We start from the raw sequence: 72089 nt of genomic DNA, 5'->3' as shown, positions 1-72089 counted from the left end.
CGGGAACATCCAAGTACGGCGTTCAGTTCCACACTCCTGGGTCCAAAATCCAGCAAGAAAAGAAACACTACACCAAAAGGCCACCTCTTAACCTCACAACATCAGCACACCATCATTCCCATCAAAAGAAAAGAATGGAATAGACCAGGCTAAGCTACGGCCTTAATTCCCAATCTCAAATGGTTCAAATCAATTCTTATACCTTCAACACAGTGAATCGTCCCATATAGTAAATAAGAACAAATGCGGTCGCATACAAGTATCCAACACTGATGGTAAAGAACTGACAAGATCGACTGGAATCAAAAAGAAGAAAAAAAAATTAAGAATTAGGAATCCAACGTTTCAAGATTTCATCTTTTTTACTTCTTTTTCATATTTAAATAAACCCAAAAAATCGTTTTCGGAAGAGTACCACGCTAGTTACAACAATTTAACACAAAGAACAACGACATCAATCCCGAATCGTCTCAGGAAAACAAAACCCTAATAGATTCAACGGGCAGAGGCGGAAAGGGCGTACCTTGGCCGAAGACGAGCTGGGGTTGGAAGGAAGAGAGCAAATGGACGAGGAGATGAAGCACGACGACCCGTCCCCCGGAGCCGGAGAACCTCGCCGCCATCTTTCCTTCCCGAATCCAAAGCGAAGACAAGAAGAAAGCCCCAAATCCAGATCTCCAATCGATTCAGACAACCCCACCGTAGCTTTTCCGGGGATTCTTGTTTGGGGCTTTCCGTTTTTTTTTTTTCCCTCCCCTTGTGTTAGGTTCGTGATCGAATTCGGAATCGGAGGGGGAAGTATTTAAACGCCTGGTTAGTACTTCGTGTCAACAAGAGACACGTCTCGAAAACCAATGACCATGCGCCACGTTGATTTAGCTTTGAACGAGCTCGGCTTCTTCCCCTTGTATTACCATAGGAACAACGCAAAGCCCAATTATCCGAAGTCCAATGAGCAATGACAATCAAAAGAATAATTTGTGTCAACTATTTTTTTCTAAGGATTTAGCTATGTTGTTCCTTTATATTATTTTATAAGAAATATATTAAAAAAAAAAAAAAAAATTTGACCACACAATAATGGATTTTGGTAGCTTCTTAATTAGAATAGGCCGCCAACAAGTTGTCAACCTCCCAACCTTTGTCCTTTGGGACAAGGCGTATATTGGTCAATTCAATCCTTACTTCCCTTCCTACCTACTTCGTGTCTGTATTCAAAATTCCAACTTGGATCATTTAGAAGATTGATAGCATCAAAAGATCCTTCTTATAGCAAGGAACGATGGCGGTTAAAGAATTCTAGAGGAGGATGGCCATTTGCACCTGGGTCTTCCCATTGCAAGCAATGCAATGCGTGTCACGATTCTACTTCTACATCCGGCTTACTAAATGGATGTTCGCTCTTATATTTTTCTCTCAGTTTACAGGTTCCATCTATCATTCAGCTTAACACTCTATAAGCCCTCCTACATCTACATTTTCCCATCGGAGACGGTGTGCTTTGCACCATACTTCTACTTGTCTTGCTGACTCAGTTGTTTCGTGCCACTTTATTATGCTTATAGCACGGGAAGCTCTTCATCATCTTCGTCTGATGCTACTTATTCCACAAGACTCTGTTTCCCACTAAGTCTATTCTTCCACTTTAACATTCAGTCAGCTATTCAGTATAAGCAGTCGCATGTCTTCTTGATCACTTCTTACACATCAACTGTCGTCCCTTTTTTTCAATTTCAGCTCCGCCCTCCTCATCTCCTACACCACCACCTAACCCAACAACTTCGTGTATGGCCTCACATCTTGGATCTTAAAGGCCATATTTCGGGTAAGAATATTCAGACTTGTTGGCCTGTCTAGCCTGTATCTTTTAAGCATCCATCAAAATCTCAGTCTAAATCCCAGTTTGTGGGCCTGTTAATTTGTAGGAAGGGAAAAATCCTCCGCCTTCTCACCAAAAAGAACCACCTCAAGATGGACAATGCCCGGCTAAATGAGGTTGGGCGAGATATTAGGCCCATGTTTTATTTCATTTGGGTTCCCAACCCACTTTAACCAATTTCACAGACATGCACCAAAGAGAAAAGATGACCCAAAGGCCCATAGCACAACCATCAGGAATTAAAGACAGAGAAGTCATGTATCCCCAATTCTGCATGTTTGCCACCTGTTTAATACATGTTTCTGAAACAAAAGTCTGCACTTAAACTTATTTTTGATAATAAGTTTGCATTCAAACTAAGACTAAATATGAAAAGTTTAAACCTTCCAAGCAAATCCAATAGACCAAAATCCAAATTATTAAGGAGGGTATATCTTTGGGGAGTGCCTACGCCGCCCAGGGACGGCATCAAAATCTCATCCAACTCATGTAAGCCAACGCATCCATCGGCGGCAGACCGGAATCATTTCCACCAAACCAGGCAGCCCCATTCCCAACGCATCCCCCGGGGCCCGCATAGTTCTCAGCATTCCATTCTCCCCCAACAGCATATCCCCCGGTCGTCCACGATGCGTTGCTTCCCATTCCTTCATTAAAGTTGGCAAATGATGGAGCCATCAACGGATGCGATGCATTCGACGCAGTGACTCCCTGAACTACGTTGGAAACACCATTCCCTCCCTCGTGCGCCATCATCGGCACGCCCCTTGGGTTGGCCACGTTGCAGTCCTTCTGGTGCGCGGCACAACTTCTCTTCCTATGTTAAAATAACGACAGCATTCGAGGTAGTTAATTAGTTGGTGATGGAGAGAGGGTAGAAGTCGGCAGAGCGATGCTTACCGGTTGGATTCTTTGCCGCATCTTTCACACCTGAAGTTGCCGGTGCTGCACCGGTTGAAGTGCACCTTCATGTCGGCCTCGACGGCGTACATCTTGCCGCAGTTCTCGCACCTCCACCTCCGCGGGCAGTGCTTGCGGAGGTAGTGCTTCTTGATGCCGGTGATGTCGCCGAGGGCACGGGTTGGGTCATGGTATACACAGCTCGGCTCGGGGCAGACGTAGACACGCTTCCTCTTCTTGTGGGTACCGCTCTTCTTTAGACTCACCACCAGGTTGTGTGATCGCTTGTGAAGCTGAAGGTTCTGATCTCTTTCGAACCCTCTCTTGCACACTCCACAGACGTAAACACCTGTCGCTAGTAGCCTTTCTGGTGATAAAGCTACCACCTCTGCCGTTGGATCTTTTGCCATTGGCAGCATTGTTGTTCAAGTGGATTAAATTTTAAAAAAAAAAAAAAAAAGTGAGTAATAATAATGGAAATAATGGTGCAGAGAATATGAAAACGGAGAGAAGTATAAACCTGGCCTGCCCGGTCCATTTCTCTTTCGCTTAGGTTGGGGAATTTGCTGCTGGGGTGTCAGGTTGCGGTTTGTTTCCCCAGGGAGACTTTGGGCGGAGAATGGAACGGCAGGAGCGTCTGCAGACATTGTGCTCTGAAGCCATCGAAATGGTTACAAAGTTATCCTTATTCAGTTTTGCTAGCTATTTCTATATTTTTTTGAATTCTTCAATCAAACCAAACTGAAAGTATCGAAGATCTAGAAAAATCAACAAGCTCAAAGCCTACATTCTTTCAGGAAAAAAAAGAAAAAAAAAAAAAAAAAAGAGACAAGCTAACAGTAAAATCCATATTGAAATGATTTCCCATGGATTTCGTCCTCTCGTAGATGGTCCATCTACTTGGGCCTCTATCTAACTCTCTTTGTGCGTGCATATGCAAGTGTTGCTATCGTATGATTCTGTGAATTTGGTTAGGGGGATGGCTGCTTCTCATCCCCACATGCTTTTCCTTGACAATCCCCTGTCCGACGTAAGTTATCTGCATGCAAGACTTGGGTTTTCGTGACAGCAGCCTTAAGCACATCAACCTCCTGTGCCTACCCCAAATATTATGTTCCCTCACCATAATTGTGTTCTAGGTCTAGGATCACCATCATGCAGTGGGTTAGGAGCAGAATTTTGAGTAGATCATACTTTGCATCAAAATTATTAGGCCTTTTCCCTAGTAGCTTAAGTTTTAGATCGAGTTCAGATTGATAGTTAACATAGTATCAATGGTTAGATTTGCTAGTGGTCGTAAGCTCAAAACTCTCCAATTCAACTGTTTATTTAATTATTCCCTATTTATCTATTGTCAAGCTTAAGCTTTAAGATTTTCCATCATTTTGTCTAAACTCTTAAGTGATGACATCCAAGGGTTATGAAATTACTAGGAAAACAAATACTCCATGTATAATGATCTCATAGTTTACTTTTGATGTCGATAATGATCTCATAATGAAATATATACACATTTAGAAGAATAAAGATAAAGATGAGAAATAATACATATATAGTTTTGCATGATTCATATTGATGAATATATCTATTATCCAAATATCATGAACATATCCATTATCTAAACACTAAGAATTTCTGCTGTATAGAAGATACATTTAGAGCCTTATAATAATGTCTTCAAAAGAAAACCAAGATATGCATGACATCTATTAAGAATAATGGTCTAGTAAAAATATTAAAACTTATATCTTTCTTCACTTTCTTCTTGTTTCACCTTATCTTTTTTTTGTTTTGGCATGATTCACCTCACCTCTGTATCTCAATCTTTCATTCTCTCTAGTACCTCTACACTTATGAATAAGGCCCCCACTATCCTTTAAAAAAAATAAAATAAAAGTATTATTGAAACACTATGTGATTCACATTGATGAATATGTCTACTATCCAAAAATCATAAATGTATCCATTATCTAAACACTAAGATTTTCTACTATATATAAGATACATTTAGAGCCTTGTAATGATTTCTTCAAAAAAAAAAATCAAGATATGCACTATATCTATTAAGAATAATGGCCTAGTAAAGATATTAAAACTTATATATTTTTTCATTTTCTTATTTTTTTTCACCTTATCTCTTTTTTATTTTGGCATGATTCATCTCACCTCTATATCTTAAATCTTTCATTCTCTCTAGTACCTCCACACTTATGAGTGAGGCCTCACTATCTTTTAAAAAAAATAAAATAAAAATATTATTGAAACACTACATGATTTACACTGATGAATATGTCTACTATCCAAACATCATGAATATATTCATTATCTAAACACTAAGATTTTCTGCTATATAGAAGATACATTTAGAGCCTTGTAACGATTTCTTCAAAAAAAAATTAAGATATGCATTACATCTTTTAAGAATAATGGCCTAGTAAAGATATTAAAACTTATATCTTTCTTCACTTTCTTTTTTTTTTCATCTTATCTCTTTTTGTTTCGGCATGATTCACCTCACCTCTATATCTCAATCTTTCATTCTCTCTGGCACCTCCACACTTATGAGTGAGGCTCCAATATTTTTAAAAAAATAAAATAAAAATATTATTAAAATACTATATGATTGCTATTACGAAAGAAAAAAAAAGATCAGTTTAACCTTACACAACCTGAATCAACTCTTGCTTAATAGCAAATACCAAAAGAATATGATTTGATGTAATAGATAGGCAATGGAGCATAATAAAATGAGATTTTATCTTATGTTCTTAAATTAACTTTTTTCATGAAACATAATACTCGGCAAGATAAAGAATAAAACCTATAGAATTGAAACAAGACTTGTGGAAGCTTTAGATGGTGGCATCCCTACTATATTCCTCAAGGGGGAAGTTGAACTTATGAGAAAATATGACTCAAGGATAGAAGTAAAGTAAAAAGTTGATAACAACTATGGAGTATAATTGGAAGACTCTTTTATGAAATCGACGTAAAAAGAAATGATTAAAATATTTTCATAGTTAGATTGGGATGGAAAAGGCATGTTAAGAAACAAGATAAATGAAACTAAAATTAGTTTAAAAACATGATATAATAATAAACATATTTAAGATGTAGTTATAAGTTATATACTTTTATTAAAGAAAAATAAAACCTGTGATAGATAAGTTCTAAGTATTAAGAAGCAAATATGAAAGTACCTTTATGATTAGAATACCCACTTATAGTTAGTGTAAGTCAAGTCACATTTGGATTTAGTACAAAAATTCTGATATCTTTGATTTTTATATTTTTTAAAATTAAAGTTGTGATTTTGATTACTAGGTAAATGAAGTAAATGAACTTCACAAATTTTTCAAATACTATAATTAAAAATTTCTACTTAAGTAATTTATAAGATCATTTAAAGGTTGCTTCTGCCATATGATATCAAGGATTGACGTAATTCATATGAATTGATATGACACTTGGGATGACTTAAATATGGAGATGGCAAAGACAGCATTAGTGTGCCTAAAGAACTCTCCATGTGATCAATACCCTAAAACATTTTTCTTTCTACTTGGATAGAAATTTTAAAATTCATGTCTTTTGATTCTATCATTTTACAACATTTTATTTTTGAAATTTCTCATTTTAACAATTAGGAGACTTACTGAAGAAATAAAATATAATAAATAATAAATATTTTAAAGTTTAGAATAAGATTATGATTTTCAATTTAAGATATCCAAATGTAGCACCTCAGATTATTTTACTAACACAATTTCACATGTGCACTTCTTAAGATAATTTTAAATTGCTAACTTTTTTTTTCAAATCAGTAATATCTCATGCCTTAGTTGAGATGGATAGATTCTACTACCAGCTAAAAAAATTGAATAACTCATCCATGCAACTTAAAGTTAGTAGCAAGACTACAAGAGATCCAAGTATTTATAGTAGTGTGCCATGTGCACTTGTTGAGATTTTTTTCCTAAAAATCTACAATTACTCATAATATGCTCATATTTGGGAAACACAAAACTTGCAAGCATCCTATTTTATAGGCATTAACTAAACTGATATAGCTTAATTATTTTATCAAAGTTCTATATGTTTTCTTAAGCACAACATGCAAATAGTTGGTCAATGACTAATATACTATGTAAATAAGGAAAGATATTGGATAAATGTAATAAAATAGGTATAGTACTATCATATGTTTTTTTTGTATAAGACATGTACAACATACTTGTGCATGATTGAGTCGTATATATAGTTGCAAATCTATAGTCAAGAAAAGAAGATAAAGAGCTATATCTTCTTCTTTATTAGAACAAGTAATCTGATTAATAATTCTATTGATTTTGAATACAAAAAAAACATAAAAAGATAAAATAAACTAAAAAAATAAAATATTAAATAAAAGTAGAAGAATTATAAATATAATATCCAAATCCACCTTTTGTAGGTGGGTATGAAACAAAAGGCTGCAGAATATTGATTTAAAATATAATTTTTTTAAAATGTATCAATGTTAACCCTAGAGAACTAAATTTAATGCTTAAAAAAAATAACGAGTAGTATAAATTAGTTAATCTAAAAAAATGAGCATGCACAATAAGAGGAGACTTATTAGATATATAAAAGATGACTATAGCATCTTTATTTTTTCTTTGTTTAGAACATTGTATAATCATATCAAAATTAGAAGAAGAGCCAGTAAGCTCACAAATGAGAAGTCAAAGAGCGAGTTTACTTATTTGACAAAAGGTAAAATAAACAGAAGGTATACTTACTTTTTTAATACATGACTTGTAGGAAGTCAGAGTGCACTTACATGGAATGATTTTAGATGAACAGATTATATATTTTCTATCACATATTGGACATAGTTAATATGATGAAATATGAAATGAGGAAGATTTTTTGCATATGAAATCTATCGAGTCAAATCATAGCAATACACTACAAAAAAGAAGAAAAAAATCGTAGCGATGAGCTATTGATTCTACAAATCAAAACTTAAAAAAATAATGCTTCCTTATCATCAATTCAATTTGTGTATCAAATTTATGCAATCATGCAAAAAAAGAAGAAAATCCTAGCAATTTGCTTTCAATTATGTAAATTAGAGTTTAAAAAAATGATAAGCCTTTATAATCATCAATTCAATTTGTATAATAAATTTATGCAATCGGACCTATTTCATGTTGAATCTCTCTATTTGAAAAAATTACTAGTGAGATTATTTATTCTAGATATGATCGATCAAATCATCTTCGGATCTCAACCATATTTTCAATACAATATATCAATCATTGAGTTTTCATACAATAAAAAAATAAATAATAAATAATATAATCAAAAATCAATATGAGAGGAATATAACTAAAATTTCTTGCTTTTCACTTCTTTTTAGGTTAGAACTTTTTTTCGAGTCTCATGGTGCTATGGATCGATCGAATCATTTTCAAATCTCAACCATATTTTCAATACGATATATCAATCACTGAGTTTTCATACAATGAAAAAAATAATAAATAATTTGATCCACAATCAATATGAGAGGAATATTACTAAAATTTTTTGCTTTTCATTTCCTTCCAGATTAGGACTTCCTTTCGAGTCTCGTGGTGCTATGGTTGTATATATTTGCATATTTTCAATAAAATATCTCAATCACTGAGTTTTTATATAACAAAAAATTTTAAAAAAAAAATTAATTAAGAATCAAGAAGAATATTACCAAACTCTTTCACTTTTTGCTTCCTTCCAGGCTAAGGCTTATCGAGTTTTATTGCACTCTGCTACAGCTATATATATTTGCATATTTGGGAAAAAACAAGATATTTATATGGAGGTGCAATGGGTGGGTGGGGTGCTATTTATGGAAATGAAGGATGCCCTAAACCAAATTCTCTGTATGTAATAATCTTCCATTTTGAATGCTGGTTCCTCATCATATGAGTGGATAGCTAGTCTATATCATATTATAATTGATACAAATATAGAAGGCATCCTTCTTAAATATGTTTTAATATATGATAAACAGTGGATCTACTCTCTTGATAAGGATTTCTCATTCAAAGATATATATATATATATATATATATATATATATATATATATCCCAAATTTAAATAGAACTATAAAAAAAAATTAAGCAAACTATTTATGCTATGAAAATCAGTTGAAGTTAGAAAATCACCTTCCTAGCATAACTTGCATTACTATGAATGTCACTCTATAATGGACACTTATTTATCTTGATGCCATATCCTAATTTAATTGGAGGTATTGCGATGAGATTAGATGCTATCTTTAATAAAAATAAAAGTTTAGAGAATATATCTTAAATAGTAGCTAAATTTGCAAATATGGCTATAGCCTCAAAATTGCATCCCTCTTCTGTTAAGAGTTTGAAACTTTGAAGGTATTTTTCCAAGTGTTTAACATGTATAATTGTTCAATCATTTCATAAAGTGGTCAAGCACCAACAAATATTATCTTGCAAAAAAAAAGAGAGGGAGGGGGGAAGCAATCTCTATCAAACTTAATATCAAACTCAAAAAACCTCAATTTTGCAAGATATTTATTTTGATAAAGAAAAGAACTCACTACATACAAATATACAAATAATGAGATATATAAAATAAAATTTGATAAGCTTAAAAATTAGAAATAGTCATCTATGCATCATGCAACAACTTATAATTGCACAAACTTGCCACAACTGCATAATATATAGTCTCATATATTGCATAAGGCTCATGCAATCACAAGCCACTATTTCATACGCAAATGAAAAATGATCATGATCTACAAATTAGGCTCCTTAGTTCAAGCATGAATTGAAGAGAAACTAAACTTTATATATTTGGATTCACTAAGAATTTCATTAAATCTTGACCCTTGATAAAGTGGATGAACTATCTAAACAATGATTTTTATGTTGCTTGATGCATAGATAATATTTTGTAGGCTAAACCTCTCCACTTAAAAGCAAACTAAAAAGGATCCAAACTCTTCATATGTGGGTTCACCAAGCATCATTATCTTCACTTTTGATAAAGAGTGAATAAATTGACAGATAAGGAATTTATATACTACATTATTTGTGCTAAGTAAAGGCAAAATGTTGTCCTTTATTTGATCATCATTTTACATATTGTTGTTATACAAGTAGCATTTTAAAATTTATCAATTCTCGTTAGCCCAACATGCATAAATTATGCTTGTTTTTTCATATAATTATATTTGTTTTGGACATGATTATATGTAACTATGCATATAGATAGAGACTACACATAAAATGGCTATTGAATCAAAAGCTTAGAATAAAATTTTTAATCAATAAAGATTAGACATAACACAATAGTCAATACAAGGATGAAATCTCAATCACCCTCTTTAACAAGTATTAAATAAAAAATTGTAATCAATCCAAGGGTAAGACATCAATTACCCTTTCATATATCCAGACTTGTTGGAATAGAACATCCCTTTTGAAAGTGGTTCCTAACCTGAAGTCACAACAATCCACTATGGTTTTAGTTAAATAAACTTAGGGTCAAATTCATATATCAACAATGACTTCTAAGATTTATCCTTTATAGTGAGCACACTAATATATTATACCATGTATCCAATGGAGGTAAGGGTTTCTCATTGATTCCACCTATGGCTTTGTGTCCACATCATTAGAAATATGTTAGACATAGGAGTTTTGGATTCAAGAAATGATTTTATCAGATATTTTTGTATCACACAAATATTATTGATTTTAATAAATAAAATATTTTTAAAAAATTTCATTTTTTGCATGCATCATGATTTAGTTGTCTAATATGTGATCCAAGATTTTGATAGGTCACAATATTTATTGGCTATAGGTTTGATTGAATTAAAAAGGGATAAAAAAACTAAATTACAATAATAGTTGCTATGAATGAAGGGAGATTTGTCTAGCCATTCTATCTATTGGAGATTAGAATGATTATGCATTTTATATGCAAAGAGATTTTTGTGATGAGTGTGGCCCATCTATCGAGTAAGATAGAATCCATAGTATCTTAAATGTCCAAGTTGACCTCGAGGCTCCATATTTGTTTGTCATTCTTAGCCTCTTTATAAATTTCTTTTCAGTCCTCATCATAACCAGATTTAACGGTAGATGGACTAAAACCTTGGCATAGATTTGATTTGTTTGGGCTAGTTAGTCCTAATTCAATTGGTCTAATAAACCAAGACTCAAATTGTGATTAGAGTTTTTTGTTGCTAGCTCATAAGAATAATCCTAGTTAACCAATCACATGTGGGGATCTACATTGTCTGACCGCAAGTACAGGCCTCGGTTGCTAGATGCTAGCTAGGCATCAAACCTACTGAGCTGTGAACATCTAAGGTTTCCTAGGTTCGCATGTAAGGCTTAGGGTTACACCCTAGGTTGGCTCCTCATTATAAATAGAAGGGGAGAGGCAAGATTTCAAAGTGCTATGCATTTTTCAAAAATCTCACATAGAAATCTCAAGAAAGAGCTACCTAATGAACTGCCCATAAAAGGAGAGAGAAAAGAAAGAAAATTGTAGGAAAAAAGAGATAAGAAGAAATCTGCTGACTAATTCTTGGAGGGCCTGTTGGGCACAAGCGGTTCGTCTAATGCCTAATGAAGTCTTCATATATCTTTTATTTTTTCATATTCTCTTATATTATCTACATATATTAACCTATTTACTATGCATGTAATTTATGATTTTAATAATTTATTGAAAAAAATGATCCAATATTCTTCTATTTTATTATGATGTTGGATTGCACTAATGTCCATCACTCCATGCCATCACAATCCAATCATGAAACGTATTAGTTCGTTATATTTATCTTTCTCATGTAAAGAAAAATGGCAACTCTTCGTGCAATTTTGAGTAGGTTACTAAGCAAGATTTTTTAGAATAAATGATAGGTCGTACGTATTAGTTCGTTATATTTAACTTTCTCATGTAAAGAAAGGTGGCAACTCTTCGCGCAATTCTAAGGAGTAGGTTACTGAGTAAGATTTTCTAGAATAAATGATAGGTCATAAAACTTGCTCTAAATCTGTATCTTTTTTATTATTAAAAAAAAAGAGTATGTATTTAAGAGTATCACCGTTATACGTGTTTGCATGCATGATAAATAAGATAGGCAACTTATTGATGATCCTCATGCAAAATTTTAATATTTAATCATAAAGTCAACTAAAAAGGTACTCCAAATATTTGCACCCTACAAAGAAATACTTCTACCATACATTTGGAAATTTCTGATGGTTCTAAACCTTGTAGATGTTTTAATTGTGTTGAGACAACAAAATATACAGTAGCTTTCAGCATCATCCTCTCACCCGCCATGCTTTGGGTCTTTGAACCATCCCCAGCCTCCAACATTTCAATCATCCCAAGTGACCCATCCAAAGAGCTTAAACATCAAAAGATTAAAGTTGATCCAAGCGAATCAGAGCATTCTAAACAACTAAGGACTCTTTTAGTTCAAAAAAAAAAATTTCTTCCCAAAAAATAACTTCTTTGAAAGTTATTTTCTAAAAATAAGATTTTAACATGTTTGATTGACCATAAGAAAGTGACTTATTGTAGAATAACTTATGTTTGATTGAATACCTATTTTTTTAAAAAAACTATATAAAATACCTTAATAGATATAAGACCATATCTTTTGCTCTAAACATTATATAAATATAAATATTATATTATATTAATATAAATATAAATATAATATTAATATATTATAATATAATATTAAACTATAATAATTTATTATATTAATATAATACTAATATATATTAATATAATATTGATATTTAAATATAATAAATTTGTTAATATAAATATAAATATTACATTATATAATATGAATATTATATTAATATTAATATAAATATTATATTAATATAAATATTAAAATAATATTAAAATATAATAAATAGTATAATATTAATATTATATTATATAAATATTAAAATAATATTAATATAATATTATATCACTATTCAGTATTTTATCATAACCATCCATTGATATTTTGTAAAATCTTAATCATTGATCTAAAAAAATATGTTGGGAAAGAAAAAACAGCACCACTTTTCATCCCATGAGAAGTATCAAAATCTATCTCTATCGATTTTTACTTTCCATGAAATATGAAAATATTTTTTATGAAAACTTTTTTCACTCTCTCTTCTCTTAAAATTTTAATCAAATAAGATATAACAAAAATCCCGTCTTAAGAAGTGCCTCTCTTTCCCTCTCCATTTCCCATCAACCAAGCTTTTACTGACTTCTCTCTTTCAACAGTAAATTGCTTGGCATTCCAGTTGTTTATTTTTTCCCTAGCCACTAATAATACAGAATTCATCGGGTAGAACCCCAAAGAGTAGATACTCAAGATGTACCCAAGGACATAGAATCGCCCGCCAATTCATGTACAATATCTGTATTTAAAATGAATGAGAATCAAATTTTTAAGTTAACGCCAACATTAGTCTGCACCATCAATTGAAAGAATTGTCTTGTTCAGATACCAAGTGTGCCATGCCCTGGGTAAAGTATCTTTACAAAGCAAAGCAGCAAATAATAAGGTAACTAGCATGAGATTTAATTAGAAAGGACTAATTTTGTTTCTCCTCAGAAATATCTTCCAATGCAGAGGCTTTGCAGATTGGGCAAACATTTTTTATCTCCAACCATTTCTTGATGCAGCCAACATGGAAATCATGTCCACATTTTATGCTTCCCAGGTTATCTCCATCATTGTACCCTTCCTGACAACACAACATAACACAAGAAATCTTAGTTAGAAACCAACTAAATTATCTTACGATCATGTAAACATATCTAGACGTGATGAAGCAATCTATTGAATCCTACCAAGCAAATAGCACAGCTTCTTTCTTCCTGATCATCATGAGTTTGATTAGAACAGTGTACCCTCTTTATCAGACATGCTGAAAGCCTGTCTTCTGACAAACCTGTGCTGACATTCCCTATGCTTTCTTCCAAAGCAAGTAATTCCTGGTAGTGACCAAGTATACATAGTCCAGAATTATGGAATGCAAGATGAAATAACTTCGAAAAAGAAAACAACTTTCAAGCACCTCATAGCTCATGTTGTCTATGTCCAGCCTCAAGTCCCTATGCTGATCAAACAGATTGCTGGGGTCGTAGAATGTTGGCTGGTCAAGCATAACAATACCCTGCAATAAAAATGTAATTCCCATGTTGCATATCACATGACGTGGCAAATTGTTTGTTTGACAAATAATGAAACTCACCTCAGATACCCATCTGTCATAGGGATTGGCCTCGTTGAATAAAGAATGAAATGTGTCATAAAAATTCCTCGCCCTCCCACCCCTCACATTACCACTATGCCCTATGATAGGCAGCGGCCATGGTTGTCTGGAAGACACAGCAGCTTCCACTTCCGATGTCGCTCCACCCTCTGCAGATGTGGCTGCAAACCTCATGATTGGGTGGCTAGAAATGGTTCTATGGATGGCCATTCTTTGATAATGGTTGCTCTGACCTGGCACCATGCCTTGTGGGGGAGGAACATGTAGATTTGGCAAAGAACCCCAATTTCTAATAATGTTAGGGTGGTACACCGCATTCATTGCAGCAGTACCATTGTTAATATTGCTTGCCACAAGGGACTGGTTCGGTTCATGATTGTAGTAGCCATTTTCTGCAATTCAAAAGTCAAGTAAACAATAAATCAATAAACAAGTATTAAATAAAAAATATAATAAAAACAGAGTTATAGATGTAACATGAAAACAATAATCAGGAATAATATAGTTTGAAAAAAACCTGAAAACAAACTCCTTCCTTGGGGAGTCCCAGACACACGAGTTTGGTTCCATTGCTCTGCCATAATCGGACCAGACATGCTCCCAGTTGAACTTGAATGATGAGGCATGTTACTTGATGGGTAGGCCCCAGCTGGATTGTGTTCTAAATGGAAGGTATGACCATGTCGTCTTCTTACATTCCTCTGAGATCCCTCCCCCACGGTCAAGACATTGTCACTCCTGTAGTTGGGGACTGTGTACATGGAGTTCGAAGGCCAGTATTGACGTGGTGGAATAGGCTTTGGCTGTAAACCATCAGAAGAAATGGGAAAGTTCGAAGAACTTCCAGCATAACAATATCCACTAACATTCGCTCTCTCAGCAACCAGGGGCATCTCTGGGCTTTTCCTTTTAAATGTTGCCCTTCTATTGTCAATTTGAGGATTAACTGTGTTGCAACCATCCCCTCTCACAGGCCAATTGTAGCAAGGCATATGTGGAGCATGATTTGGTGCTAATCTAATGCAGCTACCAGCAGATGAAGAATGCATATTTTGAAATCTTTGAGGGTTGGCAGCCCTGTAGTTCAGGTAGTCTAGACTGAAACTAGATGTGGGATGGCCGTTTGTTGTTGGTGCAATGTTGAAACCACAGAATTTACTCCATTTGCTGAATTATCCATAGAAGGCATAAACGAATTATTTCCTGCAGATCAAATATTTATATGCAGAAACTTTTAGTTATTGAGTCTAATTACAGAAAATATGGACCCAACAATTATGAATGCATGGAAGTGAAAACAATACCCAAGCGCAATTGAGGATTAGAATTTTGACGATTCCATGAATAGATATGGTCCATTTCTGATGGCTGGGAGGCAGAGGACGAACTTCTATGCACCATTTAAATGTTGCTAGTGTTCAACATCTCTGCAAATTTTTTAAACCAAATTAAAATAGTTAAAATTTATCATTGGGAATTATAGAATGAACTATTGGGATCAATCCATTGTTAAGAGGGGGAAAAACATGGAAAAATAAGTGATGGCTACATGTAAAAGACAAAGACAATCAAAATTCTTTAACACTAATATCTAGCAAGACCTTTATTAACATAAGCAGTCATCGACGGATCTGATCCCAAGTCAAACTATTTACTATCACCCATGAGACAACCTCCTTTCAGATTGCTAACTGTTCTTATCACCTATACAAGTCATTCACAGTTGTCAAAAAATTGAACATGGCATAGGAACAATCATCCTTTTCCTATTAAACAGTCCTAGAACTCTGCAAGACCTACTTCTTTATTTAATTGCCTAGCACAGAAAAGCCTATGAACTCTGGATTTTCAGTAGGACACCGACGTACAACCATGCTAACTAAAACCAAATGGAACATGTACCTGCAAGAAGTGTCGTTCTGTGTGATATTAACAATTCTGCACATCCCCCAACAAAGGAAAAAAAATGATGCATCCAATCGAGTCAATTTAAAAAAACACATACCTGAGGTGTACAGAATCATTTGATGATGTTCTTCCAGTAGTTTATGAAAAGCATAGAATGATGATCATTCCCAAAACAAACAGCAGAATGAGCAATTCCTTTCTAAAACTTAGTGTAGATATCCAAATGCAGCAGTTCTTTGATCCTAGTCATATAGTGTTCCTTGATCCTAGCAGTTCTTTGATCCAAATGCAACAGTTGCTTTCTGAAATTGTTATCCAACTGCAACTCTAAAAGCAGCAAGATAATAATTTCATGCCCTCATCATATACGGTTGTTGTAGATCATGAATCCTGCATCCTCGACCATTTAAAGTTTTCTAGGAATGAAATATCCAGTTACAAAGACCTTCCAGAGCTGCATTTAAACACTAGACCACATAATCTGTTGTTACATATATCAGCTGACAAAATGGCGAATCTGTGTCAAATAAAAAACAAGGGTGACCCTTGCAGCAAGTAGGCACATCCATAAAGTACCATGGGATATTGGGATTACTTCTTATTATCTAACAAATTGATGCATCCATTTCCACAAAAAATATAGATCTGTGTGAAGAACTTACAGAAGAAGAAGTAAGGAAAATTTTCTAGTCTTCAAATATATACTATGGCCAAATAAAATAAAACAAACATTTGGACTTTAAAACGACTAATTTTTCAAGCAAACAACCTGAGGTGTAGCACTTCTCACTATTGACATGAAAAGTATTTGTTGCTTGATGCCAACGCCAAGTTAACTGAAACTTTGTTGTTTGCTCTGGGGGCTAGGGGTTGCAGGAGGAGGTGAGGTATTAAAGGGGCAAGACAACCTGACTGGACTTCCTATCCAAAAGCATAAATTTCAAACAGTAATAGCAGGGCTCTGATGTGTTTTGTAACACTTGAAGGCAGATTATAAGTCTATGATGCACATACAAATGCATGGTAGGTTTGGAAAACCAAAAAATCTTGTGGGAAATTCCCTGATGTGGATAATAAACACAAAAGAAGTTGGAGGAAGACCACCACTTTAGTTAATAATTTGATCACTATGGATATAGGAGACTTTATCTAGAGCACTTTGGGCTTGATAATAAGTCACTGTAGGAAGACTAAAAGATTATAGGTGATCCATTAGGAGTCAAGCTGGCATAAACTTCAAATGATGGTAGAAGCCTATCTCAATTTATATGCAGGGGGTTACAGGCTTGTCCGCATAAGGTGGCAACCTAACTCTTTTTTCTCTTTCTAAATATCTTTTTTTTTCCCTCTTCTGGGACAATATGTAGGAAGACTACTTCCTCAATGTATTCTTCAATGTTGAAACTGAAGAAAGTAAGAAAACTTACATTACATGCTTGTCATCTTTTCACAAATAATGGAAGTTCTGAAAACAGAGTCATCTTTCCCTGGATCTTATTGATATTCTACCATCAAAGGACTTAAAACACACTCCTGCACACGGTGAATGATCATATGCAGAAACACTTTTTGCATAAATCCGAGCAAACTTTTAGGTCTGATTCAGTTCTGATATGAAAAAATGCTAGTCTTTTTTTTCTTTTTACCAGAAAAGTTACGTGCAGAAGTTACGAACCACTTCTCAAAATTAACATACAAACACAACAAGGTTTAGGATTTCAAATCCCCAAATTTGGCTTAAAAACTTATAGCATAGTTAGCTACTCTTAGTCAAGTTCCACATAGATAATCATCAAATAGACATGCAATTTCCCACAAGATAAGCATATTTATTATATAAATGTTAAGTCCAGATTTCATCCATCGAAGAAATAAAAAACTAATCCTTGATTAATTAGAATCAAGGAAACAAATAACATAATTTAAGTGGATGGAGGTGATTGGTCACGGCCACGCCGTCACGCATAACCAAAGAAGTCTTGCATTTTACATTATATATTGTATCACAATGTGGTTTCACTCATCCTTCAGATGTAATTGTCAATAATATGATGGAAGCATCTTCTGAACAAATGTCTAGCAAGCATCAGAAAGAGGGTCAAGATCATCTAGCCTGGAATATTCTTTCACCAACCTTTTTTTAACTATCCAAACTACTGAGTGTGATGATTAATAAAAAATAAGTGTTTGTTGACAAGATTAATACTGCATTATTTATTGCATAAATCTCAATCGAATTGATCAAATCAGTTGCTACCCATACAACACTCCAAAAGCTCCATTCCACAATTATAATGACAGCTATTTCACATTACGAGAGCTGTAACAAACCAAGAGCAGAAAATTACGATGGTATAGTTGTAGCAGGTCACTTACAAAAGTTAACAGCATCAACATTCAGCGGTCGATGTTGCATATGTTTAAGGTTGCATAAGTTAAGGCAGATGGCAGACCAAAACAAGCCATTCCCAAAACTAAAGCAGACGATAACTGCAACCATATCTATCTCTATGCTAGATCATTGCGCCAAAAACAGGCAAAAAATTAAATTTAAGATCTCAATTATACAAATGACATCACTAGAACATATTTGAGTAACTGAGTGGTCCAGAAATGCAAATATATGAGCATACTAATATCAGAGACAAATAATATCACAATTAGACTCTATAAAATGCTAACAGATAAATGTGTGCACTAATACCTCTGAGTCCCACTTGCAGATGCCTAGTGGACCTGTATAACTAGCCAGAAACAGCATCTAGAGAAAATATACATGATTATTTATTTAGATATTAACTGGAACTTCGTTACATCTTTTCATACAAGCTTCCGAATTTTCTTCAACCAAATGACAATGATTCAAAACATTATTCTTTCTGCTAGTACAATTCTGTTATATATAAACAAGCCCTCCAAATATTACCCAAAACCTATTTATACAATTGGAATAGGCTGCTCTGAGGAACACCTGAAAGACGATTGCCCTCTTAGGAGAACAAAACATGATATGGTATAACGCAAATCCTTGGACTTCTGGGCATGCTAGAGGGGACTGAACTTGGCAAAAGCAGACTGCAGCTTCTGAAGGGCCAGACAATTTCATGAAAGTTGGGCGGACAAGATATGCCCTAGTGAAATTTACTGGAGCTGTGGAAGATTCCATACCAGTGGCATGTAGTAGTATTCCTCCATAAAATATGTTGTTTTTATTCTGAACAGTCTTGCACTAAATCAAAGCTTCATGCACTATACTCCCTCCATCAATGAACTGCTGTTCAAATGGTTGTCCTAAGGAAGACATCAATGGTGCAAACAAAGTTTTCCTTCAAGCAAATCAGATGCATTACTGATGTGCAGAACAAAGTCCCTAATAAGACCCAACACATGGTCCATGCCGTCTAGAGATTGCAGCAGGAATTGGAGCTACATATTCAACACAAAAATCTTTCAAGCCTCTAAAGGTCAGAACCATCTTTAGTAGTTAACCTTAAATGCTAAGTTTTTGGAAAATCATTCTGCCATAACATTTATTGTCTTCTATTCTGAACCTGGAGTGACAGAATCTCGCATTTCATCCAAGACATTGCATCTCCCTCCACCTCATTGTATTTGAATGATCATCCAATGTGTACTCATTGGAGAACTTAATTGGAACAAGGCCAACCAGCTTATTATGCAGTGCCAACTCAAAATCAGCAGCATGCCTGAGAGCTACAAAGTTGGTGGAAAATCATTCAAGCCTTTGTAGGTCCCAGTCACCTGCTCAAAGCTAAACCTCAAAACTAATTATCAGGAAGTATGCTATCTGTCGAACAATATCTTCAGATTGCGTTCATATCTTTTGCCCTCTTAATGCAAACCACTGACCAAAAATAAAGCATAGAAGTGTTGAAGCATGAAGCAATGTGAGACAATAATTGCACATCCAATCTTGTGAAGGCTATTGAATTTCTATCTTGCAATAAGATAGACAAGCAAACTTCGAAATGAAACCACAGAATCTCACAGGCAAAAATCATTATCAAATGATATGCACATACTATCTCCAGCAGGTACACCACTGCAAAATGTAGCATGTGTGCATATGATGCCTTTGTCATTCACAAAACAAATGCACTTTGGCATAATCTCTAGACAGTTCCACTTCAACTTTTTGATATGCCTTGCTGAGGAAATAACAAAGGAAGCCCCCAAATTGTTATAAACCCTGTTTTAAGGCGCATCTTGTGCTGTTACAATGTCTAGGCGCCACTTAAACAACCAAGGCATGATGAGCCAGGCTGATGCCTCCAGGAAAGAGGCTAACATGGTAGAGCCTCAAAATTCCGGATGTTCAATCTCACTGATGCTCGAAAACTTCACAGTTTAAAATAATCCTGTCCTCTATGGTCCAAGGAGGCCAGTTGGTGCTTGCAAATCATTTTTAGTTCAGCTGAAAATGTCTACGAGAATACCACAAAAATTGTACCCTTAAAATAGGTTCATATGCATAAGATTACGGAGAATATAATCTTGTTGATAGCAGGTTGCTTCTCTAAACATGATGAGATAAGGAGTATAAGAAGTTGACAGTGACAGGACAAAGATGTGGTTTGTTCCAGTAAACTTTGATGCAAGGGAGAAAAGGAACAAGGCTCCAGATACACATAAATAATTTTGAGTATGATGATCTTCTAAAAAGTGTACACTTCCAAGAAGCAGAGAAGAACTGCTGATGTTATCACTAAATGAAGTCTACACCTATCAAAAAAAAAAAAATTCCATAACCACCAAAGAATAGAAATTCAGCGCTGATTCACACCTAGCCACCCACATCTGTATGAACAGATCCTGTCCAAATTTGAAGTTAAAGGTCCATAGAGATCCAAATTTCCCCTTTTTTTTTTTTTGATATATTGTATGTAAGGACCTTCCAAGAAGTGGTCTATGCAAAAGGCACATTTATATTGTTCACCTATGAACCTGCAAATTAATCAAAACCAACCGACCCTTAGGGCACATGAGCTTAGAAAGCAAGTCTAATGACCGTATTTCAGGTCACCTGAGAATGTATGAAGCAGTATCTGTACCTGTTTGAAGAAAAGATAAGATACTCGAGCATCTGAATGTCATACACATGCCTCTCAACCATGTTTGGAGAAATATCAGCTCTTCTGAAAAGAAGTCATGTGTCTTTCCATTTATGGTGTTATTTTTTTTTGGAAATTAATATCCATTTTAATATGGAAGGTTATAAGAGGCAGCATGATCCATCCAACTTATCTTCCAGAAAAGAGATCAAGCATATCAAGGATTGCGTTCATTTATAAGATTCATGCAGCAATTATGAGCAACTCATAATCACTCAGTACCAGAAAAGGCAAGATCTCTGTAAAAAGCTAGGCGTTTGCTTCCAGAAAAGATGTTAATGACCATCAACTCCAAATGAAGCAAAAGACATTGTAGAATACCAAAAGATGCTATGAAATATGAATTTTCACAAAAGGGTCAACCTTAGTCCTATCTTTCTTTGTTTATTTGCTTGCATCAAGTTTATTTGAAATAGTGTCAATCAATTTGGCATCAAGATGACTGATGCTAAAATAGATTAAAGAAGACATGAATATTGATCAGGTAAGAGTGAAAAAGATGCAGCAACGGTAAATAGGTACCCGTGTCAATTTTGTTATTTCTGAGCAAGTACACGACTGGAGAAGCATGAAGATAAATCGGAGAGAAATAAAGAGGGTTAAATGAATTGACATTCTGTTTCTAAAATGTAGAATGAAGGTTACATGGTGATTTAACAAAATAGAAAGTTTAATTAGTCAATGAAGAAGCCAATACTTTTCATGGTCCAGATGTACAGCACTAGCTTTGCAGTTTGCAGAGATCAGAATGCTAGGTCCACGTGCAACAAATTATGACATTCTGTTTGTATAAGCATGCTTAGCAAAAAGTAGATGAGATATCGGAAATGACCGAGGTTCGACAGCTCACCATGAGGATGATTCATCAAAGGGAAGGCATAAAAAGCTAGATAAGTATTGCATGAAGGGCTCGCATAGACTGTATCAAAATAAATAAGATAAACCTCATTAGTTATGGCCATCGTTAAACATTGCATTCATACAAGGTTTTCTTGAGAACAAAATCTAAGTTGTTCATGCAGTATGAAAAATAAGCATACTCAGGAAAAAATTGACCCTGAACTATAAGAGATTTTCCACTTGACTACTCTCAAGAGCATCTCTGACTAATCTTGAATCCTAGCATAAGCATGTATGTAAAATTTCTTAGAACTTATTCACTATAATATTTTTTGAAGCAATCTTCTCCACTACAATAAAGTTTAAATGTTTGAGGAAAAGACTCTTAAATATAACTATAAGAACTCTGAGTCCACCATGATTTAGTATATAAGAAATACAGTTAAAATGTAAATCTCTAAAAGAACATGAAAGAAAGTCTCAAAGACCTTAACAATAGATGCAACTAAAATCATGACATATCCTAATTTACATGTAACAACACAAGTAGTCACAGAGCTCCCTGCTAAACATGAATAATGCCAATTAGTTTTAGGAATAATGGTCCAGCCAACGAGGAACGCCCTATAATGGATCCACTTCCAGTATCTCAATGGGTTTCCAGTCATCCAAGAGAGAACCATAAAATTCACAATTATTTCTGCATCAGACCAATGCATGTACAGTTTCTTGTCAACCTAAAATGGACAACAGAAAGCACAAACAAATTCCCAATAAATTAACAGAAGGCCACAAGTAGGATATGCAAGACACATGTAATTACTACATCATAAAGATATATTCTCTGTATATTGTAATTATTGACAGAAGAATCGAAGCTTAATCTAAAAATTTGCTTAATAAAAAAGTAGGGGAAAAAGTAACTTTGTGTTCTCTAAACTGCATTCTTTCCATCCAAAGAGACTACATGGACCTAGAAAAGGGACCTGAAATAGCCAAAGCCAAAATTCCAATGATATAAATGGCCAAAAAAAGCATACAACTATCAATTGTTTGTCAAGAATTTCCACAGTCTATTCTTGCTCCAATGTTGAAATGACAACAGGAAGTTTCAAACTATTGAAGAGAGACATGATAGTAAAGAACTTATCCTCGCAATGTTGAAAACCAAAATCATCTTTGCTCCAGGTCATTCTTACATAGGGATTATCCATAGATTATGAACCTTATATGGTTCTTCTTGACCATCACAATTGTCTCGCAAAAGATTGCTGAGTAACAATTGCATATTAGTGAGTGTTGTTCCTTACAAGGTGCATCATTGCAATCAACAAAAACACGAAACAGATGGACAACTATTCTGTCAAGATTGAAGGTGAAAACTGCAAGATGAATCAGCTATGATGCAATTGGCTGTTTGTATTTTTTTGAACCCTCTTTTGAGCTGGTCAATGAAATTTTCATAAACAATTGAAACCACTTAGATTTTAGATTCTCAAAGCAAGAAGTATTTTAATGACTCAAAATCAATTTACTTCTCCAAACTATTATCTCTTCATCAATGTCCTATATAATTCATACAAAAAGCCTAGCAGCCAGAATCGAGTTCTACCGCAATCAGGCCCCAATCACAAGGCAGATGAGGAACAGAGGCATTCCTATAAGCAAGAATGTCAAGCATCTAATGGCAAAAATGAAACAAATAATAGAAATTGTCATCTCTTTTGCTGTGAACTGTTTTCATAGTAGGTAGGTCATGGTTGGACTTAAAAAATGAAACAATACGATTAGCTTTTTATAGAGTATATAGGAACATCAATAAGAAAGCAAACATAAAAACTGTCATAACTCAGAAGGTAGGTACCAGAGGGATGGTATCAAGCAAGCTTGGAGGGTCTGGTCCAAAAAATAATATTGCTGATAAGAAGATATTCATGTAAGTTAAAAGGTGTTCATAAGGGGTGCCTTTGTCTACACAAGAATTAGTGTTCATTAGTGCATCAATCTTCCTCAAGGATGAATATGATTTTGCAAGACTATGGCATACATTACCCTGTGTACATGATCAAATGGGCATTCAACTCACACAATAATGAAGTCTTATTTCTAAGACATTCCTCACATGCATTATAGACCAGCTTAAAATGGAGGGCAATAGAAACTGATCTAATATTGCTTATTTGTACAATAAATATAATTTTCAAACACAGTAGGGTGACTGTCCACGTATTATGATGAATCCTCCAACATTAACTTGTAATTTAGAAAGCAAATACTTCTAGTTTATGGCTGACAGCAAATCATATATGAGACAGAAATTATAACACACACACCCCCCCCCCCACACACACACACGTACGTACGTATGTACATATGTATGTACGTACGTATGTATGTGTATATACATACGTATGTATGTGTGTGTGTGTGTGTGTGTATACATATATGTATGCATGTATATATGTATGTACATATATATATATATATATATATATATATATATGTATGTATGTATATATATGTATGTATATATATGTATGTATGTATGTATATATATGTACATATGCATGTATATATATGTATTATGTATATATATGTATGTGTTGCGCGCGGCGCGCGCGCGTGTGTGTAGTATGTGTGTGCGTGCGCGCGCGCGTGTACACACACACATATATATGTATGTATGTATATGTATAAATGTATATGTGTATATGTATATATATGTATACGTATATATGTGTATATGTATATATGTGCATATGTATATGTATATGTGTATGTATATATGTATATGTATATGTATATATGTATATGTATATGTATGTATATATGTATGTATGTATGTATATGGTGTATGTATATATGTATATATGTATGTATATGTATATGTATATATGTATATATGTATATGTATATATGTATATATGTATATGTATATATGTATATCTATATATGTATATATGTATATGTATCTATGTATCTAATTGTATATATGTATATATGTATATCTATCTATCTATCTATCTATCTATGTGTGTGTATATGTATATATGTATATATGTATATGTATCTATGTATCTATGTATATATGTATATCTATCTATCTATGTGTGTGTGCGTGCGTGCCGCGCGTGTTAAAGGGATGTGAATACTTAACATAAGTGTCAATCAGACTACTAAAATATACATCATAATGTTCTAAATCAATAAAGATACAAAATGAATATGACTAATGTCCATATTTGTTAAAAACATGTACAGTTATAAATTAGACAAGGAATACCTATATTTCTTTAAACATAACAGATATTAATCAAATATTTGAGTATACCAATGAGTTAGATGTATCAAATATGATCAGATAAATCAAGAAAATATATTCAAAAGCCAGTCTTTCAAATAGCAAATCCACAATCAATAATATAACTCGTATTAAAATTTTAATATATCATCAAGATAATCCATAATCAATAATATAACTCATATTAAAATTTTAATATATCATCAAGATATAAAACATCATCTTTGTGATAAGTTGATGGTTACTGAAACATCTCAAAATCTGGCTATCCATATTTAAATAATACTTCAATACCCATATACTTATCAAAACCTGGAAAGGAATTCTATCAAATTATCCACGTCTTTATCTGTATTTCGGATAATGATACATGCATATACAATTTTGGGTGGGGAAAAGCTTACAGTTGAACAATATCGACCTATTTCCAGCCCCAATATTAAATAATCCAACTAGACAAATGCTTTCTCCAACAATGCAGGGCACATACACAGCTACCCAATAGGTTTCTTCCCCATTGAAATTTATCGCTACTAGCTCTAACCAATATCTTGAATAGAATTTTTCATCACTTATCACAACAGTTACACCACATCAGGTTCCTCACTTGGCCTTGTTGCCACTATAAAATTAGATTTTGATGAAGTCCAGGTACCATTTCAAGAAGTTAATCAATATACACGATAGATAATACATTTAAAGAAAAAAGGCAAATAGAACTACAATGAAAATGGAAGCAAAATGGTGTCCGAAGAAACAAAATCTCAATACAAAAATAACCATTTTTGCCCCTCTTCTATACTAAAAGAAAGAATACAGAATAGCTGGTCAATCACTATCCCATTTAGTCAACAGGTTCCTATAGCATCAAGCTTCCAAATGACCTTGATGATTCCAGATTTTATGTTTACTTCATGACCTACACAAACAAACTTTAAAATCATTACGTGAAAAACTTCATGAACAATGAAGAAATTAAAGGAAACAAAGATCGTCAAAAAGAAATTGAGAAGTAGAAATAGTTTCAAGACTCATTAATTTTTGGTCACAAATTCTGGGATAACAAGATCGGGCATTGAGGATCACTTAAGCTTCTAGCCAATACTAGAGTTCCATTGGAAGTTGGTTTGGAATATAAATCTAATGACTGGCAGAGTGATGAGTCTAAATCTCATCACTTAAGCATATCCACGTAGGATTATAATTCATGTAAAAGATGCAGTGATTGAATAAGAAGCTTCAGTGAACTTAGACATTTTAACATAGACATGGAAGGTGAATTTAGAAATTTTCTAACTCATGCTTATAAATTTTGTGAACCCTGTTGTACCAAGTTCGGACAAATATGTTTTCTGAATTCTTCACCTTACTTCAAAATTTTCTTTTCACACTTATTTGAAAACTTCAAGCCATGTTGGGTTTCTCCTTGCACCAAAGTCCTAACAGGTGTCATCAAAGCACCACAAGATAACCTTCACCCTTAGGAAAAAAAAAAAAAAGCGACTCTGCAACACCTGGATCCAACCAGCTTACACCAACCTGACCAAATAACTTAAAGCAACACCCACCCTCAAAAGCCTAGCAAAACCAACATTTAAACTTTCCTTTGTTAAAATTTAAATAAAAAAAAAAATCAAAACGTCCTTTTGACACTCGAGAGATTAAACCACATATGAGGCAACCTTTTTGTTGATAATAAAACATAGGAGGCAACTTGATCAACTTTTCAGCCTGCAAAATTAAAGGTCACCACCAATAGAAGAGAACAGTTAAAAGATCGTAACAAACCCTAACCACGGAACAAGGGTAGCACCTTTTCATCATTAAAGATTAGAATGACGCCAAGAAATCCAACAATTCCCTCACATAATGCCACATATGAGTACAATCCTAAAAATTAAATTACCAAACAAAAGAAAACACAATCACCAGGTAAAACACCAAAACCAGAATCGTGATGCATTATCTGAAATCTAACAAGCAGAGACCGAAGAAGAATAATTCACACATCGACAACCAATAATCTTGAAATATAGAGCTCCCCGAACAAGAGGGGAGGGAAGAAAAGAAACTAAATACCACAATCATAACAAGTAAGAACGGAATAACGTTAAACCAAAGAATCAAACACCAGAATCATGGAAAATTAGAAGGAACAAGAAGAACGAAAAGAAAATCCCAATATATAAACGACGATCAAGAAGGGAAAGTAACGTACGTTTAAAGAAGTCTGTTTTTTGGGTTTTTCTTGTCCCCAGAGAAGAATTAGGGTTTGAGCGTAGGGAACTGAAGAGGAGGAAAGGAGAATTCTCTTTGCGGGCACGGCACCAACAAACAAACCGGAAACAAGAACCTGGTACTTCTTTCCTTTGGCGACCCTTGCGGTTATATATAGATGAGCGACGATGGAGTCCTGATACATTAAACAAATTAAAAATATTTTTGGTTTTTTCTGTCATTATTTTTTTCTTTGTAGGGTGGAGCCCATGGGAAAGACGCAAGCGTGGACACGTGGCGAGTGGATTGTGGTCGCCTGTGTCGCCGGTGAGCGGTGTGTCGATGCGATGAGGGTCCGGGACAAAAGATACGCCGCGAATCCGCCGTCATCAGGAGGTAGAAGTGACGTTGTGACAAGAAACCGTTTGCACCCTGGCCGGCGCTCCATTCGCCGTGCGGTAAGCTCGCCGGATTCGTGGGCTCCTCGGATTTATGACGGCATGGTTCCGAAAGTGGGCTCTATTTTGTGGGCGATGGGTAATCAGTGATTGTTGGACTGTCCGGTCAACTCGTGTCACGTGCGATAAAACCGCGTGGGGTCATGGCCTAGTTTGTAAACCACGTGAGTTTAAGCCTGCTAAGGACACCATAGAGGAGGTGGAAAAAGTTTGGAAGGTGAGGATGGGCTATATTATATTCACTCCATAAAGAAAGAAAGCAAGCAAGAAAGAAAACCATCGTTCCAATTTGGACTAATGCTTGATTAAGTTAAGCATGATTATGTCTTTGGTGGCTTGTGTAAGTTAGGTATCAGCCCATGCAAGAACTCCTATCTTGATTCTTGACTTTGATTTTGAACCTATTTGTATATAATCAATATCCTTTCCTGAAGAAAAAGTTTTTGCAATAGATAAACCAAAGCCTTGAGTAATTGGATTGGAAATTGTATTCCGAATATCGTCATAAAATTTAGGTTTTGAAGCAATTTTTATCTAATAAGTAACCGCTAATATCCAAAACTGATGATTAAACTTGCTACCCAGTCTATATGGCATTACTCCGGGTACGTTTGCTTGTAACCGTGTAGTGGTTGTGTCAGGAAATATTAAATTCCAGCGTTTCAGCTCCAAGTCTCCCTCAATATTTGGTAGTAGTTACATAGTAAGGAAGGAAGGCATGGAATAACAATAGTTTCTAGGAGGTTTTCCTTGTTGGTAACTACTTAAGTTTGGTGCAACAAAAAACTCTTCACTCTTCTACGAATAGCATCACAAGTTGTGCTGGGAGCCAAGACATCCAAAACCGCAATGCCATTCTGGACCGGCCCTCGGAGGTGAACCAACACAAAATTCTAGATTTCTTGTTAGGTCCAACAAGGCCACCTAGAAAAGGAGAGTGTTTTACCTAATTAATTTTTTAAAAAAATTATTTATAAAAATAATTTAATTTTTAATTTATTTATCAAAATGATGCAAACAAAATTATTTATAAAAATAATTTTTTGATGTCCACGTCACCATCCTATTCCACCTATTTTCCATATGAACGAAAAAAAAAATTAAAATCATCAAATCAAATGGCGTTTTTCAAAACGTCATTTGAAATGACGTTTTTTAAAAAACGCCATTTGATTTGGTGATTTTATTTTTTTTTAAAAAAAATAAAAAAAAATGAAAAAAAATAGAAATTATAATTTTAAATTTATAAAAAAATAAAAATTATAATTTTGATTAAAACAAAAATCATCATTTCAAATTAGTATCCCATTTCAAATTATCTTTTTTAAAAAATATCTGAAAAAAATTAGTGTAAAAAAAATAAAAAATACCATAAAAAGAATTAAAAAATAAAAATTATAATTCTAAATTTTAAAAAAATAAAAATTTTAATTTTAATTCAAATAAAAATCATCATTTTAAATTACAATCTCCTTTTCAAATTAATTTTCTTAAAAAAATATCATAAAAGAAGAAAAAAATGAGAAAAAAATAAGAAAAAAATAAAAATTATAATTTTGAATGAATTTTAAAAAAAATTAATTTTAATTCAAATAAAAAATATCATTTTAAATTATTTTTTCTATTTAAAATTAATTTTTTTAAAAAATATCTCAAAAAAATCTTAAAAATTTTAAAAAATAAAAAATACCATAAAAAAATGAAAAAGAGATAAGAAAAAAATAAAAATTATAATTTTAAATTTAAAAAAATAAAAATTTTAATTTTAATTAAAATAAAAAATATCATTTCAAACTACTTTCTCCATTTCAAATTAATTTTTTTTAAAAAAATATCAAAAAAATATATCTTAAAAAATTAAAAAAATAAAAAATATCATAAAAAAGTAAAAAATTTAAAAAATAAGAAAAAAATTATAATTATAATTTTAAATTTTAAAAAAATAAAATTTTTAATTTTAATTAAAATAAAAAACATCATTTCAAATTACTTTCTTCATTTCAAATTAATTTTTTTAAAAAATATTCCAAACAAAGAAGAAAAAATGAGAAAAAAATAAAAATAAAAATTTTAAATTTAAAAAAAAATTATTTTTAATTCAAATAAAAAAATATAGTTTCAAATTATTTTTCCATTTAAAATTAATTTTTTAAAAAAAATATCCCAAAAAATCTTAAAAATTTAAAAAAATAAAAAATATCATAAAAAATGAGAAAGATATGAGAAAAAAATAAAAATTATAATTTTAAATTTAAAAAATAAAAATTTTAATTTTAATTCAAATAAAAAATATTATTTCAAATTATTTTTTTATTTTAAATTAATTAATTTTTTTCATACCGCACCGTACGTAGCTGTTCGTGTCCGTACCAGATCGAGATGTATCAGTGCGGTCCGATTCATCTCATATATCGAAAAATCGGCTTTAATTTTGATGGTTTCCCACCGACTTGTCTGATTTAACTTATTTTTAGATATTTTAAAAAATATAATTAAGTTATCTGATATATTATTATTATTTACGTTATAATTTCTATAGCCCTTTTAGCATAACTTTTTCTCTCCTAATGTTCTGAGACACATTAGAGTATATGTATCCATATCCACAAAGCATAATATCCGATCACTTAAAATTAAATAATATAAAATATAATTAATAATTAATAATATTAAATAGAATAAAAATGTTAAGTGTATAAAAAATAGTACAATAAAGTTTCAAAAATACTAAATACAAATCTAAAAAAGACTAAGTCTCACAAGGATATCATGGTGCCCGTGATCGCTTGGACCTTCTGAGGAAGGTCTTCAACGGCTGCTCCTGCTCCTGCTGTGATAACTCCTTCCCTATATCAGTGGAGGTCTGCTGGTCATACTGCTCAAGAATAACTGATGCTGTCGGATCATCTACGGACTGAGTGACCCGCTCAACCCTCTCATCTGGATACACGGATGGCATAACTGATGCTGTCGGATTATCTACGGACTGAACGACCCGCTCAACCCTCTCATCTGGATACACAGATGGGCCTGAAAAAAAAATATTATACTCATGTGGCCAACTGGTACTCGATGATGTCATCTGAGGGATGTAGGAAAAAGAAGACGCTGCCATCTGTGGATCAAAAGGCGGTGGCATCTGTGCAGCATCTAGTGATGACATCTGCGGAATATGTGGTGATACCATATATGAAATATATGGTAACAGCGTATATCTCATATCTGACATATTTTTTATTTTTTTAATTTTTTTTGAATTCAAATTAAAATTTTAATTTTTTTATAATTTAAAATTTTATTTTTTTTTCTATTTTTATCATTTTTTTCTATTTTTATGACACTTTTTTTAGGTATTTTTTTCTTTGTTTGGAATATTTTTTTAAAAAAATATATTTGAAATGGAGAAAGTAATTTGAAATGATATTTTTTATTTTAATTAAAATTAAAAATTTTATTTTTTTAAATTTAAAATTATAATTTTTATTTTTTATTTTTTTATTTTTTTCTTTTTTTATGGCACTTTTTATTTTTTTAATTTTTTTAATTTTTTTTGAATTTTTTTAAAAAAATTAATTTTAAATAAAAAAATAATTTGAAATAATATTTTTTATTTAAATTTAAATTAAAATTATTAATTTTTAAATTCATTCAAAATTATAATTTTTATTTTTTTTCTCATTTCTTTCTCATTTATTTTTTTGGGTATTTTTAATTTTTTTAATTTTTTAATTTTTTGGATATTTTTTAAAAAATTTAATTTTAAATGGAGAAAATAATTTAAAATGATATTTTTTTATTTAAATTAAAATTAAAATTTTTATTTTTTAAAATTTTAAATTATAATTTTTATTTTTTTCTCATTTTTTCTTCTTTTATGATATTTTTTAAAAAAAATTAATTTGAAAAGGAGATTGTAATTTAAAATGATAATTTTTATTTGAATTAAAATTAAAATTTTTATTTTCTTAAAATTTAGAATTAAAATTTTTATTTTTTTAATTCTTTTTTTATATTATTTTTTATTTTTTTACATCATTTTTTTAGATATTTTTTTAAAAAAATAATTTGAAATGAAGATACTAATTTGGAATGATGATTTTTATTTTAATCAAAATTATAATTTTTATTTTTTTATAAATTTAAAATTATAATTATAATTTTTTTATTTATTTAAAAAAATAAAATTATCAAATTAAATAATATTTTTAAAAAAATATCATTTGAAATGATATTTTAAAAAATATTATTTAATTTGATGATTTTATTTTTTTTTATCTACGTGAAAAATAAGTGAAATAGAGTGGTGATGTGGACATCTAAAAATATCATTTTGAATGACATTTTATCTTATTTATATTATTTTAATAAATAAATTAAAAATTAAATTATTTTGATAAATAAGTTTTTTTAAAAAATTAATTAAGTAAAATACTCTAAAAAAATAACGGGTGCATGCGCTGCGTACGCCACTTTACGGAGTCGCGGGTTACGTCAAAGGGTCATAAATGAGGAACAGTTACCTGCAACGATTACCAGCATTCAGGCCGAAGTCCGTTAGACTTGGTCCAAACTTCAGAAAGAGCCGCCTACCAAAACGCCGAAGGAAACAAAAGAAAAACGTGCTGCAAAAGCAGCTTGGAGTGGTCCAAGGGGGATGTAAGGTGAGCAAAATAAAAAGACCAGCTATATCCAAGCCTGTTTATTTGAATTGGAATATAGACTTCAAGAAATAACAAATCTATTCATTTTATTGATAACCCACACAGATTTGGTGCATCATAGAGGATTTTTTTGATTCCCATGGGTTGGATTTAAAAGAAAAAAAAAAAAGCAGTTATGTTCACAGATCTCGCACATCCATCGCTACCAATAGTTGGGGCACAAAACACACCTTTAGCCACAGCCTCCAAGGGAGAAAAGGAAAAAAAAAAAAGAAGGTATGAGATAGCACTTAACGAAAAGGACCTAAAACAAATTAACAAAATTTTCTTTATAGGGCAGGAAGTGCTGAAGTTTTCTTTCTGAAAAAGAACAGTATTAATAAAAAGAAATGTTTTCCAAAAAGCCTACATACATGAAGGATAGAAATGATTGAAGTCAATCCTGTAAAATTCTCAGGTTAAATAATATGACTGCTCAAATGGAGAGACAAGAATTGCTCAAAATGATTGCAAGAACAGTGACAGCACCGTGTTTCATGGAAAAACCAAAATGAAAACAGAAACCAGCAAGAGGATATTTCATTGGAATGCTTTCAGTGTTCATAGTGGGAAACATCATCTATTAATTAGTGAAAGGTTACCGATGATAGAAACGACGCTCATTTAAATGCCAAGTAATTCTCCTTTCTAAGAGTCACTTCAACCCTCAACCCTTACGTCTGGAATTATAGATGACAACAAAAATTCAACTATACAATAACGGATACCATCAGTTCAAATCCTCAGAATGAGTTGCAAGTGGTGCCTAGGAAAACGATCAGGAGCCTGATAAAGGTCTGAAAACATCCCCTCTATCTGTCATATAATGCAAAAAACCAGTGTGCCGTCACTTCCATGAGAAAAGCCCTGAATGAAGAGCTCCAAGTATTAAGCGAACTAAATTTTGCAGGATAAGCATGAACTTAGCGAAATATATAGGTCCATGATATTCCATATAAAATAGATCAAAAGGTTACTGGATGCTGGGAGCAATATGATAAAAGTTCAGAAAAAAGCAAACAGATTGTAGCTTTGCAAAGATATCAAGCTATTACTAAAGAAAAAAGAAAGCAGATTTCCATAGAAAATTGCATGACATAGCTAGTATGCAATCTTTCATAATATCAAGGTAACTATGCATGCCTTCCAAAATTTTACTCAGCGTGAAGATTTTTCCTGCAGCCACTTGTGTTACCCGTCAATAAGATTTTACAGCTGACTTGCTAACATATATCTAACAGTAGATAGAAAGACCTATGGGGATAAAACTTCCAAAATACTTGAGGGTTTCCCCTGCAGCCTTCGGGGAAAACAAAAATGCAGCAAAAGGCAGATATTTAATTTTAATGATCTTCAGCTACTCATGTCCTCTTTTCCTTTTAGGCATGCCAAACTCACTCTGAAGTATATCCACCAAGAGTCCTTACCATCAAGCTAGCTGGTTCTTTACAAGAGCCAATAGCCTTACAGCGAGAGGATAGGCACCCAACCTCACGTGGCCTTTTTCTCTCAGGAGTCTGTTCCCCAATATTTAGAGCACATGTAATTGCCAAGCAAATTGGTGTGCATCCTTGGATTTCTGAGAAAGGAGTGAATTGTAGACAAGTGCACTGGAGATAATGAGCAGGTTAACCTACTATTCAAATTTATAAAATGAATTTCCTCAAAGTATTTATAAAATGAAAGACAAAAAAAGTAGGGTAATGACAACTGTTCTAAACCAAACAATGATACATGATAGAAGAACATACAATTAGATTTCTTTTTTCCAGTGATGTTTATTATATTATATCATCTATTGATTGATAATCCTAGATTTTACATAAAAAACTGTGATCAGGGCTAGGATGACAGATTGGCAAGAAAAAAACAATTAGGAAAATGATAGGTGATCTGATCCAAACAACAAATTTAATAAATAAACCTAAGAGCACTTTTAAGCAGATAAAGAATCAGTCTTTTCGAACATGATGGCTATGTAGATTAAAGTATAACAACTGACAACGATCAGACTAAAATACTAAAAGTACAGAGAGGGATCAATGATTAAAGAAGGAAATTTAAGCTCCACACAAAGCAAAAGATCATGCCGGATGATAAGGCTAATTATTGGGAAAGAGAGTGTTTGTAGATTGACTAGGGGAAAATGGAGATGAAACACTAGAACTAGGGGAAAATGGAGATGAAACACTAGAGGGGAAAAAACATGTTGCCAAGCAGAAGAATTCACAGATTAACTCCACCCTACTGATCTGGAGTTAATCATTAATTTATATGTCAAACATCATGAACCTTGCTGAAAGAGTCACAGATCATGGCAACAATCAATAATTTGAACATAGATCTAATTAATTGTTGTAATATCTACTTTCTCCCTGGCGGTGGTAATGACATCGAATATAAAAGCCCAATGATCTTACTACACACATCAAGGCATGCATGGAAATGCATTCACAAAGTATTTCCTTCATCCACAACAAGAGAAACGATATTCAGTTAAAATTCTAGGGATCTCGTCAATGTGAGTGTACACACGTGGGGTGAATCAATATATCAGTTTCTACATTTCATGCTTGCATGTATGTGTGGTGGGAGTTTAAGCGAATCAGGCATTCACATTCACGTGCACAACACAGTTATCCATTCTATCATTATATGATTTTGTTTTCCTTCTGACTCTGTCAAAATCTAGACTGATATTTTGAGGAGGAAGGGTGCAAAGGTATAACTGATATAACTAAAGAAATGAAAAGCGGCACCCAAAAGAAATTCCAGCGCTCCACAAATGCAATCTAGTAAAAGAACATGTGGTTAGCATTCCCTGTTAATCATAGATGAAGATGCAAAAAAAGAAGAAAAAATGTAATGAACTAAATCTTGAACAAAGAACGCTACTAATATGTAGTTCAAATATGTCAGTAGAGGAATATCATAAATATCATAACAATTAGGTCTGATTTGTTTCTACAAGCACTCATCTAAGCATGAAATAGAACCTGGTCCATGGACAGTTACAGAGCATAATTTTGGTTTCATCGCTAAATTCCATCCTTGTGCCTTTCTAAAGTCATTGTCCTATTAGAATTTAGTTTTGGTACCTTTTATTTTCTGATTCAGCTATCCATTGTTCTGAAATAGACAGTTTAGTTCTCACCTTCTAATCATATGGTAACCTACTTCATGTCAGTGGCAAAGTAAGTGCAAATCTTTTCAACTTTATGATTAAGTTTTCACAAATCAGAATTCCAATATGGACTAATTCGTGAGAATTCTAGCAAAAATCCTCTCACCATGTCCTCTCAATACTCCCCTATCTCATGCTCCATCTGGCCCCCTTCGCACCCCCTCCTCTCTCTTTCTCTCTCTCTCACTTGCTTGATTCTCTCTCTTAAGACCTCCAATACATCTTATGTCATGCCCCATCTTACATGTGTCCTTCTCCCCCTCCCCTTTCTCCCCTCCCAAGCCCCTCTCTATCTATGGCTTGCTCTCTCTGGTGTTCTCTTCACACAGTCTAGTCTCTAGAGAACCTGTAACAAGGAGCAAACAATAGAGATCTCGTGCCCCATGCTTTCACTCTTTTTTTTTTAATGATTACCAGCTAACTAATTAGCAAGTTAAAAATCTATTCTTCCCTTGATAATTTCAAGGGTCAATATTTAGTATAGAAAATAGTTACCATTTTTAAAAGAAATGTGATAAAGCACAACTCTTCTTATTATTTAAAAATGTCCTATTACTTTTCACAAATTGTGGCAAAGCACTTTGCTTTCTTCTTTGTAATTTCAAGTCATGGAAGTTAGAAACAATGGGTCTTCCATAATACACAAACTCCAAGAGATGTTAAAAGGAATCTTCTCTCTGGTATTCTGATGCTATGAATTGACTTAATAGCACTACACCATGCGAAGAACAAATCCACAAGGAAAGCATAGCATGACAACTAGCAAGAATTTTTATCCAATTTATATGGGATTAGTTACAAAAGTCCATCTCTTTCGGCTTAATGACTTTCGAAAAAAGCCATCCTGACAATACTCTGATCCACTATTCCACAGTTTCCCTCCTCTCTTCTGACAATCCATGTTAACTTAATCCCCTTGCTAGTAAGGGATGAACCATCAATATTTGCTTTCCATGGCTAAATTCCTGTTAACTCCATCCATGAGCATCCTCCTGCATAGTCTTTATTTTCCCCCAATTTTACAGAACACGCATCTCAATATTCATATTGCAACTCAAAACATCATGCACTTACAACATACTCCAAACTAATAGAACACTGGCCTACTTGTTTAAGATGATAAACTCTATTTTAAAAGCAAAAAAAAAAAAAAGACAGAGAAAGAGAAACAAACATATCCATATGATAGAGAAGTAGGTACAAAATGCCAATGAACAAGTGGATGGTAGGGCAAGGGCACCTAAGAAGAGAGAACAAAATATGTTTGACCAAAAGAAAGAGCAAAACAATATACCAGCATCCAAGAGGATGAGAAAAAACATTAAGATAAACCTGCCTATCAAGAGATTAGAAGTCAAAAAGGAAAAAACTGTCAGGGTCTTGCATGCAAGTACATATAATTTTTTATATACAGTTAACCAATTAAGACATGGGAATGAGTACCTGGGGATACATTCATTATAGTAAGTGAAGGAAGAGGCCACAAGCCATAAGGAGATAGACAACAGATCAAGTGAGATTACGTTCAAATAGGAGGCAATGTCTGTTCCCCTGACCCTGCTAGTTGTCACTTTCAATGCAGATTTCTCCGATGGTTGTCACATGGGATTATCCTCCTGAGATAGCCATTTAGCTAAACTCTTTATTTTTTGATGAGATTATCAGATCACCGCTTCATATCAACGAGCGACCTGACAGCTTTCAAGCCTCCCATTTCACCATCTCCTTGCCTAAGCTTTGGAAATTTTGATAACCACTGTAGGTTCTTCTTTATTGAATTTTATGCAAAAATACGAGCCCACCACCCTCCTTCACAAAAGACATGCACATCTAGACCGTGTAAGGTCGTAAATTAAAGCTCCTAGACTCCTGATCTGGAACAATTTGTAGCAGATACTATGGCAAAATCGTTTGGTCACTGACATAGAAGCTATTGTTGCTTGACCTATATCTAGTTGACCACATTTGGCTTTCAGAGAAAGCAAATTCCAGAACACCCAAAGAGAGAAGCATAATGACAAGAAAGTAAATGATAAAAGGATTTTGGTACTCCGAGATTCACAGTTCAACACATCAATGTGAAAATAAAGTTGGTCAATTAACAGAATCAGAACAATAAAGTCATCTGATCTGCAAACGGGGATCATGAATGTTGACGTTTAGGTAAATGGTAGATTACAGAACCAGCAACGTTATGTATGGATTTATTGCTCAAAAGACTAGTTAACAAAATAGCTCTTCTAATGAATTCATTGCATATCTTTTATATTTAGAAGTATCAGCACAACGTTGCCATACATACATCTGCCCTATTTCAATAATCATGTTATCCATGAATAGGGAGCCAAACCACATTCAAGAACGCAAATAGATTAGCAAAATGATAAAAGAAACAAAGATAATCTCATCAGATGTGGAACGATCTAGATTGAGACATAAACTGGAAACGATCAATACTAGGACACGAAATCTCAGTCTACAAGTATCGTCAAAAAGGAAAGCTGGACCCAAAAAAGGGAAAGAAAACCAGAAAGCTGAGATCTTTTACAGCGAGATCGAGCGACGGGAGGATCAAGAACCGCCTGTGGCAGCGGATCGGTAGCGGTAGAGCTTGCCGAAGACGTGGAGAGCGGTGACGAAGCCGATGAAGCAGAGGCTCATCACCAGGACCACGGTGGGCGTCATCTTGAGACCCGGGGCTTCATCAGTGTAGAACCTCAGCATATTGCTCCCGCCGCCAGAGAACCCACCAGCAGAAGCCCCGCCGCTGCCGAGCCGTCTCCGCCGCATCCCCGCAGCGGCCGCCGCCGACCCCCGCGGCCCCACAGTGACCGGCCGCGCGCCCCCCGCGTTCGACGACGCCTGCGACTGCGAACTGCCCCTCGCCATCGGTGAGCTTTGTTCCTTTCTTGGAGTGACGGACAAAAAGAGAGGAGATTTACTTTTCTCTTTTATCCTTTCTTTAGCACGAGATCCAAAGTGGCTCTGCCACGGGCGGTCGGATGGCTCTAGCGAGGGCTGTGTTCTGGTGATCCGGCGAAGCATTTTAGACAATGATTGATGCAGGTAAGGGATGGACTTCAAATTTGCCCTTAAACCATGGCATTTTCCCTTTTTTCTTTTTTCGGCGTATAAAGTCGGCGCCCCAAATGCCGGTATTGTCATTGTGCTCCTTTCCAACCATATTTGAGAAGGTTTGAACCGTGAAACAACAATACTTGATGAAACTATACAAGCATTCAGTGTGGTGGTTGTTGCATAGAAAGATCTTCCTAATTGATCTCTGATTAGAAAATCGGCACCAGATATGGAATCCCTAGTAGATATATTGAAATTTATCCTCAACACATTGAGGAGTGGGGATAGCCAAGAAACTATAATACTGTAGTTTTTATTCTTACACAGTTTGTCGGGAGAGCTACTCCAGTGCCTTGTCAAAGTGTTGAGTGATTCAATTATTGAGACACAGTGAATTCATTAGTATAATGCTCTTTCTCATCATAGTTGATGTGTAGATAACTATTTAATTTGAAAGAACCTTTTATTAAGACTATTCCCCAACATCCATCCCATATGAGCAATAATATTGAAGAGAACTGCTTGGCTGCTTTGAATAATATTCTATGGGAAAATAATTCACAATTAACTCATGCATGAGGAACAAGATTAAGAGTAGACCATTTATTGTACGGTGTCGATGGTGCAATGTTCATCTGTAATGTTTTAACCATGGCATCATCTACTTTGAGTACAATACCAAGATATGTCTTATATTCGGGTCTTCAAATAATTTTTAGAATAAAATACATCTTTTCCACCTAGTGTAGCCTTAGCTGCCAAATGCAGTTTAAGATGAATGGAAGAGATATGGATTATTTGGTAGGTCAGCATGATAGGAATGATAAATACTCGGACAAAAGTGATGAACCAAGGCTTTTCCCAATGATCACAATATTTATAATATCTAACGTTTCAACCGAAATTTATTTACTTCAAGTCTAATACCAAGAACTATCTTATATTAAAGTCTTTAAACAAATTGCAGGATAAATCATGAACCCCTGCTTGATTTAACATCTTCTACTACTGTATGTTGTTTAAGATGAATAGAAGGGACATGAATTGCTTGATAATATGGCATAGATGAGAAAACTTAAGCAAAGGTTATGAAAAGGGGCTTTTCTTAATGGTCATACTTCTATTCTTAGAAACTGTAGATTTTGGTCTTCAGTCTTAGACAATGAATCCTCCAGTATTGGGATCTAGGTAATTATAGTGCAAGTGAGATATAGGGCGTGGGGGTGTGGTCTCCCTTCCTCCAAAAAGGAAAAAAAAAATAAAAACTAAAAATTCAAACAAAAGTTATAATATAAACAAAAATGATGATAAGATGATGGGAAAGTTTGAAAAAGTTGGGAGGATAGCCATGATAATTTATGAGATATCTAAAAAGAAGTGTTTGCCATTCTAGATAAAGGATTCAAACCTTTGAAATCTTGTAAATCAAAGTCCAACAACTCAATACTGGCAGAACAAATATTCTGTCATGGAAGAAGTGATCACATAATTGATATTCAAAACTAATGAATTGTTGAGGCCAAGCTCACCTCCAAATATTAGCAACAAAATACCAAATTAACATGCAAGTTAGAATAGTGATATTTAACTCATAGGTGTATTGATGCTTGCATCCGCAGATTATTTGATTTACTTTCAAATTTACAATTGTTTGTTGTTTTCTGTTCTAGCTATGATGAAGCGCAGGCGTATAAATTTTAAAAATTTAAAATTTATTATATTTGTTACCAAATGAAATGCAATACATAAATGAACACAGCCTTTCTAAGCACACTCACTTCATCAATACCACCTATCAATTATCTCTCCATAAATAAACAAAATAAATTGAAGTACTTTAAAAAAAAAAGATGTCTATCTTGGAAATTACTTAACATCAGTAAAATATTGTACATCGAGTCATTTAATGTGCCTCTTGTGATACTAATCCTTGATATGTGGGGACATGAGCGATCATGGTGAGACAACTGACCACATTATGCTAGGATACATCTATACTAGAGTTTTCTGAAACTAGTTTCTTAGTAACTTTAATATTTCATCGCTTTTGACCCACTATTAGGACTTCTGGATGGATCGGAGAATAAAGTATCCCAACATCAAGATGGCCCACGGATTGGATTGTCTAGTTGCCATTGGGTGCTAGGTTTTTTTTAAAAGAAAAAAATAATATAGTGTTTAGATTTGAAGCTCAAGTAGTTAGAGAAGTAGTAGAGAAGTAGTCTAGCAGGCAGCTTCTCTATTTCATTGTTAGATCTCTATCACTGACAGGAAAGATTTTATTAAGACAAGCTCGCTTCTCGGCTTTACATAGAGCATGGATGTAAAGTTGGTTCTCAGTGTACCTATGTAATTTTGTAAAGGATAAAATAGTCAGGAGAGGGAGGGGTAGAGGGAGGTGAAAAAAGATGGAAGACCGAGACTTTTTCTATCAAAACACCGGTCTCTACGTGCACCACTATAATATCAAATGTATAAATACTTCACCCCATGTCAATATAATGGGGAAGTATCTTACATCCTCCTTATTGCCTCAAAAAAAAAAAAAAAAAGAGACATGCACTTCGAACCAAGATCAAGGTCAAGGATATAAGGATTAATTAGTTAGAAGTACACAATCCTTGTGATCTTGGCAGGGTTCGGAAATCGAATTCACATGATAGAGTTCCATGCTTCAGTTGGAGATTGACTTGGTGGTTGGCTTCCTCGTGATTCTTTGCTTTATCAAAGAGGGTGTTGGTGTCCAAACATTTCAAAGATACCATGCAGTAGCTACAAGAAACAGTGGGCCAAGCAAAATTCTGATGCCACAAAGCAAAAGCAGTACTGCACGAGTTGCATCAGCTCATCATGGTTTCGTTTTGCTTCAAGGCTGGGGGAATGCCAAAATTATGCTCAACCACACTCTATAATAGCTGCGGCACAATAATCTGACTCTTGCCTTTCTTTTTTAGCTTGCTTGGAAAGACTATAAATCAAGATATGCTACTAAAAGAGACTGCTATTCTGGATGATATGGTGAAAACTAGTGCTGCTCTTGCTAGTGAATTCCTTTGAGCTTCAAAAATTATTTGTCAGTTGTCCTGGCCTCTAGATTTTCCACCCTCATGGCTCATGATAATCTTTTTCAAACGTCATAGTTCAATGGGTTCCCTCTCAAACCAAGGCAATTAAGGTTCCTCTTTGATGGATCATAAAGGGTTGGTTATAGCTGCGGGTACCAGCTCTCTCCATCCATTATCTTTGCTGGTTGATGAACTCATTGGTGCTTGGTACGGTTTATCTTTTGTCGTCTACGATGCGAGCAATATTTGGTTAGTGCGTAACCCAGCAACAATGGTTGCATGGATTAATGGGTCTTCTTCTTCATCATCCCACCCCTTTATTCTGGAATATCAAAGTGCTTATCAACCGCTCATCCTCCTTCAAATACTCCCATGTTTTCCAAGATGGTAATCAGCAAATACATTTCATTGCTAGCCATGGTTTTCCTCCAAATCCTTTATTCTTTTCTTCCTCTTCCCCCTTAGCCTATGGTTTAATGCTGGACGATAGTGAAAAAGAAAACTAACCACAAAAGCACAATCTTGGTTAGTCAGTCATATACATGTGCAATGAGCACTATCATAGTTTGCTATTCATTGCGATGGCAAATATATCAAGACACAATGGGATTGAGATCTATAATTCCCATTAGCACAAATAAATTAAGTATATCTATTAACAAGGTTTTTAAAGAGCAGCATGGGGCATATCAACATCCTAAGCTTATTTGCACCCATAAAGCAATAACAGCATGCTTGCTAGTTTGGTCAAAGCAAGCTCACCCGGCCGATCTTGTATGAAAAAAAAAAAAAACAACAAAGCAAACTCACCAGGCCATTCACAAATTGATCCCACCTTTTCTCCTATCGGATCCGGTTTCAGCCATGTACTTATAAATCTTTCTTTATATATAAAAAAAATTAGGTCATGGATAACTAATATAGAGGATATTTCGATTAATCTCGATAATAATAGAAGTAAAACCATCTCATTATCTCGAATATGGATGACTTGAAGACACGATCAAACTAGTTCGATAATATAGACTGTGGTTACGCCTATAGCAATTATCATATGAATAAACTAGTTGTAACTGTGATAGCATGTGGATGGTTGTTATAGCCAACTTATTCACGAACTAATCATTATTGTACAGTTATTATACATTTTATTCATCTCAATAATAGCTACTCAACTTTCACTACAAATAGAAAAAGTAGAGGATTCTTAGACAAACCATTATATAGATCCATTTTCGCTCAATTCTGTCTCTCTTCATTGTTCACTAAATTTTAACTAATTTGAAGATCGAAAGATTCTCCACAAAAAAAAAAAAAAAAAAAAAACTCTAGTAAGAGAAGTTTATTTTAGGTCATCAAGAAGCAGCAAGAACGATATCCTTAAGTTTAGATGACATACTAAAAGATTACCGATCTCATCATTATCTCGACCTTATTGATTTTAACCTAATCTTAAAGTTATGCAGTAGTATAATTATCAAGATAACATATTTTTGAACTTTAGTGTTGTTTTTATTTGTTCCTCTAAAGAGTCCAAAGCCATGCCCCCGAACATCTCTTTCCCCATCTTTCTTCCTCTCCTCTTCTCAGGCACAGATCTTCTACGGCATTCAAAAAATACCGCAAGATACTGTGTATAGTTGGATGCCGTTCATCTTAAGATGGATGGCCACGTACGCTCACATAAACATGTTAAAAAAATAAAAAAAATATATAAAATTTTAAAATATTTGAATAATTTGGATGACTGTTAATTTTATGATGATGTCATTTAATCATGGACAGCATTCTATTTTTTTTTGGAGTACCGCGGAGAATCTTATTTCCCCCTTCCCTGTCCACACATTTCGTGCCGTCAATCAAGCTATCTCTGGCGGTCCCCGTGAGACAAAAGAATATGTTACGTCCTTTAAATTTTCTCATCTAAATATTTGGTTCTCCGACACTACTTTACTTTTTAATCTCATTATTAAATTTCTAAAAATTGACCTAAATATAAATTAATTAACAAAAGACAATTACATCCCTTGCCCCTGGCCGCGCCAGACTTCCCAACCCCGTCCTCAACCCACGCGGCACCGTTCGGGGCCCGTCACGTCAGCCCTAGCTTCCCGCCTCGCAAGATCTCTCGCACGTGCGGGGCCCGGCCGCCTGTCCCGTTTCGGTTGACCGGGCGCCGTTAAGTGAAGTGGGAAGGATGCTGAAGCGTTACAATTCTCCCACGTTTCCAAAACGGTGCCTTCGCAGTCCCCTAACTGCCCCTCTCCTCCCCTCATATTCCGCGCACCGGCCCTCGCGAACAGGCTCGGAGAAAGTCTTCCGATCACAGCCGACAAAGTTGAATCGGACGGACGAACTTTTCTACATCGGAGTGTCGCCCACGAATCTAAAGATTGCGAGATTTAAGGCGAGGAATAGGGGTGCGGTTGTAATTCTAGGAAGGAGGCGGGGTACATAGGGGAAGGGAGGAGGCCGCATAAAGCCAAGGGGAGAGGGGGTGGACTTAAATAATTGTCGGGGAATAGGATTTTAATTCAATAATAGAAATTCTAGCGGACGTGAGGGGAGATTGAATTCGAGTTTATGGCGCCTGCGGAGGGGCATTGAATTCCAGGCTGGGCTGCCCTCTTTATCGGCTCACGTTTTCCGCTTTCTCGACGGCTCGGCGCCTTCCCTTCCACACAGCCGGAGAGAGAGAGAGACGACGCCTCTGAAGGCCTACCAGCGGCGGGCGACGGAACGACTGAAGACGGCACGATATCGCCAAGGGCGACGCATACGTCTGATCCGACGAGCTCTTCTCGCCCTCTAGGGCATCCGAAACCTCTCCCCCTCTCTCTCAGAGGTAGGAAAAACCGCTTCTTGGCTCCCCTTTCTTCCTATCTGTTCTCCGATTTTGATTTGTTGGTTTTTTTTGGGGGTTTAGATCTGGTTTTGCTCCACAACACAGGAAGAAACCCTAGAAAATTCTCGTGGATGCCGGTTTCTTGACGGGATTTGGATCTCTGAACCAAGCAAAACCGAGAAATTTAAGCAGGTAGCTCCGAGGAAGGCCTTCTACGGATTGGTGTCTGTAGTTATTTTCTCGTGGTTTTTGGGGCATTGATGCCCTTTGTTGGTGGGATATTTGATGCCTCCGGAACCAGTGCCTTGGGATCGCAAGGACTTCGTGTTGAAGGAGAGGAAGCACGAGAGAGGGCCTGGCTCCGAGGCCTTAAGCACCGGTTCCTCGTTCTCGGCACCGCGGTGGAGGGAGCCCTGCCACGGGCCCCGTGATTTTCCCCGCGCTTCCCCTCGTCGGCCTCCATCAGGTACTTGCCCAAACCCAGCTCGGATCTGAGAAATCTAGGGCTCTTCCCCCTCCTTTTCCTTGTCTTCCTGATGATTATTCTCTCTTTTGGTAAACTCTCTTCTTCTAAAGGTCACTACCGGCAGGGAGGTAGTTACCATCAGATTTACCCCGAGGAGTCGGGCGGCCATGGGTGCACCCCTTCCCGGTCAGATAGATTTTGGTTGGAAGATGAGAGCTTTAGGCCTTCTTCCGGAAGATATGGCGGCGGCGGCGGCGGTCGAAGCAGCAGTGGAGGCAGCAGGGAGAGCCGGGGATCTTTCCGGCGGTTCCCTTATTGGGACTCTGTCGACTTCTCACGGCAGCAGCATCACGACCCCCATATGACCGCTCAGAGGTCAGTCGCAGTTCCGATCCCCCCCGCATCTCAACCCCCCTTGAAAGATCCAAATGATAAGACCGGTGGTGATGTGGATGATGGCTCGGGCACAGGCCACAGATTCGATCAGGACCATTCGTTGGGTTCGATCTCGTGGAAACCCCTCAAGTGGAGCCGTCCCGGCAGCGTTTCCTCCACGAAGGCTGGCAGATCTGAGTCGGAGGAGACCGGGCTCGAGGTGTTGCTGCCTCCTGGAAAAGAGAGTCCGATCAGATCTCCGGTGACGTCTCCTGCACCCTCTGATGAGGGTGCTCCTAGGAAGAAGCCGCGTCTTGGGTGGGGCCAGGGGCTAGCGAAGTATGAGAAGCAGAAGGTGGAAGGGTCTCTGGATCCCTCTGGGACTGCTGCCAAGGTGGCTGTCAGTGACACAAGCCCGAAAGTTGTTGGTCTTGCTGGATGCCCTTCTCCCGCAACTCCCGGATCATTCACTTGCAGTTCGTCACCAGGTAAGATAAGGCTTTTCTTTCTTTTGTTTTTGTAGTTTTTCTTGATATGTTAGTTTGATCTTTAGTTTGTTGATATGTTTTTGGAGTTTCTCCTGCATGTTTGCCCAAAAACCTTGTATATCTTTTGCTTAAATTCGACGTTTCATTTTGTATTTCTTTGCCCTCGGTCTTTATTTATTTATTTTTTTTCCGACCAACGATTTGTTGAATTGCATCCTTAATTGTAAACTTTGGCTTTTTTTTGAAATTGTCAATATTTGGCACAAATCTGTTGATTGGGTTACTGGTATACTTTCCTCATTAGCTTTTCATCTTGTGCATGTGGCTGAAAAAGGTTTAGCATTATATTTCTCCTACTTTCCTGTTCCTGTTGCCCACTTCTAAAAGTTAAATGTGATTATCCTAAGTCCATTATTATTTCCCTTTGGTTGGTCCGGTGGCAGGATTGTTCCTCTACTATTGGGGATAGTTAGGAAGATATTTCGATGGGCTTGTGCTTAATTTTGCTGCTGCTTTTCTAGTATGTCGAACTTGGCTGTTCTTGAGGCAGGTGGAAATGTGTGATATAACTTTTGGTTGAAGGAAAAATTGTGCTGAGAAATTTTTAGGCCAATTCGTCAATATATCTATCATATGTTTTTAAAAAAATTTCCAATTCCAGGTTCCTTTGTTTTGCTTGGTGATTGGTGGGCGTTGCCAGTATGCCAAATTTCAATTGCTTGCAAACAGTTAGAATAAGAAAACTATCCTTTTTGAGATTATTGTATTTGTAACTTTTAAACTTGGAATTTAGGTACATGCGTATAATGAGGGTCAACTATGGCCTTCTTTTTGGTGTTTGTGTATTTTTTTTTAAAATTATTTATTTAGTTATTCAGGGCCTTTAACCTGTGGTACAGGAGCCACTTTGGTCGGCTCAGGACCCAGAGTAATCCTGGTGAAATTGATGGACAATTTTAGTTGTGTGGTTATTAATCAAATTTTGTTGTTGTGTGGCTAAGAATATTTCCTAAAATAGTATCCTGCTGATTCAGTTTGTATTTTGGTTTATTGCTCTGAAAAGCCAAAATGCTTTTGACAAGCCATGCAATTTGGGCATATCTTGTACTCATCATTCAGAAGAAATGAAACCGAGAAGACAACAGGCATTGTCGTTCTCCCATATGATGAAAGGCTAAAGCAAGTGAAAGTTATAGTCAAGTTTGATTTCCTGATTGTATAATGCCACATATTTTCTGGTGGAATAATGTTGCATTAAACCCAACATTGCCTGCATGGTCATTCTATTTGCACTGACGCTAGCCCTTCATTTGATTAGCATCTGCTTAGGTTATCTGGTGTCCACTTTGAATTTGTTTTCAACTCCATTTTTGTTGCATTTTCAACTGATATTTTAGATGTCCATCATCACTGTCCTATCAGAAACAGTGAATGTGAAGAAGTTGACCATAAACAACCCTTTTTTCTGCATTCATGGGTATCGTAAAGGCTGAATGTTGTTTGTTCAATAAATGCCTTTTCCCGGATATGATATGTTTCTGCTTTTATGTGGGCACCCTCTCCATGCTTCTGCTTTCATGTGAGCGCTCTTCATGTTTCTGTTTTCATGTGAGCTGATATATCTGTTGTATGATATGTTTATAATGTCATTGATGTTTATCTTCTTTTTTGGTAAAGATGTTTATCTAACTTTAAGAAACTTTTATGCAAACAAGATTTTATGAGTCATACGATGGTGGGGATAAGGTTGGTTGATTGTCATTTTACACCTGTCCTTCTCATGCTTATATGGAATTTTAATTTACATTGATTGTTAACTAACTTAGTTGAAGCATTCAAATACTTAATTCTCAATGGTGATTGGTAATCTAACCTTTTTCATGATTCTTCTTTTGCAGCAGGCATAGAGGAGAAGCCTTGCATCAAGGCAGTGAATGGTGAGAATGATACAAGTTATTTCTGTGATTCACTTGAGGAATTCTCTACTAGGTTGGGTTACATGGAGGGCAATCCTATTAATGCCCTAAATACTCTGCTTGCTGATTTATTGCAAACTGAGGATGCCAGTTCGGGGGATTCCACTTCTCTAGACAACTGCTATGAATAAGTTGCTGCTGTTAAAATCAGGTATTTCTAAGGAATTGGAAAAAACTGCATGTGAACTCGATTTGTTCGAAAACGAACTCAAGTCCATGGATAGTGATGCTGAAAATGATCCTTGTCGAAGTTCTTTTGTAATTCCTCCTAATAGTGCACCAGAACCTTGCATAGAGTCATCTGATGTTGCATCAAAAGATTCTAATCCTTCCAAGGATCACGAGTTCTCTTCTTCTGCATGTACAGGGAATACTACCCTATATACCAATTCCTTAAATGAGCATAATACTGAAATTAAAGATGGGGATGTGGATAACCCACAAGCAGCTTCTTCTAGATTTAATGATTCAGCATTCTCCAGTATGGGAATTTATGATCACGATGATGAAAAATTGGCTGGACGCTTTGAGATTTTTGAGGACAGGTTCAAGATCCCAGAAGTCCAACATTTTATATTGTCTGATGTGGAAAGACCTGCACTTATATGTGATCATGGAGATGGGAATTGTGTAGAGGCAGGAAGAAGTAGTGAGAATGGTAACTCTGAAGCAAGTTTACATGGCAAGACAGACTGTAATTTAATAACTTTAATTATGTCTACTAATTGGGATGCTGCAAAAAGAGCTTCACAAGTGTTTCATAAGGCATTGCCGACTGATCCACCTCAGTTTGATATTTGGGAATCGGTTAAACTTTTGTCACAGAGGAAAAATGATCTCAGAATCAAAGAAAAGCTTGCTATTCACAAGTACTTGCTGAAATTCAAAGAGCAAGTTCTTGCTCTTAAGTTCAGGGCACTCCACCATTTGTGGAAGGAGGATCTACGATTGCTTTCGATACGAAAGCATCGTACAAAGTCAAGCAAGCGTTTTGAATTAAGTAGCCGAGCATCACAAGGTGGTTCTCAAAAGCAACGTTGTTCTTTCCGGTCAAGGTTTGCACTGCCTGGTTAGTCTTCAATTTGATCTTACGGTTTTTAGATATTGAGCTCTTTTCATGAATAAGGTTTTGATTCCATGTACTCATTTTGTAGCATATTTTGTAGAATGGGAACTTTTTTATCACTAAGCGTAGCCTAAGATGGTAAGAATATTACAGTATGGTAGGTGAAGTGTTTCTGCACTTATATAATACAATTCCAAGCAATTACAAGCAACAGAATGGGGATAATTTCACTTCCTTATTTGCAATTGTATCCTTGAAATAATATTTCATTCTTTATTTAAAATGCTTGAAATTGCTTGATGACTGTTGTTTCATCAATTTTCACTTGAGCAAGCTTTTGTGTTTATGATATGCTTATTGGTGTTTGTTATTTCAGGGCACTACTATTATATATTTTTTTAATCTTTCTTGCCCTGTAAATATATTTATTTTAGGTCCCCAGTTGCTGTTGTCCAATAGACACACTTGTCATAGCATCAGGTGGGACATGAGGTAGCTCTTTAGCAAAGAGTGTTTAAATCACTAAAATTTCTTGAGTGGAAAGTTTTATTTTTTGTTTTCCTTGTGAATAAAATTTTGACGGTTAAGGATTCTCTGTGAGTATGGCTATTGTCTTCTAACTCATGAACTGCTGGAATGATCTGTTGGTCACTGCACTTCCTAAAGTGATAGAGTGCGGTTGCCAAATTTTATGGTTATTATTAAATAGAAGTTCAATATATACTAATTGTTGTGAAAAGGGTGGAGTTTTACATTCGACATGGAATATTATGTATGTTGAAGGTCATATGGGGTGAAATAATATGCTGTTTTTTTTTTTGAACATCTAAAATTTGATAGGTCTGGAATGATAAATCTCTGTGTTGGACATGGAATCAGCAAGTCCAATTAGTTCACGAGCAGTTTAAGTGTTTTGTTTGGTATTGTTTACTTCGAAAACACACATTCAGCCAATTTGATATCGGTTAAAAAGGTTTGTAATATGTTCTATTTTGGAGGGTCTTTTGACATTCTTATCCTCAATTAAATGATAAAGTTTGTCATTGTCAATTGTAATTTATTGTTGATCTTGATATCCATCCACAATAACATCTCTTTGAGAATTTAAACAATTGTACTCAAGGAAGACAGGATGGTATCTGTTCTAGTATACCAAGTTAATATTGGACTGGAGAAGCAAATCTACTGCAAAACAAAATGAACTGGGAAAGACACTTGGTCAGTAAAAGTAATGAGGAAACACAGCTCAAGACCTGACTGCAAGCAACGAAAATATGATTGTAGATATACCAAGTTTTATGGTCTAGCCTCCCTTTTAGTCCACCCTCTGATTTAGTTAGATGTTTGATATTCGGTGAGTATAATTAGACAAATGGTGCTTGTTCTGGTGATTATTCTAGCTTCTGGAAACTGATGATTGCTGCTGATTGGAGGGCATTTATTGTACTTTAGGCACTGATTGCTAGATACATGTGTAGTTTTTGGCAATAATGAACAGTGTGTCATGTATTGCAGCTGGTAAGATGGTGTAGGCATGCACGGTCTTGTATAATTAAGCTAGTTAATAACTCCAAATGAAAATTATCATAAGTGAATGAAGGTGATGTAACAGTAGGTATATGATTTGTTGCATCATTATATTTTGATTGAATGTGTTCCATGGCACACCTTCAGGATTATGTTTGTATTTGGTGCGCCTACGAGTTTCCCATTTTTAGTGGGCATATGTAGATTGAAGCTTTGTTTTGTGTATTTGTTTTTATCATTGTCGTGGATTGACTACTTTTACTTATGGCCGGTTAATGTGCATTTCTAAGATTATCTAGTATTAATTTAATAGCTTGAACTGTATGTCAACAGTGAATTAGAATAATGGTGTAACCATAGAGAATAATGGTTTTCATGAAATTGGATACTTAATACAGCATTGTGGGGTTACATGGAGAACATATTTGTGTAACTTGAGAGTGGTATGAGTGCAGACAAGCTTCGGAGTTTTGAGCAATTTCCACCTGCTTGTGAGTCTCGAGGGCAAGAGGACTGCAGTATGCTTATTCATGTTTAAGGAAGTGGTGCCAATTTATAAGTAGTATGTAATTCTAAATGTAACTCTTAACATGAATTGTTATAACACAAGGAATTATTCAGTAGGAAAATTCTACATTCAATATATTTCTCCATTCAATCTGCTGTGTGCAGAAGCTTAAGTCACATATTCTTCTCTGCTAGTCCTTGCTAACCAAAAGCACATCCACTCGACCAGTTATCCTTGTTGTATAACAGTATTAGTTCTAAGACTTATCTGTGTGAATTTATGTTTTGGTGCAATACAGAAGTTTTGCTTTGTAGACCAATCTCTTGCACTGAGGTTGATGTTTGAGCACCCGGGTATTTTGCCAATCATTCGATTAGGCAAATTCTCCTTCTATATATGTTTATAATTTCAAGGAATATATTTATACATTTTATGAATTTTTTATATCATTAATTGGTACATTATGGACCCAGAATCTGATCATGTGTTAACTGCACTGATAGTATTTTGCATTATAACTTCTGATTTTTCTTAAGGTGCAAGCAGAAACTTCTGTGAAGTCCCTCCATATCTGTGCTTGCACTTTTCGAGCGTCATGAATTATAAGTTTGCTAGTTCATACTGTGTTGCAAGGGTTTGTAACAGTTGCCAACAGATCAAGTTTCAGAAGGGAAATACCGGAGGGGCAAAATTTCACATTCGAGTGTATCGTTTTTCGAAAAGTATCTACTGATAAATTCAAAAAGATCCACTATCTCTATTCTTTTCTTCTTTTTGTTTGTGCACTCCGATTTTGACAGTAGTGCTAGGTGTTGCTGGGATGACTTGCAATCATGCTTTCAAAGTTGAGAATTTGTCAAGTGATTGGATCCAATGGTGTTATTTTATTATTCTCGCTTCAAAAGAATGGTTTAGGCATTTGTTCAGTTTTTTTTTTTTTGGATATTTTTCTAGGTGGATGTGGGGATTCCATATGTTTATTGCTAATGAGTTGGTGGTTGACATTGTTTGTGAGAGATGGGAAAATACTGGTCTACATAATGTTAAAGTTACTTGCAAGGAAATTTTAAGTTCTAGCTGCTTGCACAAAACACACTTTTGTGCACTCTGTATATATTTTTTTGCACTGTTCATATATAATTTTCCATATAGTTTATAATTTTTTAATTAAAAGTAATTAATTAGTCGGTCTGCAGCCCATTTCAGCAGTTGTGTTTGAAATGAGGTTGGTGAAATTTTCTGTGCAATGCACTTTCTAGATCTTTATAAAGATGGATAAGTGAAAAGTTGCATTTTCATTGTTATGGTATACATTGATGTGCCATAGTTATTTGGTAAAACCATCTGAGAATAATGATGAGCATATTCAATGGGATGTTCTGGTATTATAATTGTAAAGTTCGTCATCTTCAAACTTGCCATAGGGATAGGGGGATTCGCTGAAACTTTAGATCTCGTTATAGACTAAATCACCTACAAATCAGAACACTGTATGTAGCTGAAGTGATGTTTAAGCTAGCACTGCAAATGAATATTATATTCCTTAGATATGGTAAGTTTTAAGTTTAATGTGGTAATATAGAGCACTCTTAGCAGATAATGATCAGTTTCTAGGAATATTGAGACAGTATCGAGTGCTGGAATGCCTTATCTTGATTGAGGGCTTGTGGTTGGTGGTTGATTCACGGCCACAATTGTTTTTAATAAGTTTTCATTTTGTTACAGCATATTTGGTGTTTCTTTGATTGTTACGATCTTTAAATGTGGAATTGCTGTAGTGTTTGCATGTATCTTCTTGTACACAATCTCCATATGATTTAACTGACTGTCAAGATTGTTGTTATGAATTATCTTTTATTTTGTCAAATTCTGCATCCCATTGTTATTTTATCTTTTTTTGTCATCTGAAGTTTTATTTTTCCTTTTGCAGCAGGTAATTTAACTCTAGTTCCTACCACAGAAATATTAGAGTTTTCAAGCAAGCTGCTGTCGGATTCCCAAATCAAGCTTTACAGGAATAATTTGAACATGCCAGCCCTAATTTTGGATGAGGAGAGGAAGCAGACAAAGTTTATCACACATAATGGACTGATAGAAGATCCAGTCTCTTTGAGAAGGAACGAGCAATGATAAACCCATGGACACAAGAAGAAAAGGAAATCTTCATGGAGATGCTTGCCACATTTGGTAAAGATTTTACAAAGATTTCTTGTTCTCTTAACCACAAAACAATAGCAGACTGCATTGAGTTTTATTACAAGAACCATAAGTCTGAAAGTTTCAAAGAAGTAAAGAAACGGTTGGATCTTAAAAAGCAGCGACAGTGCATGCCTACCAGCAGTTATCTTGTAACATCAGGAAAGAAGTGGAATCGTGGGATAAATGCTGCTTCACTAGATATGCTGGGGGTAGCATCGGTGGTAGCAGCATACAGCAGTGGTAATGCAAAGAGCCAACAAAGGTATGCTGGAAGATCTATTCATGGAACCTATAATGGCCTGAAAGTGTCTTGTGGGAATTATAGGTCATTGGAAAGGGTAAGCAGTGTTGAAATACCAGGGCATGAGAGAGAAACTGTAGCTGCTGATGTTTTAGCGGGCATGTGTGGCGCTCTATCCTCTGAAGGAATGAGCTCTTGTGTTACTAGTTCTATTGACCCTGTTGAGAAGATGAACTACATGGCGGTGGAGCGACCCTTGACACCAGATGTTGTACAGAATTTAGATGAGGACACTTGTTCAAATGAAGGCTGTGGCGACTTGGACTCGTTTGATTGGACTGATGGGAGAAGTCTGTGTTTATCCGAGCTTTGAGCATGTATGGCAAAGATTTTGCAAGGATCTCACGGTGTGTAGGGACAAGATCAAGGGGACAATGCAAGATCTTCTTTAGTAAAGCTAGAAAATGCCTTGGCCTAGATGTGATCCATCAAGGAATTAGCAATGGGGGAATGCCATTGGGTGATGCAAATGGAGGAAGAGGTGATACTGATGATGCTTGTGCTGCTGAGATGGATTCAGCAATTTGCAGTACTCAGTCTTGTTCCAAAATGGATGCAGATGTGTCCCAGTCTGTGGCCAAGATTAACATTGAAGGGTGTGTTCATGCCGCAATGGCTCCCCTGCAGGCTGAAACTGATAGATCAAGTGAGCAGGGTGTTGTGGGAGGAATAATTCTGGAGGGAGAGGATGGGAAGGTTGATAAGCATGTGTCTGTTCTTCCTGAGAATAAGCTGGTAAGTGGAGGGACAATCCTCAGTCTGTTATAACTTTGAAGAAAAATGCTGACGCTGCATTAAGATCTAATGAATCTGTACAGCTTCATGAAGCTGTAGAGTGTGTTGATGCAGAAATGAAGGTTGGGGGAAGTATTGTCTCTCCAGTTGAACCTGTCTTTACAGCATGTGTGGAAGTTGAGTCCAAATCTCACATTGATGATGTGGTCCAGCAAAAAGATAATGATGGAAAATATTCTGTTGATGTGTTGAAAAAGGAAGTAGATGTGCCTTTACTAATGCCTGAGACTGGGTCACGTAATAAACAGCAGATGGATGCAGACTTAACCAACGGTGGCAAAATTTTCTCTGCAAGCAATTCTAAGGCAGATGTAAATTCTTTGCTTCCAGGAAAGAAAGTTGTTGATTGTCCCAGGTCCACATTTTCCCCTGACTACCGGCATCAGATACCGCTGGATCTGCTTCAGTGTCTACAGAAGAAACCTCAGGGCATCTCCTTGAAGCAGGAGAATCCCCATTCTGCACCGTTGAACTCAGTGTTGCCTGATCCATCTTCTGTTTGTTTTGAGGGCCCCCATCATGTTGCCTCCCAGGCTAATTTGAATTTTGAGGAGCATGAGAACAAGCAGCATCATAATCCAGTAGTCAGAGATCTTTACCAGCAGTATATGATGAGAAATCCATCACTGAATCAAGTTGACAAGCCGTTGCAAATTCTCAATGGTTATCCGTTGCAGGTAATAAATCAGGAGGTGAAGAGAGAAGCAGATCCTCTAATCGGTGAAAAACCAGTTTTAATGGAAAGCCATCCCAAGAAAAATGGGGTTTCCCAATCAAATCAGTTCTTTATTTCAGAGGTGCGTGGCGACCATTGCAACCATTCCAGCCTTTCACATCCGAGGCCAGGGGTACTGTTTCCCCTGAGTGAGGTCCAACCAGAAGCTCAGTTAAGACATTGCTCTCAGAATGCTTGCTCTGAGCCTGAGGAGCAGATGCACCGAACTAGTGATGTCAAACTTTTTGGGCAAATTATCTGTCATCCATCATCCTCACAAAAATCAGATTCTTCCCCGCATGAATGCAATAGCAAGCCCTCCGCACCGAGAATTAATAGGTCTTCAACTTGGAAGCCATCTGATGCTGTAAAAGCTGGCATGCCTTTTGCGTCCACATCTGGAAATAGTGGCCATGTGGGGCTGGAGGAGTTGCCTGCAAGAAGTTATGGCTTCTGCGATGGGAATATAGTACAGACTGGATTCTCATCCTTGCCAGAATCTGCTGTCATGCTGGCGAAGTATCATGGATCACTGGCTGGAATGTCATTTTACTCTGCTAAAGATGGTGTTCCTTGCAGCAACGGGATTTTAGCTCAGCAGTCTTACATGCAGCACTTGGCATCAGATGGAAAGCGGCTTGAGAGCTTCTGTGAGCTGCAGAAGAGGAACGGGATTGAAATGGTTTCAGGGTTCCAGCAGCAAGGGAGGGTTGCAAGGTTAGGAACAAACATGGTGGGGGGAGGCATACTTAGCAGTGGAGGGGTGTCAGACCCTGTGGCGGCCTTAAAAATGCATTATGCTGCAAGGGCCAAGGTCCTTAGCAGTGAAATGGAGTCATGGAGGGGGGATATAGGAGGGAGATAGCGGAGACTTGTTTGGATAGGAAAGGGTGGTTGGTGATTGCTGGCGGTAGAAAAGGTTGGTCGGGTAGATGTTGGGATAGAGGCGTGGTTTTGACGCCCTACTGTATCATATTTAGCTTTTGTAACTTGAATGAAATCAAACAGGAGGGGGAGTGAATGGCTTTCCTGTCCATATTGTTTGGTCTTTGAAATAGTTGCTTTCTAGTTTTCTTTCGTCTTCCCTCTGGGTGCCCAAGATTTTAAATCAGATGGGCCTTTACTATTTTCCATTATTTCTTCTCATCTCAGTATACACGACCAATTGATTCATACCTGTTGTATTGCGGATTTTGCAGCTTTCCTTACATTTAACTATGTTAAGAGAATTATCTGCGTGTCTATATTGGTAATTGTTCTTAGCATCCAGGGGGTTGATGAGCTTCATCATTGTTAAATTGTGATTTGTAGTGACACTGAAATATTTTTCATTGAGAAGTATAGCATGAAAAAAGGAAGAGCTTCCTATTGATGGATGGCTATGTTGTCATGCCTGTTAACTTATCTATTAGATATCTATAATGTGGATCTATGTACATGATTGTGATGGAGGATATATGTTCCTTTTGGTGACATAAGATCAGGGATTACATATTCCATTTTTGGAGTTCACTTGTGGTTATGACAATTATTTTGGTTAACAGCATGTTATTTAATTTTTTCTGGCACATCCTTGTATGTTTTTTATGATGTCTATCAGTCTATCGGTGTGGTTTTGCGTGTTTTTCTATTTGAGTCTCTCCTGCTGTAAATGGTTTGATGTCTCTTTAAATAATCAGTGTTAAATAATCAGTGAGAGCATTTTTGCCTCTCCTACTGTTTTTCCTGCTTAACGGCAATTTAGTGAGGAAAAGGATGCTAACGGATTTTTCTTTGAATTATAATTTTTGTGTTTCCTGTAATATATGGTTAGAGTTAACAATTTGAACTAGACAAAACATAAAATGAGGGCACGTAAAAGACCGAGTAGAATTGAAGTTTGTCGACCATGGAGAGTCGAAATTTATTCTGCTCCAAACCTGTGGGTCGTTGTGACTGAAGTTCTGCTCCGAACCTGTGGGTCTTTGTGATTGTAGTTCGTAGAAAATGTTTTATGAAAAACTATATGGCATTAATATATCGATGCAATTATTCACCACTTTTCTAATAATTATGGATATGGTGCCAATAAGCCACTTGGGCCATGCCAACCAGCATGCTCTTGCGTTGCAATGCATCACCGTGCATTGTCTATATTTCATGATAGTGTTTAGCAACGCCGAAAACTTAATAGCACATATGAACATCGATTGACTTGTCCTGCAGTATCAAAGCCCAACATAACATTGCAATGGTTGCTGCAAAGAGAGAGAGAAATTTCTTTTGCACTGTTGTTTATTAAAATGTTTGTATGTATCTCAAAAAAAAAGTTTGCAAAATTATGTTACAGGGACGTTAATAGCCGCAACAAGTTCGTCGTTTGGTTGGCCTGGCTAAAGTTGCACAGACATTTTAAAGGGGCAAGATGTCTGATATAGATCGGGCTCCGAAGAATTTTAAAGGGTCAAGTGTCTATAGATCGGGCCTTTACCCCTCATCTTTCCTCCTCTTCCCTGGCCTCTCCCCGCCACCGCCATTGCGCTCCTCCGCCTCTGGTTCCGGTTTCCTCGCAGACCAAGTGTCTCATCATGTGAATTAGCCTTTCTCCGGATGCGGGAGTCTGGCATTCCGCGGACTTGGTGTCCATTAACCGGCTCCGCCCTCCAACTGTTCGACGGATTCCACCAACGAGGTTAGTGCCCTATGGCCATCTCCTTCAATACTCAAGGAACTTTGCTTTCTCTGCAAGATGAAGGAGAACAAGCCGAATAGAAAGGGTCACACCTATAGTTTTTTTTTTTCGTGGCATCATGTTGTTCGAACATGGGGTAGTCTTTTAGTTCTTATAAACAAGCAAAAAATATAAGTAGTGATGGAATATAGAGAGTTAAAAATAAATATAGAACAAAAGAGAAAAAAAGAAAGCACATAGAATCTGTTTATTATCTTAGATGTCATAACATCCAAACCAACAAAGATTAGAAGGGAGATCCATTTGATGCAAAAGAATTCTTTCTTCCTTTAGATGCAATCATTCCATGTGATAGGACATATCTAAGGATGCATGGAAAGCATAAATGTGTATGTAATTCCGTATGCTTGGGTGTATGTTTTTAGGTACATATTTATGTATGTACATGCGTGCATTTTTTAGGCATTTGCTGTAAATGGTGGGAGGATGTCAATCAGCAAGGCAAGAAAATATGGTTAAGAACCATGGAATCAAAATGAAGCATTCATAGACAACACTATAACATATATAATCTGGCACTGAGAAAATTATAGAGCACTTCAATTATGTTTTAAAAAGTCTGATATTAAAAAATAGGGGGCATTTTGCAGTTTCATCACATGATCGTTTGAGGAAGTTAGATTGACAAATTCACCAACTACGGTGGTGTGATGAATGGGAAAACACGAAGCTTTAGTTTCATCATTTTAGTATGAGAAATTTTATGTAAAAATTTCAAGATATAGTAGTAACCATATCTACATACCTAACATACTCCTGCAGAGTAGACTCTGACCCAAAGGGTCAACCACCAAGTTTTCAGGTGACTATTTTCCAAATTCCTAAGATTTCATTTTAGGTAGCGTATAACAGCAAGTTCTCTTGAATATATATAACCAAGATACGTTTAAGCTTTCCCTTAGGTTCCTGGGGCTGTAAGCCTGATGTGAGATCCTAGTATGTCAATGAGATCGATTGGATTAATAGCTATATCAATAGTAATATCAGGCGTGCCGTAGTAAGTGTGCCATGGCTGCACCATTGATCAAAAAATTATATATCATACGATAACCGATCAAGTCCAGAGAGAGACCACATAGGCGGTCACGTTTGGTCCGGCAGGCCCATGGGCAACAACACCAGACGATGAGCTTAACTTATTGGGCTCATGAGGGAGTGATCACTTGGGCCTTACGATGCCCAGATTTTGGTTACCTATTGGTCCTTATAAGGCCATCTCTAGCAGAGAAATCGTAAAGCGGGAGGAGAGGCGAGCCCTAATTTCCAGACCTGTTCCTCCTTTTTTCCAGCCGACCACCCATGGTCTTCGACCGCGGACCATCGAACACCATCAGCTTCGGCGCCGGCTAACATCACCGCCGGATACGGGTATATTTCCACTCTTGCAGGCCAGGCATCCCTTGTTGTCTTTCTTCCCTGGATCCGGCGAGAGGCTTTCCCCCTCCTCTCTCGCCCTCCCTCCCCTTCTTTGCATTTTTCCTTTTTTGTCTTCCTTTGTTCAATTTTTCTCATTTCCTCGGGTGAAGTATTTAGCTTTGGTTAGAGGAGCCTACTTTCTTTCTTTAAAATCAATATATATATATATATATAATTCCTAATTGCTGTGGTGCTTCCTGAGAAAATTGGATAGTAATAGTAATTGAGTATCTTGTTTTCAGTAGGTCGTTTATATTTCTCTTCTTTCTAGTCGAGGCTGATTGAGCAAAAGGAAAGAAGTTGATGGAAAACCTATCAATGCATCACAAGTCGATTACTCGATGAAGATTTATTGAATAACTGACAATAATGCGGTATTCTTCTCTGGATATAGAATTAGTGTTTCCGAATGTATTGTATATGCGCAACTCTACTGATATTCTGCAATATAATATTATATTTGGAGGGTTTCAGAATTTTATGTTCGATGCATTCGTTTATTTGCTTTCTTATCTTTAGGTGACATTGTTCTATGGCTTTTATTTTCTTCATTGGCTTTTTCACTATTTAAATCCACATCATTGAACTCACGATGGCATGGTATTTCATTCTGCTGAATATCCCTATGATGGTACTTTTTAGTCCTCATAGAAAAATTCCCGCACAACACTTTGTTAATTTTCTTAGATTTAATGTGAAATCTATTGTGGAGTAACCTTTGCCATGTATGCATTACATTTTCGACAGTTCCTTTCAAGAATTTAGTATTCAGTTGTCTAATGCTTTATCTGTTCTCAGCAATCCGTTCTCTATTATTTCAACGTCTTATTGCTAGCATTTGTGTGTTACATGGGCTTTTATAGATGTAACGTTGCCTCCTTTCTCCTCGTGTCAGATATTCCTGCTACTGTGTTGGTAACCTAAAAGTGAAGGTGATAGTTGATAGTTTGCCATTGGTGTACGCTGTACAAAACAGTGGAGAGAACGATGGCTCTAGCTGGAGTTCTGCGGAACAGCCTTCGCCACTTGTCAGCTCGATGTTTTCTGCCACTTTCGCTTCCACTATCTCGAAAAGTCTTCACTCCTCTGCCTGTTGCTCCCACCAGCGGAGTTTGCCCAACATTTTTATCTGATCTGCACTGTGGTTTTTCTTTGGAAAGATTATTTTCTACTTCTACAGCTGGTGCAGTTTTTAGCAGCTTGACTGATAATCGATACCCAAAGAGAAGGCCTGGAACAAAGCCTCGACGGAAAAGAAGCAGCCTAAAACCTCCAGGTTTGGACTCAACTCCTCTAACCTGTTTAATTACCTCTTATCTTTAGCTGTGCCTTAGCCTTCTTTGCAAGTACCATACTCTTTTGCACATTGGCTTACTTTAGTAGTCCAATATCACATTTGGTGGGCGCACTTGTTCATTGTAGTTGATCATCTTTCAAAATACTCAATAGCATGTTGAAGTTTGTTGGTAGCTCGTTCTGCATGTGATCTGATGAATGTTTTTAAAAAATCTAGATTTCAAACTTTTAATATTATCTCATCCTGTTCCCAGAGTCTGGAGCTATTGTTTGTATAATTTTAAACTATTTGTTTTGGAAAGTTGGCTTGGACCGTGTGTTGAAGTCAGGTTTGATTGAATCTGAATATGAATTAATTTTCTGTTGCATTTTTCTATTGGAAAATTTGAATGTCTTGTGGAGGATTGTACCATGTTAAATTTGTTTAATATAATGCTGCTTAGTCACCAAATTGTTATTACTATGTTTGGTTTATAGTAGTATCAGAAAAATATTAGACTAAAAATATGTGGAACCTATTCTAGACATTACTGTTAGAACTAATACACTTCAATGGGCTCAACAATCTGGTCAGTCCAGTTGGAGCAGGCAAAGCACAACTTTGGTTTGATCTCTGGTCTTTTTTTTTTTTTTTTTGACAATATAATTTAATTTACAGGTTTCAGAAGGCACTTATTTGCAGAAGTTCAACCAGCCTGTAAAGTGTAAATATGAATGAAAGATGAAAGCCTCAGGGAGACTCCAAATAGCTGGGATAGGGCCATTTATTTGTTATTAATGTTTTTGTTATCTGAATACTTCCTCTTCCATTATGATCCTCAAAATGCTGAAACTTTCTAGAACTTTGGTCATGATTGTTCTTGGCATTCTAAAAGTGGAATATCTTCCTTTAGGATATTTTGTGCTTTAGAGCATCTGGTACGATGACTTCTCCATTAAATCATGGGTATGCTTGATATAAATCATTTTAAGTAAACTTATTGCTTCTTTTTTATCATTAATTCTACCTTTTAAAATTGAAGTTTCAGATTGATTCCTCTTCTTTTTTTTACCTTAGTTTAAAAGAATTAACACTGTCAGCATATTTCACATTCCTATGCATGAGTAATAATTTATTTACATCTTCCAGAAGTCTCTTGTTGCATTCCTTTCAAAGGCTGGTTAGGAGTATATAGTTACTTGAATTGTCAACTGAGGTTAATTCATCTTTCAGGTGCATCCTGGTAAAACTCTTCCTGAATGTGGGAAGAGTCTTGATGCTCAAAATCATCGTCAATGGAAAATTTGTGTAATTGCATTCACGTCTCAAGTCATCACTAGTTTCCACGAAATCATTACTCTTATCACTGTTTTTATGACCGCATGTTGCATGTTAGGTTTTTAGACTGAAAACTTGTTTCTTTTCTGTTTTTGCATTCATGTAGTAATGGTGTGATGAAGATTGCAGGTCCGTATGCTTGGGTTCAGTATGTTCCTGGAGAACCAATACCTAGAAGTCGACCCAATGAAGGAAGGTGCAAGGAAGGAAACGGAAGAAGCGCATCAAGCAGAGGAAAGCGTTTATATTGGTAAGTTTGCAAATAATTTCATCTTCTGGATTTTATTCTAGTCTGAGGGAGTATTATTTAATATTCTTGTGGATCTCTTGTCTTTAGATTCCTTGATTCATCAATTGGTTGATTATTGTCGATTTGTTCACTTGGTCTACCAAAATGCCATCAATCGTCCTTTTCCTCTAGGATTGAAAATTTGTTAACGCTTTTGAACCTGCAATTGCTGCCCAATCAATTTTCACTTATAACAATCTTGGTAAATCATCCATAAACGTATAAAATAGCAAAAATTGCAGCAAATTGAATGTACGTAGGTCAATATCTCTCGTAAATATGAGTCGTTGAGAAAAAATAGAAAGATGCTGCGTTATATACATCATTTTTTTTATTCTTGGTTTGATTAATACCTTGATCAATTCATCAAGTCATTCTTGGATGTATTGTAACCATTGGAATATGTGTCAGCACAATTTAGGCATCTGCAATATTGAAGAATCTTCCAACCATAGCTCATATACTTTCTTCAACTAGCAAGCGAACTGTGACTCTGTATGAATAAGGAAAGAAAGGAAGCATACTGTATATGGAGAAGAAAATAAGAAGATAAATTAAAGAGTATAGCGGGTATAAATAGTGAAATTTTTTGCATCTATTTATTTATTTTGATTCTTTTTTGGTATCTTTTTCTTTCTTTGCACGAGCCATTTCTAAACCCAGAGAATTTTCTCCTTTAGGATCTTTTTCTGTCAGTAACATTGGAGTGTGGTTGGCCTTCTCAGGCGGCATGTAGTTGAAGTTTTTATCCATACGAGACAGTTCGTTTGGTGCTGTACAAAATCACGTATGCTTTTACATGTGACTTTGTTAAATGTTAACCATTCCATTCATTCCATGGGACATGGAATGGACTCTTCATCCATGCCCTTATGTTCAACTAAAAATGGGTTACAGTGTTTGATCGCCTGATATTCGCCAATATTTAGATAAACTGTTTTCTTGGTGGATGTAATGTTATATTCAGTATTTATAAAGAACAAGTTTGAAGTCTACTCTGCTGTCTGCGAGTTACCATTCAAGGACTGATTGCACCTTGGCATTTATTTCTGCATCTCATACCGTCTTACCTGGTTAGATGTGGGTCTGCTGTTTTCTTTTCTTTTCTTTTCTTTTCTTTACGTCATTTTATTTTATTTTATTTTGTCTATTGTATAAATCATTCATGTGTAAATTCCTATCTGCTAGTGTATTGAGGATGACGAACACCATACTATCTGATCTCTTAGCTAATTCAATTGCTTTGTGTTATTTGTGCAGTCTGAGAAAAAGAAACGCAAAGCTCAGTGGGCAGAGGCTAGGAAGAAGAGGGACATGAAGAGGATTGAGAGGAAGATGGCTGCAGTTGCTAGGGAAAAAGCTTGGGCTGAAAGGTTGATAGAACTGCAGCGGTTTGAAGAAGAAAAGAAGGCTGCAATGGCTGGATAACCCTGTACAACCATACTCATTAAATGGCAGCACCGGTGGCCCATGTTCTGCTGACTCCCATTGATATTTATAATTTGTGCATTGCAATTTGGATACGTCCACTATGATTTTCATGACATGCGCGTGAGCTGTCTTACGATGAATCCCTACATTTAGGGTTCCTTTTGATTTGTTTTATAGGCTCTTGGCTAGATTACTATTCTATCTTGCATTTAGATTATAAGACTTCTTTCACTGCTTGATGATGCCCTGATACTGGTCTTTAAAGGGATGCAGGTTCTTTAAAATTGTGCCGCTTAAATGTGGGAAGACCATTTATGACTTAGGATGGTCGCTAATTTTTGCATTTTCTAGCTAGCTCATAGATCATGTTATATCATATTTTTGAGAAATTCTTTGTGCACGCAGGCGGTGTAGAAAATTGATATGGAGTGCATGTTTTATTTCATTAGTCTACGTAGCATTGCTTCCACGTGTATTATGTCTGCAGTTTTATTTTTTATTTAAAATTTTGAATGACGAAAATATTTTATTTTTTAAAAAATTATAATATCGTATGTCATATTATGATATCTGCATTTAGAAAATCATAATTTTTATTCAATATAACGTCATGATATAATGCAGGATGTCATAATTTTTTAAAAGAATAGAATATTTTTGTCATTCAAAATTTTCAAACGAAAAAGTGAGCTATATGTATTAAATGCAATTGGAAAGTGGTCGGACAAAAATATTCATTCATATTATGACATCCTATGCACGCGAAGATATAATATGTCATAAGATGTCATGATTTTTTTGCACAGGATGTTATAATATGATATAGGATATCATAATATGTCATAGGATATCATAATATTTTTTAAAAAATAGAAGTATTTTCGTCATTTAAAATTTTTATATGAAAAAAAAAATTATGAGCATTAAATGTGCGTTAGAATGCAGTGATTATGTGAATCAATCGAATAAGATAGTGTATTTCATGTTGAATTTTCTGCACCGTCTGTGGTGCATAAAAAATTTCTCCATATTTCTTAGCTGCAATCTAATCATTATATGGGAAACCACGAACTAGAAGGCCAGATGACTATTTCTGCTATTATGTTTTGCCATTTACATTCATTGCCTATTTCTTTTTTGCAGCCTTTGGGGCCTGACCTTAATTAGAGGTCCTCAACAGATGGGTATTTCTGTTGAAAGTATGAAGATGTTGCAGTGTTCACACAAGTCATGGGCGAGTCAGCTGCGTGGCGAGTGCTGATTATGATATTCTGATTTAGATTACATTGCATTTTCACATTTCCTAGAGTAAAGATAGAGAGATAAGGAACCTCTTATCTGTCTGACATTAAGTGCAAGCCTATTGTTTTTTCCCATGTAGTGTCACAATGTCGGCAATGTTGGCAATTGAATGTTTGTGAGAGTCTTTGCAGCTCCCTGGTTATCACGCTGGCTATAGAACCATACCATCATTGGTGAAGACTGAAAAGATCTCACCGTTGGATCTTATGGAAAATGGTTTGAAGAAAGCAGCGTCTTTTGAAAATTTTTTGATTGATGGGTAAGGGGAGCGGGTGCATTCTCTGATATGCTCTCGGAGCTAATGGTAAACCTTGCTTGATGAACATCTCTTCTGTAATACCACCATCTCTAGATAACAAAACTAATATTAAGAAGATGAACGAGATAAAATTATTATGTAATCTCAACTTAAGAGCATATTCCGTTCGTAATTGGAATCAGAATCGGAACGATTATATCTCCAATGTGTCAATTGGAATAGAATTTGAATAATGGGAATATAGATTGGCTTTTAGGGACCAAGACATTTCCATCTTTTCTTGCAACCGGAATGAGAGTGGGATTTTCCCCAGAGCAAATCCAGCTCTTTCCAGTCAAACATGCGTTAAATGGAATCATGCCGGCAAGGGGTATAAGATGCTAATGGAATTTTATCAAAAAGGCTGACACAGCTACAATCCTGCTCATTTTGTCCTCTACATGAAAGCAAGCATCCATTCTCTTGTCAATATTGAAATCTCTCCTCCAATATATTACATACAATAAAGCTCTGACTTTTCTACCCATAATAAAAATATTGAAATCCCTTCTCGGCATGTATGCTCGTATATATGTATATATTGGAAGGATGCTTGCCCGGACCCGGATGTATACCTTCGCATCTCAGCTATCTTCATCGGATCCGAAATCCTCCAGTGGAGCTTCGGCCAAAAGCTACAGCCTCAAGAAACTCACCACCTTTATGGCACAATCTGCCTTCAAACGGAGGGAGAACTAATAGAGCCGTTCCCCTCTGTCACGCCACCACTTCCACCTGCAACAAAAGGAACAACCACCATCCCTCATCCTAACTGCGTACCGTACAATGGAATGGAGTATATATTGGAAGGCAGGTAGGGGAATAAATGAATAATAATAGTGGAGTACCAGTAGTAGTCCCAGCGAGGTCGGATTTTGGACATGTGGTTCTCGCCGTAGGGGTAACCCCATTCGGCGCGGCGGGCGTTGCGGAAGGCGCAGTAGGCAGTGGAATAGACGAGGATGAGGACGACGAGGACGACGACGTTGAGGACGGAGAGCTTGTGCCAGTCCCGCCTCACCAGTTCCAGTACCCCCGCCTTGCACGAGTCGCACGAGTAGCACAGCACGCTCGCCGCGTTGTTCCATCGGTAGCAGTCCGCGTCCTGCCCCCCCATCGCCGCCCCCCCGCTGTATGTGCACGACGTCGGTGGCTTGCAGCACCCGGACTGCACAAAAACGCAACCTTTACAAACTCCTCTCTCTCTCTCTATACATATATACAAATACATCATAGGTTGTTACCTGGATCGGCGTGAGGTCTCTTTGGAGGTAGTCCATGGGAGTCCAGAGCGCGATCTTAGCGCAGGCCTTGGAGCCCACAACGCAGGCCCTCGCAGCCTGCCAGTACCGGTCCTCCGTGATCCGCCGCCGGAGCCACCCGGAGTAGTCCTGCAGGTGGTACTCCCGGTACATCCGGCCTGGCACCTGCACCCCACCACCACCGCCTGTGACGGCGAAGCCGAACACCGTGATGCCGAGAAGCGCCGCGATGAGGAGGAGCATCACCAGAAGGTAGAGCCCCAGCGCCCACACCACGTTGAAGCACGCCCCCACGAACCCCGCCAGCGAGACCAGCAGGACCCCGAATCCCAGCACCAGCAGCGGCGTCTGCAGCAACGACTCGCACGTCGCCGAGCTCCGTGCCAGCCACAGCCCCCCGCCGATGATCGGAATCGACGCCAGCAGCGTCAAGAGGTTCAGGTATCCGATCACCGTGTTGCTGCATCCATACACGGGCGCCATCTCCACTCCTCTCTTTCCTCTCCCTTTCTCCCTCCAGATTGCCTTCTATTATACTTGCTCCTTTCCTTGCTCGCGTTCTTTCTTCGTCTGCTCGGCCTGAGAGTGGGTAGTACTTTCCGCTTCTTTTCCTTTCTTCACGTTGTTTCGTGTTTGGTGTCTGGGCTGCTTTAATAATGTGGTGCTGCTTTTTCTGAAAACAACGAGAAGCCTCTTGTAGTTTTGTAGGGTGATGGATGTACTGGTGCTTCCTCCTTTTCTAGGCAAGAGTAGTCGCCGTCTTCTTTCTCTTAGATGTTAAAAAAGAATGGTAAGGAGGTTGGCCTTATTTTTATGCTTTTGTTTCATGGACTTCTTTATGGATTGTTAGTGGAGTCTCTTCTTGTTGTTTAGTGTATATGATCATGCTTTTGGGGAGATAAGATCGGAGACTCCGCAGCATACTTTTGATGACGATGAACCACGCTGTGATCACTTTATTGCTTTAGGTCGAGAGTATTCCAGCTGTTCAGAAGGATCCAGACACGAAGCGACCTATGCCCGATTGTGGGGTCGAGCACAGCGTGCCAATTTCGACAATGAGGAAAGAATGGACCGTCCCATCTGTAGTGACCTTTTTAGTGTTTTTGGACTCGAGAATGTGTTCGATCTTCTTAGATTCCCGTTTAGCTCAAAATTTAGATTTCCGTTTAACTCAAAATTTAATTCAAACTCTTACGGGCCAGGTAAGGTCCTCCGTGCGAAAAAAACATCAGAAATTCTTTGGCGAGAAATTCTTTGTGCACAGTGCACACCACTCACACGTGGAGCCGGGTAAAAAAAAAAAATTTTTTTTTTTCCGCACCGCTGCCCAGCACCGAGCCAATCACCACATACGTTCCGCACCGCTTGTGGTGCACAAAGAATTTCTCAACACTGCAGTATCCACTTTGAATATTGCTATTTGAAACTTTGGTTAGATCGGTAGTTTGTTCTCCCATCTACGCTGAAAATTTCTTTAAGCTTTAATAGCACTGTGACTCTTATTTGGGATGTAATTTTTTTCCTTTTTTTGTTCTATTCCTTCTTGTCATCGGATTAAATTAGCTAAATTTTACATTAAATGTGATATATTTCTTCCTCTCTTTATTTTGTTATTATAATAATTTTTTTTTTTTTTAATTTTAAGACTAATCTTGTAGCTAGAAGCTGCAAGTATCATGCTGTTAGAAAATAGGATGGCAGCATGTATAGATTTTAAAACTTTGAAAACATACAGCGAAAAATAAATCGGATTAAACTCTTTAATCCACATGCAAGATACCAGATCTAAACCTATCCAAACCTACGAGAAAGCACATATAATTAATCAAAATTTAGAAAAATTATGAGATCATATCTCATTACCTTTGCGTGGGTAGAAATTCACCACTTCTGATGATCTCAGATTCGTAGAAGATGGAGCCACACATATGTCCGGCCTCTACGGATATCCACTGGGATCAATCTCGATTTTTTTTGTAGAGGATTCTTCTTCTCAAGAAGAGCCTTGGCCTTGAAGACTCTGATCAACTCCTTTGATCTTAACTGTGAGATCAACTCTTTGATCTGCAGCCTTCTTCTTTTTCTCCTCAATCCTTGATCTCTAAGTCACCAAAACTCCTTCTAGACATATGGAAGAGAGAGCACCCAACCTTTGAGCATGAAAAGGAAGAATATGAGAGAGAGGAGGCATGGAGATGGAGAGAAAGAAGGTTTTCTTGATGAAAAATCAATCTTAAAAAATCCTAGAGACTTCTCTTTAAATAAACACAAACCCTGACACATATTAGGAACCTATCATGTTAAAAAGATAGATTTTTATCTCATAAGAATCCTCTCTACCTTTTAAATCTAATTTATATCAAATAAAATCAGATATAAAAGATAATTAATCAGTCATTTTAAGTATGTACAACAGGCATTCATGGAATACATGTCAGGTGGTTGGGGCGTCAACTCTTGACGCCCTACAAAGGGATCTCCAGCCATAAGAGATGGGGCATGGACCCCACCCTCTCTCCTCCACGCCATGACACATAAGAGGGGGTGGGCCCCTCTAGGATATTGCATCCAATAATTTTTAAAAAGAAAAATTACGCCACCCATTCTTCCATCTATTCCATAAGCATACTTAGAGATAATTAGAAGATATGAAGAGATAAAGTTAGGATAATTATGTCAACTAATTGACTTAATTAAATTCTCTTCGACTTATAATTAAGAGCCGAATTAAATCCAAATGAATTTAGGTTAGGTTCAAGGCTATGGACTTGATCAAATCAAAGTTTCGAGAAGAATTAGATTTAATCATGTGCTAGCATGGTTCTCATAAACCTAATAGAGTTTCAATAAATCTTAACTCAATTGAAACTTCATAAGTCCAATTGGCAAATTCAAGATTAAATCTCTTAATGTGTGATCCCATAAGTTTCATTCTATCTGGTAGTGAGATATATTGTGATCTCTATCACAATATCATCAAAACTCCTTTCGATGGATTGAAACATTTTTAATTCTACACTTCGAGGGCCATCGATCATCAAGATGACGCCTGATGAGTCTCACAATCTACTAGTAAATCTAACAGTATGTAGTGGCGACCCAGTAAAATGAAAGTACGAACTTCTAGGTGCAGTTATCATATGATTTAGTCCTTCTATCGTGAGTCCCGACTTGACAGAGGTTATGGAGAACTCGTCAAACCCCATCGTCAGTCATATGTTAGATTGGCTCGACTCCAGTTCATTTGTGAATCTCGTGAAAACTCTTTTTAAGTATTCACACTTACTTTGGCCAAAGACTTTCTGAACTCAATCTCGCAAATCACATAGGACTTCTCCTTTTCTATCAAAATCGATAGATTCCATCTAAGTGCATCATACTCCAAACAGCAAATCTGAACCTACTGAAGCCAATATACCGAATAGCTAGAGACCAAGAGAATATGCAGCCAAACTCAGTCGCCTCACTGCGAATAGCCAATGTCACCGCAGATCAAAGGACCACTCACACTACTGCAGCATCGAGAAGACCATTGACGAGTGATTAGAGATCCATGTAGTTCTCGTGTTGGTCACGCTCAGTGTAAGTTATTCTTTAACAACCACCTGCACCTTCATCCCAGTATCTCTACACCGCAGACTCAAGACTCATCTGCCTATAATGGAGGTGAACCATATACCGATCTCAAACGGATTGATCACTGTCTTCCGTGATGATCTTTTGATCGGAAGCATTTAGAAATTAACCATTAATTAATGTATGTCTGAAATTCTTAACTCTTTAAGTATATACAAAAGTCATTTTTATAAATTTTTAAGATAAATCATGGACACATAAGCATGATTGGAATGAAAAAGTCCTTTATTTATAATAAAAGTATTATAAGTATAAATTTAGGTCCTGAAAATATATAATGTGTTAGCCAATAATTAACTTTTAAGACACAAATCTAACAAACTTCCACCTGACTTAAAGCAATTGGCCATATACCTTAGACCCATCTTCTCAAGGTGAGCTTCGATCTTCTGCTGGCTGAGAGGCTTGGTTAGCGAGTTCGTCATATTTAGTGCAGAGTCGACTCTCTGCACCTTGACGAACTTCTTCTCGAGGTATTCGCATATAATATGAAATCACAGACCTGAGCTCCTTAGCAAGGACTATGGCACCGTTATTGTCACAGTGCAGTACAATGACATCTGATGACATCACACCCAGCTCTGCAATGAACTTTTTGAACTAGAAGGTTTCCTTAGCAGCTTCAGAGGTGGCGATGTACTCGGCTTCATGATCGAATCTGCAATGATTGGCTGCTTGAAACTCTTCCAGCTAACCGCACCACCATTACACAAGAAGATACACCCCGATGTAGACTTTCTATCATCTACATCAGCCATAAAGTCTGAATCAGTATATCCTTCAACTTTCAGCTCCGATCCTCTACCAAAGACCAACATTAAATCCTTAGTCCTTCTCAAGTATTTGAGAATATTTTTAACAGCAATCCAGTGTTCTTCACCTGGATTCGTCTGATATCTATTCGTGATGCTCACGACAAGTGCTATATCAGGACGTGTACATAACATGGCATATATGAGGCTCTCTATTGCCGAAGCATAAGGGATCTTGCTCATGCGTTGGATCTCCTCAGGTGTGTCAGGACACATCTTCTTGAAAAAATGAATGCCATGTCTAAGAGGCAAAAGATCCCTCTTGGAGTTTTCCATACTGAATCTTTTCAGCACCTCTTCTATGTACATATGCTATGAGAGTCCTATCATTCTTTTAGATCCATCTCTATAGACCTTTATACCAAGAATATAGGAAGTTTCTCCTAGATTTTTCATGACAAACTCTTTCGACAACCATACTTTGATCGACGTCAATATTAGAATATTATTTTCAATTAGGAGGATGTCATCTACGTATAATACGAAAAATGTGACAGCACTCCCACTGACCTTTTTGTACACACATAGCTCCTTATTTTTGATGGAATAAAACGTTTTGATCACATCATTGAAGTGAGTGTTCTAACTCCGAGATGCTTGCTTGAGTCCATATATGGATATTTGCAGCTTACAGATCTTATGATCACTATCACTGGACATGAAATCCAGAGGCTGCTCCATATAGATATCTTCCTCAAGATATCCATTTAGGAATGCAGTTTTCACATCCATTTGTCAAATTTCATAATCATAAAATGCTGCTGTGGCAAGCAGAGTACGGATGGATTTCAGCATGACTACGGATGAAAAGATTTGATGATAGTCGATGCTTTCGCATGAACTATAACCTTTCACAACTAATCTTGCCTTATAGGATCCTATCTTACCATCCGACTCAATCTTCCTTTTGTAAATCTATTTATACCTAATAGGTACAGTACCTTCAGGTGGATCTACTAAAGATCAAACCTGATTGGAATGCATGGAGTCAATTTCTGACTTTATTGCTTCCATCCATTTCTCAAGTCTACATCTAACAT

At 36.1% G+C, this 72089-nt stretch overlaps 6 protein-coding genes and 1 non-coding gene across 12 annotated transcripts in view; 2 read left to right on the top strand and 5 right to left on the bottom strand.

Annotated features, from left to right (window-relative positions):
- LOC105044618 (dnaJ protein P58IPK homolog A) overlaps positions 1 to 767 on the bottom strand; it is a 7914-nt gene extending 7147 nt beyond the window's left edge. Inside the window, exon 1 of the mRNA XM_010922570.4 lies at positions 524 to 767. Coding sequence (XP_010920872.1) covers positions 524 to 623 — 100 coding nt within the window. The 5' untranslated portion in view covers positions 624 to 767. The remainder of the gene's footprint in view (positions 1 to 523) is intronic.
- A 1580-nt stretch (positions 768 to 2347) lies between these two features.
- Positions 2348 to 3198, bottom strand: LOC105044700 (protein EARLY HEADING DATE 2-like). Its single transcript, XM_073257020.1, has 2 exons — positions 2780 to 3198; positions 2348 to 2696 (listed from the first exon to the last, which is right to left on the bottom strand). The coding sequence occupies exons 1-2, from the start codon at positions 3196 to 3198 to the stop codon at positions 2348 to 2350; spliced, it is 768 nt and encodes a 255-aa protein (XP_073113121.1).
- Positions 3199 to 13225: 10027 nt separating this feature from the next.
- On the bottom strand, positions 13226 to 27694 carry LOC105044619 (uncharacterized). Its single transcript, XM_073257247.1, is given in 9 exon segments — positions 13226 to 13580; positions 13687 to 13830; positions 13914 to 14012; positions 14091 to 14503; positions 14629 to 15255; positions 15258 to 15314; positions 15416 to 15538; positions 22002 to 22070; positions 27511 to 27694. Coding segments are annotated over 7 exon segments (1590 nt in total). The 5' UTR covers positions 15513 to 15538; positions 22002 to 22070; positions 27511 to 27694; the 3' UTR covers positions 13226 to 13427.
- Positions 27695 to 33179: 5485 nt separating this feature from the next.
- Positions 33180 to 38793, bottom strand: LOC105044621 (uncharacterized). Of its 5 annotated transcripts, none has more exons than XR_012141342.1 (3): positions 38400 to 38793; positions 34095 to 34277; positions 33180 to 33534 (listed from the first exon to the last, which is right to left on the bottom strand). XR_012141342.1 is itself a non-coding variant. In XM_019850349.3 (2 exons), exon 1 carries the CDS (start codon positions 38738 to 38740, stop codon positions 38423 to 38425), a length of 318 nt encoding a protein of 105 aa, XP_019705908.1. In that variant the 5' UTR covers positions 38741 to 38793; the 3' UTR covers positions 33180 to 33483; positions 38400 to 38422. The 5 variants fall into 5 exon arrangements, 3 of the variants coding, with proteins under 3 accessions (XP_019705908.1, XP_010920877.1, XP_019705909.1); XR_012141343.1 differs by having other exon boundaries at positions 34095 to 34246; XM_019850349.3 differs by lacking the exon at positions 34095 to 34277 and having other exon boundaries at positions 33180 to 33483.
- Positions 38794 to 44561: 5768 nt separating this feature from the next.
- On the top strand, positions 44562 to 56310 carry LOC105044622 (uncharacterized). The gene is given in 9 exon segments (XM_010922576.4): positions 44562 to 44839; positions 44921 to 45305; positions 45416 to 46168; positions 48067 to 48256; positions 48258 to 49213; positions 53176 to 53346; positions 53349 to 54026; positions 54029 to 54487; positions 54490 to 56310. Coding segments are annotated over 8 exon segments (5019 nt in total). The 5' UTR covers positions 44562 to 44839; positions 44921 to 45124; the 3' UTR covers positions 56121 to 56310.
- Positions 56311 to 59624: 3314 nt separating this feature from the next.
- Positions 59625 to 63972, top strand: LOC105044623 (uncharacterized). The gene is made up of 4 exons (XR_012141341.1): positions 59625 to 59776; positions 60298 to 60678; positions 62146 to 62266; positions 63566 to 63972. It is a non-coding gene; the product is annotated as an uncharacterized protein (transcript).
- A 1683-nt stretch (positions 63973 to 65655) lies between these two features.
- LOC105037752 (tetraspanin-6) lies at positions 65656 to 67426 on the bottom strand. Of its 2 annotated transcripts, XM_073257246.1 has the most exons (3): positions 66581 to 67419; positions 66185 to 66504; positions 65656 to 66071 (listed from the first exon to the last, which is right to left on the bottom strand). In XM_073257246.1, the coding sequence occupies exons 1-3, from the start codon at positions 67079 to 67081 to the stop codon at positions 66032 to 66034; spliced, it is 861 nt and encodes a 286-aa protein (XP_073113347.1). In that variant the 5' UTR covers positions 67082 to 67419; the 3' UTR covers positions 65656 to 66031. The 2 variants fall into 2 exon arrangements, with proteins under 2 accessions (XP_073113347.1, XP_073113346.1); XM_073257245.1 differs by lacking the exon at positions 65656 to 66071 and having other exon boundaries at positions 66078 to 66504; positions 66581 to 67426.
- Positions 67427 to 72089: the final 4663 nt, after the last annotated feature.

The sequence above is a fragment of the Elaeis guineensis genome, chromosome 5 (assembly GCF_000442705.2).
Source record: "Elaeis guineensis isolate ETL-2024a chromosome 5, EG11, whole genome shotgun sequence".
Classification (NCBI taxonomy): Eukaryota; Viridiplantae; Streptophyta; class Magnoliopsida; order Arecales; family Arecaceae; genus Elaeis; species Elaeis guineensis.
The sequence above is the reverse complement of the archived record's forward strand: the minus strand, read 5'-3'. Positions and strand labels throughout refer to the sequence as shown.

Coding starts and splice junctions, on each gene's coding strand:
- LOC105044700 (XM_073257020.1), bottom strand. CDS start 3,198: ATGCTGCCAATGGCAAAAGATCCAACGGCAGAGGTGGTAGCTTTATCA. Junction 2,697..2,779: donor TGCGGCAAAGAATCCAACCG/GTAAGCATCGCT, acceptor ATTTTAACATAG/GAAGAGAAGTTGTGCCGCGC.
- LOC105044621 (XM_019850349.3), bottom strand. CDS start 38,740: ATGGCGAGGGGCAGTTCGCAGTCGCAGGCGTCGTCGAACGCGGGGGGC.
- LOC105037752 (XM_073257245.1), bottom strand. CDS start 67,081: ATGGCGCCCGTGTATGGATGCAGCAACACGGTGATCGGATACCTGAAC. Junction 66,505..66,580: donor GAGACCTCACGCCGATCCAG/GTAACAACCTAT, acceptor GTTTTTGTGCAG/TCCGGGTGCTGCAAGCCACC.